This window comes from Mirounga leonina, unplaced genomic scaffold (assembly GCF_011800145.1).
Source record: "Mirounga leonina isolate KUSES-001 unplaced genomic scaffold, KU_Mleo_1.0 Mir_115, whole genome shotgun sequence".
Lineage (NCBI taxonomy): Eukaryota > Metazoa > Chordata > Mammalia > Carnivora > Phocidae > Mirounga > Mirounga leonina.
In genome coordinates this window covers 45,219,391-45,291,479 of record NW_023270268.1, presented here as the reverse complement: position 1 = coordinate 45,291,479, position 72,089 = coordinate 45,219,391, and the positions used below count along the sequence as shown (strand labels likewise).

General features: G+C 42.4%; 1 protein-coding gene across 1 annotated transcript; it reads left to right on the top strand.

The window, feature by feature from the left end:
- Nucleotides 1-35,230: 35,230 nt before the first annotated feature.
- CLRN1 (clarin 1) lies at nucleotides 35,231-70,923 on the top strand. Its single transcript, XM_034997128.1, has 3 exons — nucleotides 35,231-35,483; nucleotides 57,604-57,783; nucleotides 70,658-70,923. The coding sequence occupies exons 1-3, from the start codon at nucleotides 35,231-35,233 to the stop codon at nucleotides 70,921-70,923; spliced, it is 699 nt and encodes a 232-aa protein (XP_034853019.1).
- Nucleotides 70,924-72,089: the final 1,166 nt, after the last annotated feature.

The window sequence follows — 72,089 nt, the reverse complement described above, 5'->3', positions numbered from 1 at the left end:
TCCTTGGTTTTGGGGAAGTTCCTTGCACTCCTGCAGCACCCCAGGAAGAAGCAGAGGATCTGTAAATTGAGAGTGACTGAAGGATCTATTGTGGGTAGACACTGAAGTCCAAGAAAAGTAGGAGGGCATGATGACACAACACCAAGAATACCAAGTGTGGTTTCTGAACTGGTGAAATCAAATGATAGATCTTTTGTCTCTCCACATCTTCACTTGACGAAAGAACTTCTCCTTTAACCTGCTCTGTAGGAAAGAAAGATGATTTCTCTAGTCTCACAGAATTCTAGGCTCTTAGTATTGGAAGGTTATCTCCTGGTCTAGTCCAGGATGTCACCTAGAGCAGCAAGCACTTCAGAAACTGTCTTGGCAGCTGGCTGTTTGGTATTTCCTCAAACATTCCCAGGGATAAGAGCTGATTACTTGGTGAAACAGTTTGTTACTTTCTGACAGGCCTGATTCTTAGACAACTGTCCCTGACATGGGATTGTCATTTGCTTCCCTGTAGCTTTCATTTATTTGTCCCAATTTTATTCTCTGTTACCTCATGAAGTAGATATCTTCCCTCTCTCAAATGAGGGACTTTTCAATGTTTCAATGCTCTTCTCAGGTTCCCACTAGTACTTTCTTTTTCTTCAGACAAGACACCTCACAACATCAGTTTCTTAACTTCCCCTTCAGTGACGGGGCTTTGGAACTCCTCACCAAGCTCGTCCTCATCTCTTAGTTGGTCATGCAAACAGGAGACCCCCAGACCTGGACACAACATTAGGATGTAGGCTGACCAGGATGGAGAACAGTGGGACAATTCCCTCCTCTAAACTGGACACCCATGATTCAACTACTATAGTCCAAGGGTGCATTCTTCTCCTTGGTCTGATGAGGCTATAACCCCATCTTCTGGGATTTCAGTGTACTACCACTTAGCTCTCTTTCCTTCTTATGGTTTTGTAACTATAGGTATACATAAAACTTGTCATAAATTCTTTGTCTCTGAAGTCTTGGGTTAAATTCTACACCTCTTTATGATCCCTGGGAAACTTCTCATGACCAAGTGCCATGAGGTATTAGTTGGGATTAGTTTAGACTAAATAAATATTGAGTCATTGCAATGTACTGGGAATTATATTAGATGTTAAGATGGCGGGGAGAGGGTACAAATGAATTAGGTTATGATTTCTACCTTAGGGCAGCTTGCTGGATAGAAGATACCCACATAAACACATCATTACAATGTGATAAAAGAAAAACTGTAACATAAACACAGTGGTTATGAGGGCTCAGATGAGGGACTCTTGGCCCAAATTGGAAATTCAGGGAAGGGTTCTCAGAAAGAGAAACATCTTTAACATTAAGAATTAGAGGATACTGGGAAGAATGTGGGAAGACAGAAAGGACAAAAAGAGTAAAGCCAAGGAGGCAGGAAGCACAGTGGCATATGTGCAGAGCTACAGGTTATTTATCTGGTAGTACTAGAGCACTGAGTACACAGATAAGTAGGGGCAAGGTCACTGAAAACCTTGGATTCAGTAGGCAATGAGGAGCCCTTGAAATGTTTCAAGAAGATCGGAGAGTAATCAGATTTGCCTTAGTAGAAAGAATGGATTTTAAGATGGCTAATCTGAGGCAGGCAAATGGGTTGGGAATACTTAGGAGTCTGAGAGATTTTATTTATTTATTTATCTATCTATCTATCTATCTATCTATCTATCTATCTATCTATCTATTTGAGAGAGAGAGAGAGAAAGCAAGCGGTGGGGTGGGGAGGAGTAGAGGGAGAGGGATAAGCATGAGCCCGCCAGCGGACCCAATTCTGCAATGCCAAGATCATGATCTGAGCTGAAATGGAGTCAGATGCTTAACTGACTGAGCCACCCAGGCACCCCATGGAATACTTAGGAGTCTAATGGGTTAGTTCAAGCAAGAGATGTTGAGGGCATTGTAACACCTAGTGTGTGTGTCAAGCACTATAGAGAGGTCTAATAAGCTAAGGATTGAAAAGTGCCTATGGGGTTTGTCCGTATGAAGAACATTAGAGATCTTTGCCAGAATAATTCTCAACAGAGAGATGGATGATGGAAGTGAGATCTCAGGGATGTGAGGAGTGAATGGGAAGTGAGCGAATGGAGAAAAAGTTAATTTTTCTCTTTCCAGAAACATGACTAGAAAGGGAATCAGAGACCTGGGCAGTATCCAGAGGTAGAAAGGGTCAAATAAGATTATTCTTCTACAGAAAGTAGTCTTTGAGCATATTTATATGCAAAGAGCCAGTAGAAAGAGGGGTGTCTGGCTGGTTCAGTTGGTAGAGCATGCAACTCTTGGTCTTGGGGTCATGAGTTTGAGCCCCAACTTGGGCAGAGAGATTATTTTTTTAAATAGCCAGTAGAAAGAAAAATTGGTGATATATAAGAGAGATGATAATGCATAGAAGAAAGTGCTAGAGATGGGAGGGAATGGGATCAAGAGTTTAATTGAAGGTGCTGGCTTTAAACTGAAAAAGGAACTCTTTATCCCCACAAATGGCAGAGGAGAAAATGATGGCAGAAGGTAAATTTGTAATGTCAACTCCCTTATCCAATCACATTCTTAACAAAATAAAGGGAGGGTCATCTGCTAAATATGAAAACTGTGATGGCAGGCAAAGATCTCAAGAATGGTGAAGGGTTGGGGTGCCTAGGTGGCTCAGTGGGTTAAGTGTCTGACTCTTGGTTTCCACTTGCTGGGATCATGAGCTCAGGGTTGTGGAACTGAGCCCTGTGACGAGCCCAACATGGGACTTCGTGTTCAGCAGGGAGTCTGCTTTTCTCCCTCTCCTTCTCTCTCTGCCCCTCCCCATGCACACACTCTCTCTTGCTCTCTCTCTAAAAGAAATAAATCTTAAAAAAAAAAAAAAAAAGGAATGGTGATGGGTTGTCAGAGTTCTTGGGTTGGAAGAGGCGTAGGAACTCACTGAAGACCATGAAAAGTGTTGTTGAGTGGCCCCAGTGGCCCAGCCAAGGCTGGACGTTAAGAACTTTGTGACACCAGTCTGGATGGTTGAGTGATTTTCTCTAGCCTCTGAGAAACATGTCTAAGTATGCAGTGTATTTACTACTGCACATGGCAATACTATCTTTGGGGGTGGCAAATACTATAGCTAAAAATATAGACCTAGTGAAAAAGCATGTATCACTATTTCTAAGGCATTAATGCTCTAGAGACTTCAGCTGAGCTTTTGGTGCCACCTTTTATACATTTCCCAAGTTTTGGCAACAGGAGGAAGATATTATTTGGCTCAAGAAGGCCCTTACTACAATTGATTTTCCAGTTTTCAGCTGACTGAGAGTGCTCAGTCTGATCTAGAGTAGTTGAATATGTTTTGGGGAGATGAAAAGCATAGGCAGAGGTAGAGTCCAAAGCCCAGCCAAGAGGACAGTTAAAACTTGAATCAAGAAGATATTACCAAGAAGGAGCTAGAAAGAAGGTGGTATGAATTAAAGGGTGGGTAAGAGTCAGGGACAGAAGGGACAAAAGGAAGGAAAATAGGATAAGAGAGAAGAGAGGAAGGGAAAAGTCTGAAAGGAGAGAGAGAGAGACATTAAAAAAGAAAGAGATGTGAAGAATAAAGCAAAAAAAGAAGAGGATAATTGCCACTCTGGAACCAAGAAGTCTGCCTGGAACTTTCCCCTCCATTTGCCTTGGGAGTTGGGTCTGTGGCTCTACTTGCAAATCTCTCCTTCTTGGTACTATAAAGGCTAGGGGACATACCCATTCCCAACCATACTCTCCACCCTGCCACTGAAAGTCTAGGCGTTTTTTTAAAAAAGAGATTAAATGGACAGAGAAGCTATAAGAAAATGACTTTACCAAAGTTTCATTTTATTGTTTAACTTCCAGGTAAACACTAGCCTCAAAACCAAGTCTATTTTGCTGACAAAAGTTAAGACAAATTGAGACAAATTAAAGTTTTAAACTTTAACCATTGGTTGGGGGGCCTGGGTGGCTTAGTCGGTTGGGCATCCGACCCTTGATTTTGGCTCAGATCATGATCTCTGGGTCGTGGGATTGAGCCCCATGTTAGGCTCAGTGCTCAGTGGGAAATCCACTTAAGATTCTCTCTCTGCCTCTCCCTCTGCCCCTCCCCTCTGATCTCTCTCTCTCTCTCTCACAAATAAATAAATATATCTTAAAAAAAAAAAAAAAACTTTAACCGTTGGCTGGTAATGTGATCACAGGTCCTCCACTTAAGCGGAGTCCATATAAATTTTTAAAAGTCTGTAAATTGGAAGACACCTCCAGGAGCAAAGGAGCTGGCAGGCACCATTTCCCTCCCCTACCCCCAGCACAATCTATGGCCACCTGTAGTAACCAATGCTGCACCAACACTCATTACCTAACTTGCTTGTACCAACACCCCTCTCTGTCCCTCCCCCAGGAGACCAGAGCAAACTCTGCTCCACCACATCTCCTGACCCATGTGTTTTGCAGGAGCTCAGTTCTGGCAGCAGCAGCAGCAGGAGGTCTCCTTTTGTAAGCAGACTACTGCACACCTTGCTGCCCGCAATAGGCAAAGACAGCCTCGGCAGACAACTGGACTAAAGGAAAGAGGCCAAGACTCAACAGCAGAGCACACGCAAAACATATAGGGGACACTCCCTGAAGCACCAGGCCCTAGGGAACAGGGGACACTATAGGGGCACTATAGGACCTCTACACCATAAAGCTGTTATTGTTAAGAGAAGTAGCTGACTTTTCTAATACACAGCAACAGACAGAAAGTCAGACAAAATAAGGAGATAAACATCTCCCAAATGAAGGAAGAGGACCAAACCACAGCAAAAGACCAAAGCAAAATAGATCTAAGTCAAATGCCCCATAGAGAATTTAAAGTAATGATCATAAGGATACTCACTGGACTCTAGAAAAGAGTGGAGAATATCAGTGAGACCCTTAACACAGAGATAAAAAAGAATCAATCAGAGAACAAGAACACAATAAATGAAATTTAAAATACACTTGGTGGAATAAATAGCAGACTAGATGAAGCAGAGGAATGAATTAATGACCTGGAAGACAGAGTAATGGAATATAACCAAGCTGAGTAAAGGAGAGGAAAGAAAATTATGCAAATTGAGAATAGTCTTAAGGAACTCAGTGACTCTATCAAACGATAACATCCACATTATAGGGATCTCAGAAGAAGAGAGAGAAAAGGGGGCATAAAATTTATTTGAAGAAATAATAGCTAAAAACTTCCTTAATCTGGGGTTGGAAACAGATATCCAGATCCAGGAGGCAAAGAAATCCTCCCAAAATTCAACCCATACCAAGATATGTAGAAATTAAAATGGCAAAAGATAGTGATAAAGAGAGCATTTTAAAGGCAGCAAGAGAAAAGAAGATAATTACATACAAGGGAACCCCCATAAGACTATCAGTGGATTTTTCAACAGAAACTTTGCAAGCCAGAAGTGAGTGGTATGATATATTCAAAATGCTGAAAGGGAAAAATCTGTAGCCAAGAATACTCTATCCAGCAAGGCTATCATTTAGAATAGGAGAGATAAAGAGTTTCTCAGATAAACAAAAACTAAAGGAGTTTATGATCACTAAGCCAGCCCTATAAGCAATATTAAAGGGGACATTTAAAAAAAAAAGATTTTATTTATTTATTTGAGAGAGAGCAGGGCGGTGAGGGGGGGGCGAGGAGGAGCAGAGGGAGAGGGAGAAGCAGGCTCCACACTGAGCAGGGAGCCTGACGCGGGGCTTGATCCCAGGGCCCTAGGATCATGACCTGGGCCGAAGGCAGATGCTTAACTGACTGAGCCACCCAGGTGCCCCTAAAGGGGACACTCTGAGTGGAAAAGAGAGGCCATAAGGGAGAGTCTGAAAAGAAAAAACACAAGAACAGTAAAAATAAGTATTTCTGTAAAAACCAGTCAAGGAATTCATAAAATAAAAGGATGTAAAATAATGACACCAGATACCTAAAACATGGGAGGGAGAGGAGTAAAGAATGGGTTTAAACTTAAATGACCATCAACTTAATATAGACTGTTTTATGCAGAAGATGTATTATACAAACCTAATGGTAACCACAAGTCAAAAACCAATAACAGATATGCAAAGAATAAAGAGAAAGGGATCCAAGTATATCACTAAAGAAAGCCAACAAACCATGAAAGAGAGCAAGAGAAGAAAGGAACATAGAAAAACTATAAAAACAACCACAAAACAAGAAACAAAATGTCAATAAATACATATCATCAATAATTAGTTTGAATGTGAATGCACTAAACACTCCAATCAAAAGACATAGGATGGGGGCGCCTGGGTGGCTCAGTTGTTAAGCGTCTGCCTTTGGCTCAGGTCATGATCCCAGGGTCCTGGGATTGAGCCCCACATCAGGCTCCCTGCTGGGCGGGAAGCCTGCTTCTCCCTCTCCCACTCCCCCTGCTTGTATTCCCTCTCTCGCTATGTCTCTCTCTGTCAAATAAATAAATAAAATCTTAAATAAAAAAAAAAAAAGACATAGGGTGGGGTGCCTGGGTGGTCAGTTGTTCAAACATCTGACTCTTGATTTCAGCTCAGGTCATGATCTGAGGGTCCTGAGATTGAGCACTAGGTCAGGCTCTGTGCTGTGTATGGACCCTACTTAAGATTCTTTCTTACCCTCTGCCCTCCCCACACTCCTCCTGCTCGCACTCTCTCTCTCTGGAAAAAAAAAAAATGAATAAGACATAGGGTGACAGAGTGGATAAAAAAACAAGACCCATCTATGTGCTGCCTACCAGACACTCACTGCAGATCTAATGATACCCGCAGATTGAAAGTGAGGGGATGAAGAAACATTTAGCATGCGAATGGATGCCAAAAGAAAGCTGGGGTAGCAATACTTCCATCAGATGAAATAGACTTTATAAAGATTTATTTATTTATTTATTTATTTATTTGAGAAAGAGAGAGAGAGAATGAGCATGAGTGGGGGGGGGGGCAGAGGGAGAGGAGAGAGAATCTCAAGCAGACTCCCTGCTGAGCATGGAACCCAACATGGGGCTCAATCCCACGACCATGAGATCATTACCTGAGCTGAAATCAAGAGTTGGATGCTTAACCAACTGAGCCATCCAGGGGGCCCCAGATAAAATAGACATTAAAACAAAGACTGAAACAAGAGACAAAGAAGGACACTATGTAATAAAGGGAATGATCCAACAAGAAGATACAATGATTATAAATATTATTCACCCAACATGGGAGTACCCAAATACATAAAACAGTTAATAACAAACAAACAAAAAAATCAATAGTAATACAATAATAGGAGGGGACTTAACACCCCATTTACATCAATGGACAGATCATCCAAATAGAAAATCAACAAGGAAACAGTGGCTTTGAATGACACACTGGACCAGATGGATTTAACAGACATACTCAGAACATTCCATCCTAAAACAGCAGAATACACATTCTTTTCAAGTGCACATGGAACATCTTCCAGAATAAATCACATATTAGGCCACAAAACAAATCTCAACAAATTAAAAAAAAGTCAAAATCATACCATGCACTTTTTTCTGACCACAATGCTATGAAACTAGAAATCAACCACAAGAAAAAAATCTGAGATGAGCACAAATACATGGAGGTTAAATAACATGCTATTAAACAATGAATGGGTCAACCAAGAAGTGAAAGAAATAAAAAAATTACATGGAAACAGATGAAAATGAAAACACAATGGTCCCAAATCCCTGGGATGCAGCAAAGGTGGTTCTAGGAGGGAAGTTTACAACAACACAGGCCTATCTTGAGAAGCAAGAAAAATCTCAAATAAACAATCTAATCTTATACACAAAGGAGCTAGAAAAAGAAGAACAAACAAAACCCAAACCCAGCAAAAAGGAAGGAAATAATAAAGATTAGAGCAAAAATAAATTATATAGAAACTAAAAAAACAAAAACAAAAGAACAGATCAATGAAACCAAGAGCAGCTTCTTTGAGATCAACAAAATTGATAAACCTCTAGCAAGACTCATTTTAAAAAAAGAGAGGGCCCAAATAAACAAAATTACCAATGAAAGAGGAGAAATAACAACCAAGACTACAGAAATACACACAATTGTAACAGAATATATGAAAACCTATATGTGAACAAACTGGGCAACTTAGAAGAAATGGACAAATTCCTAGAAACATAAAACTTACCGAAACTAAAGCAGGAAGAAATAGAAAATTTGAACAGACCAATCACCAGCAATGAAATGGAATCAGTAATCAAAACACTCCCAACAAACAAAAGTCCAGGACCACCAGGCTTCATAGGTGAATTCTACCAAACATTTAAAGAACAGTTAATTTCCATTCTTCTCAAACTATTCCAAAAATACAAGAGGAAGGAAAACTTCCAGATTCATTCTATGAGGCCAATATCACCCTGATACCAAAACCAGATAATAATACCACAGAAAAGAGAACTATAGGTCAATATCTCCCATGAATATAGATGCAAAAATCATCAACAAAATATTAGCAAACCAAATCCAATAATACATTAAAAAAAAAAAAAGATCATTCATCATGATCGAGGGGGATTTATTCCTGGTATACAAGGATGGTTTAATATTTGCAAAATAATCAACATGATATGTCACATCAATAAGAGAATGGATAAAAACCATATGATCACTTCAATAGATGCAGAAAGAGGATTTGACAAAGTACATCCATTCATGATAAAAACTCTCTGCAAAGTAGGTATAGAGGGAACATATCTCAACATAATAAAGGCTTTATATGAAAAACCCACAGGAAACATCATACTCAATAGGGAAAAACCGAGAGCTTTTCCCCTAAGGTCAGGAACAAGACAAGGATATCCACTCTCAACCTTTATTCAACATAGTATTGGAAGTCCTAGCTACAGCAATCAGACAAGAAAAAGAAATAAAAGGCATCCAAATTGGTAAGGAAGAAGTAAAACTCTCACTATTTGCAGGTGACATGATACCATATATAGAAAATCTCAAAGACTCCACCAAAAAACTATTAGAACTGATAAATAAATTCAGTAAAGTCACAGGATACAAAATCAGTGTACAGAAATTTGTTGCATTTATATACATTAATAATGAATCAGTAGAAAGTGAAATTAAGGAAGCAGTCCCATTGACAATTGTACCAAAAACAATAAAATATCTAGGAATGAACTTAACCAAAGAGGTGAAAGATCTATATTCTGAAAACTATAAAACACTGATGAAAGAAATTCAAGACAACAAACAAATGGAAAGCTATTCCATGTTCATGGATTGGGAAAACAAATATTATTAAAATGTCCATACTATGTAAAGCAATCTACAGATTCAAAGCAATCCCTACCAAAATACCAACAGCATTTTTCACAGAGCTAGAACAAACAATCCTAAAATTTGTATGGAACCACAAAAGACCCTGAATAGCCAAAGCAATCTTGAAAAAGAAAAAGCTGGAGGTATCACAATTCCATATTTCAAGTTATATTACAAACCTGCAGTAATTAAAACAGTATGGTACTGGCATAAAAACAGACACATTGATCAATGGAATAGAATAGAAAATCCAGAAATAAACCCATAATTATATGGTCAATTCATCTTTGACAAAGGAGGAAAGAATATCCAGTGGGAAAAAGATAGTCTCTCTAACAAAAAGTGATGGGAAAACTGGATAGCCACATGAGAAACAATGAAACTGGACTACTTTCTTTCACCATACACAAAAATAAACTCAAAATGGGTTCAAGACCTAAATGTCAGACCTGAAACCACAAAAATCCTTGAAGAGAGCACAGGCAGTAATCTCTCTGATGTTGGCTGTAGCAACATTTTTCTGGATATGTCTCCTGAAGCAAGGGAAATAAAAGCAAAACTAAACTATTGGGATTACATCAGAATAAAAAGCTTCTGCACAGTGAAGGAAACCATCAACAAAACTACAAGGCAACCTACTGAATGGGAGAAGATATTAGTAAATGACATATCTGATAAGGGGTTAATATCCAAAATAAATAAAGAACTAAGACAACTCAATACCCCCCAAACAAAGAATCCAATGAAAAAATGGGCAGAGGACACGAACAGATGTTTCTCCAAAGAAGATATATAGTTGGCCAACAGACACATGAAAAGGTGCTCAACATCACTCATAATCAGGGAAGTGCAAATCGAAAGTACAATGAGATATAACCTCATACCTGTCAGAATGGCCAAAATCAAAAACACAAGAAACAACAGGTATTGGCAAGAATGTGGAGAAAAAGGAACCCTTGTGCACCGTTGGTGGGAATGCAAACTGGTGCAGCCACTCTGGAAAACAGTAAGGAGTTTCCTCAAAAAATTAAAAATAGAACTACCCTATAATCTAGGAATCACACTACTGGGTATTTACCCCTAAAATACAAAAACACTAGTTCAAAAGGATATATGCATTCCCTATGTTTATTGCAGCATTATTTATAATAGCCAAACTATGGAAGCAGCCCAAGTATCCATCAATTGGATCCATCAAATGGATAAAGAATGGGCGACACACACACACACACACACACAGGAATATTACTCAGCTATAAAAAAGAATGAAATCTTGCCATTTGCAACGACATGGATGGAGCTAGAGAGTATAATGCTGAGCAACGTAAGTCTGTCAGAGAAAGACAAATACCATATGATCTCACTCATATGTGGGATTTAAGAAACAAAACAAATGAGCAAAGGAAAAAAAAGAGAGAGAGAGAGAAACCAAGAAACAGGTTCTTAACTATAGAGAACAAATTGATAGTTACCAGAGGGGAGATGGGTGGGGGGATGGGTTAAATAGGGGTAGAGATTAAAGAGTACACTTATCATGATGAAAAAAATAATAATAATATGATTTTTATAAGTCTGTAAATAAGAATCCATTCATCTCATCATTCTACAAAATGACCTTCTCTGAGTATGAGGTGTGGCTACAATTTTTTAGCTTATGCCAATGCCAGGGTGTCCATTGGCTGAGATGCTGATAGCTTCCCCTAAATATACCTTAGGGCTTACCCCAGTTTTTTGTTGTGGTTATTTTTTGCTTGCTTGTTTGAAGTAATAGCTTTATTAAGACCCAACCTAGGGGTGCCTCGGTGGCTCAGTCGGTTGAATGTCTGACTCTTGATTTCAGCTCAGGTCATGACTCGAGGGTCCTGAGATCTAGCCCCTAGTTGGACTCCATGTTCAGCATGGAGTCTGCTTGAGCTTCTCTCTCCCTCTGCCTCTGCCCCTCCCCCCGCTCATGCATATACATGTGTATTCTTTCTCTCTCTCAAAATAAATAAAATCTTAAAAAAACCCACCCTAGTTTTTTACGTGGTACTCTAAGCTACCCTACCACCATCTTCTAACTTGTTGATTCTATAGCCCAACTGTGTCATGGGTCCCTAAGATCATCCCTATGTTCAGTGATTCATTAGAAGGTTTAAAGGACTCAGCGAATAATCATGCTCATGGCCTTGGTTGATTATAGTGAAAGCACACAAAGCAAAGTCAGCAAAGGGAAAAGGCACTTGAGGTGAAGTCTGAGGGAAACCAGGCTCAATCTTCCAGGCACAAAAGAACCTCTCCCAATGGAGTCACACAGGATGCAGTTAATTCCTCCCACAATGAATTGTGATATCAAGTGTGAAATGTTTTCCAAGAAAGTTCATTAGAGACTCAGTGCCCAGGTTTTTACTGGGGGCTGGTCACATAGGCACCCCATGCATGGCACATACCAAAATTCTAGACTGCCAGAGGGAAAGCAGGTGTTCAGGCAGTTTAGGCATACTGAGCTACTCTTACCACTTTGTCTTCTATCAGCGTAGAGAACAGTTTACCATTCAATTCCCAGACACCAGCCAATGGCAAACCTTGCAAGCAGCCTTTCTATGGATGGCAGCCTCAGACTTTCTATGATAATTCTTTTCTTTAAAGTTTATTTATTTATTTATTTATTTTTAGCAATCTCTACACCCAACATGGCACTCAAACTCACAAACTCAAGATCAAGAGTCACATGCTCTTCAGACTGAGCCAGCCAGGTGTCCCCTACCTATGTTAATTATTTTCTGCACACCAACATGATGAAGATATTTATTGGTTACAATAAATTGACTTGGCAGTACCAGTACTTGGGGCACTTATCACTAAAATTATAATATACTATATATGTCTGTGTGTTCTTAGTTGCCTAGTTGTTTATTCTTCTGTCTCTCCTGCTAGAATGTAAGCCCTTCTGTAAGGAGGCTAAGGACTTTCTCATATTCACTTCAGTATCTTTAGCAGCTTGAACAGGGCCTCCCCCATCATAGGCACCAACAAATACTGGCTGGGGAGACAAAAGATCAACAGTTAGGCCTAGACAGACTCAGGTGTGAGCTTCCTTAGAATATTCAGGGAGTACATCCTCTCCATGGGTGGCCATGACCGTCAGATGGGGCAAGAACCTAAGGAGTGCTTTTTAAAAGCAGTATTGTCATAGTGAGTCCAGGTCTGGTGCACTTTCAAGACAATCTCTGGAGATGTCACCTGCAGCTGTATGAAGAAGAAGACATAAGAATGTTCTGTATCTGCTCATTCTTTCCCCTTTCTCTTAATAAAGAAACATGGTGCTGGTTTTTTCCTGTGCTCCTCCCCACTCTCAGAAATATTTCTAATGTCCAGATTAAGTAATTCCTAAGGGTAGAGAAAAACTATATTCGTTTTGAAAAACAGCCCTCTGTGCAGCCTGGAAGAAACCCTAAAGGACCCATGAATAGAAAGGGATCTCCGGATTGAAAATCAGTTCTCACTTAATGTCTTCTCTGGCTATTGCTCTGGCAGTTGAATGGGGTCAGGTTTTCATCTTATGTAATATGATGGGACAATTCAACTTCCAGTGAGTGCAGTAAATTTCCCTAGAGCTACATAGGACAGAGCTAAGTGGTTATATAAACACACATGGAAACTTCGAAACTTTAAAGAGAGGCTAAATACTCTGAGGGACGTGTCAGCCCCAGGGGAAATTCACATCAGGGTCAACAAGCAGAGCTCTTTTCCAAGTGACACGTGGGGCTTGTACAGGTTTATGACTGCACAATAGGAGGGGCAGATGACTTATGTACACATTTTTCGTGACTCACTCTGAGAAGAAAATAAGCAACACCTTTTATCTCAGGGTACCAGGGGAAACAGAAAGCAATACAGCCATAAATGACCACAGACCATAGTATTTGGGGTCAGAACAAGGTATCTGGTGGGAATCCAGCAGGAAACAGACACTCAGAAGGACTGAGTGAATGGAGTTAATGAAGGGACTAGTTACAGAGGTGTGAACAGGTTAAGGAAAGCAACAAGGGAGAGTGAGACACCCAGGACTAACAGCAGCAGGAAGTTTATGCTACTTTTAGGCCTGATGAGAGCAAAGGGTAGAAGTGGTGTTATTGGGCCCAGCAAGCTCTGTAGTCCTGGGAGAGGAGCTGGGGCTGTATGCAGACAGGGTCAGAACAGAAGAAAATTGGGGGAAGGGGGGAATGGTGATAAGTATCCCAGTCTATCTTTCTTCTTACTCACCAAACTCCTGCTCATGGCTCCTGCTGGCCAAAGCCCACAGGAAGCCAGGGGCTAGGAAGTCCGTAAAGGCAAAACAAAGAGGTCAGCTTCCAGGGTGTGGAGCAAGTCAGAGAAGGGCCGAGAAGGTGTGGGCGAGTTGGAGAGGGCATATGGACAAGAGTCAGCTCAGGTGTCTCCACCACCCCCATTACAACTCAACCGCCAACAATGGTTATCATTTGTTGGATGTGTGAGGCATAGTCTTTTGCCCTTTACATGAAGGACACCACATAATCCTGGCGATTTACCATGAAAACAGGTTGAAGCTTCAGGGCCTCTTACCTGCACAGACATCTTTCAAGGTCCTTGGGGGACCTTCCAAAAGTTGCACTTTTGGAAAATTTGTAGATGTAAGATAAATTGATCTTCATTAAGATTAGTATCTCTTTCCACTCAAACTTCCTTACCATCACGTTTCCCTTCAGCAGGTGGCACTGAATCGTCGGTGGGAACTTTTTGGATCTGGCTAACAAGAAGCGGAGCTGGGATCACACTTAATGTGGGTTCAGTGGGATATTTGGGGGTGGCTTACAATCATCCCACTGTAGGAATGCCTTCCAGGAATGCTCCTTCTATCCACTGTGTGATCGATCATGAAACAAAGGGATCCTATCACGATCCGACACTGACCTACAGCACATCATACTGCATATGGGGCTGTGGAGGAGAAACGAGAGTTGAAAGAAACAGAGCCAGCAGCTAGTCTCTGGAAAATTCTTCCAATCATCATGTGTAAAATTGTAAGGGGAGGATTGAATTCTCAGCGATGCCTGGACACAATGGAAGGAGCAAGAATATACTGTGTAGTTCATTCTATTCAATTGTTAACAGCATCATACTTTCTCCCTCTTTTTTTTATGGGAATTGTGTGAAACAGAACAGTAAAATTTTGTGCCTGTGGGGCATAAAATAATATCAGCACTGCTTATACGCAAGTTATTACAAATCCTATATATTTACATGTATTTTGTAAGCCACATAGGTAAAAACTAGAGAAAAAATATAGGTAAATATATTCTAAAATATGTAATAATAGTTAATATTTATAGAGCGTGTACCATGCATCTGGTACTGTGCTGAGCATTTATAGATAATTCATTTAGTCTTTACACAGCAACTTTTTGAGGTAGGCATTGCTCATCTTTTCTGACTGGTATTTCCAAAAGCCTAAACCCATTGCTGAGACCAAAATTTGAGGTGAGAGATAACTACTTTCCTGGGCAGCTGTATTAAAGAAGGACTTTGCTTAGAATAAAGCCCCCAGGGACTGGAGCAGACCTCAGTGGCTGGGCCCCAAGCTGCAGCCATGATGTGCCAAGGGGCAGCAAGGCCAAAGCACAGTATGGAAATAGCTGCGTGTACCTTGGGGGTGGGCGCGGGGGTGGGGGACACGTGGCCTGGACATGAGCACTTCAACAGAAATTAGTAGAGCGCCTATCAGGTTGGAGGCTTAACATATGATTAAGTTAATGTATAGAAATTAAAAATTTGGGGGGCCTCTGAGGTTGAGGACTCAGATTTGTATCTGCTATCTAAGTGTGACTCTGTGAAAATTGAATCAAAGGAATTATATGCCTTAGCTTCACTGTCTTCATAATCTGGGTTAACCAACAGAAGGATTATTGGCTTTGGAGTCAGAAATAACTAGCTTCAAATCCCAGTTCTGCTATTTATTAGCTAAGTGCCTTTGAAAAATTAATAAAAATCTTCCTGAGTCTCAGTCTCCTCAACTGCAAAATGGGTATTGCTGTGGAAATTAACGTAGGATGCTCTATCTATAACACCCAGCCTGTTATCGCATAACAGACACTTAAATATCAGTTCCTTTTTTTGAATGCAACTCAAATCTGAACACATTTTCTGGAAGAAAGTGTTGCAGAAGTACAAATTACATAGTCCTGTTCCAATACCACCTAGCTAACATGTCCGATGAACAAACCCAACCGCAATTTAAAAAATTTTCAACTCACCCAACATGTTGCCCCCCTGCTTTCAAAACTGGAAACCAAGCTGGTAACGTGCATCCCTCTGTGCACCCACGCCCTGCTGAATATGAAACTGATATAAAAGCTTTCTCAGTCTGTTTACAGAGGCCTTGTTGGCTTTGAGGCAGATAGATCTACTTCAATTAGAACCTAATCCTGCTCACCTCATACTTGTAGCCCTCTCCCTAAAACCAGTGAGAAAGAAAAACAATAGTCCATTTAATTAAATTATGCTAAAGCCTGAATTCAATCCATTGGTGTATTAAGAAGTAAGATTTTGAATATTGATTACTGTTCTCTGCACAAAATCTCCACTCCCTGCTCCCCACTCTCTTCCCCATAAAGAAGGTGTCTTCTTCCCTACCCTCACCCCAGCAGTCTTTATTTTATTTAAAAATGAATTAAATAGGTCCAGATTTAGACAAAAAGGAATTATATTGTTTCCTCTCTCCCTTCCTCAAGCTTTCTGTTCCTGGCTTCTGGGACTTTCTGTCCTACCCTAACCATCCCGTCTTAGGTGCCACTTTCCTCCTGCTGCCCACTGTGACTTCTATTCTGTTGGCAGCACTCTGGGCCACTACTGTCTCTTTCCTTTCCATCTGCTTTCTTCCTTCTGCTAAGTACCCCTAAGGGAAAGCCTGGCCTTGCCTGGAATCTCACTCGGAGCTGTGCTAGGCATTTCCTATTTTGGCCCACCCAGAAGTTCCACAAAGGGTTGTATATGGAAACCTGAGTTAATTAATGCCCTGCTTCTAATCTATGGAGATGATTTGGTGGCCCGTCTAGAATCTGCATCCCAGCCCAGCTCTGGATGAAGTAGACTTCTGACTCCATACTCCTCTGTGTGAAAGGGTAAAGCCTGCCCCTAGCAGTAATTGGCTAAGGAGGAAGAATTGGGCAGACAGATTAGATTCAAGATTAGAGAGTAGGACAGCTACTTGCAAATCCGACTGTACCGTAAAATAATCCGGGGAGCTTTTAAATAATATTGAAGTCTTAGCCCCACTCTACCTGATTTAATTAATCTGATATGGGACTTAGGATAGGTACTTTTTAAAATTGTGGTGGGAAACTACAATAAACTTTACCATCATAGCCATTTTTAAATGTACAAGTTCAGTAGTGTTAAGTATATTCACATTGTTATGAAACAGATCTCCAGAACTTTTTCAGAACTGCAGCTCTATACCCATTAAACAACTGCCCTTTTCCCCTCCTCCCAGACCCTGGTAACCACTATACTACTTTCTGTCTCTATGAATTTGACTACTTTAGATATAGCATGTAAGTGGAATCATGCAGTATTTGGTTTTTGTGATTGGATTATTTCACTTAGCATAATGTCCTCAAGATTCATCCATATTGTAGCATGTGACAGGATTTCCTTCCTTTTTGACACTGAATAATATTCCATTGCATGTATAGGCCACATTTTGCTTATGCATTCATTTTTGGATGGACGTTTGGTTTGCTTCCACCTCTTAGCTATCGGAGACAATGCTGCTATGAACCTAGGTGTGCAAATACCTCTTCAGGACTTTGCTTTGGATTTTTTGGATATATACCCAGAAGTGGGATTGCTGGATCATATTTATGATAGTTTTATTTTTAAGTTTTTTTTTTTAAGATTTTATTTATTTTTTGACAGAGAGAGACACAGCGAGAGAGGGAACACAAGCAGGGGGAGTGGGAGAGGGAGAAGCAGGCTTCCCGCAGAGCAGGGAGCCCGATGTGGGACTCGATCCCAGGACCCTGGGGTCATGACCTGAGCCGAAGGCAGACACTTAACGACTGAGCCACCCAGGCACCCCTATTTTTAATTTTTTGAGAAACCTCTGTACCATTTTCCATAGTGGCTGCACAATTTTACATTCCCATCAACAGGATACGAGACCCCCAATATCTTCATGTCCTTGCCAACACTTGCTATTTTCTAGATATTTTTTGTTTTTTGTTTTTGTTTTTAATAATAGAAATCCTAATGGGTGTGAGGAATTATGGTGATATCTCATTGTGGCTTTGATTTGAATTTCTCTGATGATTAGTGATATTGAGCATCTTTTCATATGCCTGTTGGCCATAGTATATCAACTTTGAAGAAATATTTATTCCAGTCTTTGGCCATTTTTAAATCAGGTTATTTGATTTTGTCATTATTGTTGAGTTGTAGGAGTTCTTTATATATTCTGGATATTCTTATCAGATATATGATTTGCATATATTTTTTCCCATTCTGTAGATTGCTTTTTCACTCTGTTGATTGTGTCCTTTGATGTACAAAAGTTTTAAGTTTGATGTATTCCCATTTGTCTGTTTTTTTTTAAACACAGATATCCAATTGTCCTACTACCATTTGTTGAAGAGACTTTGCTTTCTCCATTGTGTGGTCTTGGTACCCTTATCGAAGACAGGTTGACCAAAAGCAAAGGTTTATTTCTGGGCTCTCTGTTCTGTTCCACTGGTCTACATGTCTGCCTTTATGCCAGTTTCATACTATTTGGATGACTGGAGCTTTATAATATGTTTTGAGATCAGAAAGTGTGAGTCTTCCAACTATATTGTTCTTTTTAAAAATTCTATTGGCTTTTCAAGGTCCCTTGAGATTCCACATACAGTTAAGGATGAATTTTTCTATGCCTTTGGGATTTTCATAGGAATTACATTAAACCTGTAAATCACTTTGAACAGTATCAACATCTTAATAAATATTTAGTCTTCCACTCCATGAACACAGGATATCTTTCCATTTATTTGTGGCCCATCAGAGCTTTTATTTCCCGTGGCCACAGCAATTTCTTCAGAGATGGGCACATTGACCTCTTAGAGCCAATGAAACACAAGGAGAACTTTTTTTGAGACTTCTGAAGCAAACGTGAGCTCTATTCCCGTGTCCCTTGAACCTGAGGGGATATAGAGACTAAAGCTATTGTCACCATGCAGCCATGAAACCTGAGATGGAGGTCAACACAGTAAAAGGCTGAGACAAGGGATGGAGTGAAACTGAGCCTGGATGAGTTCCTTTGAACCCTGAAGCCATCGCTACTCCTGATCTTTCCAGTTATATGAGCCCAAACAATTCCCCTGATGCCTAAGCCAGTGTTTGATTGGCATTTCTGTCACTTGCAGCTCAGATCCTTGCTGGTCTGGAAAACAAGACAGCTGGTCAAAGAGTGGGTAGCTAGGCAGCCAGAACCCAGGCCAGCCGTCCTGGCATGAGCTTCCAGCAACCATAACAATGCTGTCCATGAGCAGAACCCTGTTTGAGGCCAGTCTGTAATTTAAAATGTTGGCCCAGCTTGCCAGCCTTGCAAAAAGGGCTGTAGTCCCTGAGCTGTCACATCTGACAATTCCTTGCAGACCACTCTTCTCTTCTTCTGCCTCCATCCCGTAGGCCCCCCGCACCAATGTTCTGCCCACCGATACTGCTCTCAGGGAAAGGTGTAGTTAATCCATTCACTCTAAGGTTTACATGACTAACATTTCAAAGGGACAAAGTATTCCAATAACGATAAAATTTCTAGTGATGGAATATTTTTAGACATATGAGAGTAGTCACTTAACATTTTAAATTGCCTTGGTTCACTGTAGTGCTTTTGAAACCTAACTCATTGCAGACAATTGAATTTGTCTATGCTTATAAACTCTATATTGATCATGTAACACAATGATACAGTACTTTATTAATCTTTATAGAATACAGCAATTCACAGTAGGCCTCATAGTTTATAGTTTACCCTCCTCCTATGCAGAAAAGTGCCAAGTGCCCTCCATAATATCAAGGAAACATCATCACCATCAATATTTATTGAATATTTATTACATGCTCCATATTCTAGGTATTGTTCTAAAAACTTTGTATACATTATCTGATCTAAGCCTCACCAATACTCTATGAGGTAACCACATTATGAATCTCTTACTGCAGCTGAGGAAATTAAGGTGCAGAGAAGTTAAGCAATCTTTTCAAAGTGGCACTGTCATTAAGCTGAAGACAATGATGGAGCAAAAAAACATTAGAAGTGGCACTGGCCTCCAGGGTTGCTCCTAGGCTCCCCACCATCACAATGTGATATCTAATGAAGTCAGGAGCCAAAAAATTATTATGTTAGAATCAGAGACCTTGGGAGTGTCCAATGTGCTATTCAAGTGAGAGGAAAAAAAGAGCTAGGCAGAATATCAGAAATGAAACTAGACCACACATTGGGTACATCCTAGTCTATGCTCTCTGGATTCATTCCTTCACTCACTCATTCACTCATTCATTTATCCAGCATAAACATTCCATTGAAAATGTTCATCCCGTAGAAAATGCTGGGGATGCCAAAATTAAAAATATAAACGTATAAGCAAAATAAATAAGTTCTTTGCTCTCAAAGAAACAACAGTTCGGGGGAAAAGTGTTAAGTCATTACTCTAAGTGTGATAATGCACTAATCAGTCACTTAGAGAAGGAGGAGCCAACTCCATCTGGGGGTGCCAGGAAGACTTCACGTCGGAAAAAAAAGAACAGGAGCTTTCAAAGGAAGCCAAATCAGTCAACAGCCTTCAGGGAGACAAGTGGGACAGCAGGTGGAGGGTTTGGGGTGCTGCAGGAGCCTGGTTGCAGGAAGTGAGGAAGTGGAAGAAGTAACAAGTGAAAGTCCTTCTTCCTTTTCCTCCTTCCCCCCAATGCCATTCCCTAAGGCAAAGCCACTGTTAATATTTTGGTGTGTTCCTTCAGATAGTCTTCTGTGCCCAGGTCCAACTCAGTCAATTTTTTAAACACAAAGAGCACTCTTCTTCTACAAAGACATCTTGCCAAATCACTGAAGTGTCTAGAGAGAATCTTTGCAATCAACCATGAGTATAACAGCACTGAGCAAAGTTTCAGGAAGTGGGACAGTTTCAGTCATGACACTTCTTCCAAAAACCACATCTCTGGGAGTTCATTCTGGGCTCTGTCACAGAGTCATCCAGCACAGTCATTCACAGAACCAAAAGACTGCTGCACAATGTCCAAGTGTCAATGCACCAGCAATGAAATTGATAAGCCTACCTTATTAATGATTTCCCTATAATACAAGTACGTCCATCTACAAAGTTAACTATAAAATATGTTCTCTTTCTTATTCAATGCCCTGGAAATGCCAACAGGATTGTTTGTATGTACATCAGCTTTCAATTGTAGAATGAGCTACAGAAATTTTTCTTTCTCCTGTCACCTGGATAATATTACTTCTACAAATTAAAAATAAGGCACATATCACAGGATGTGAAGAGACGATTTTGATGGCATGTGCACCTGCAGCTGAACAGGATCACTCATACACACACACACAATTTTATATATATGTGTGTGTGTGTACATATATATATCATATTGCACACAGTAAGGTATGTGTATTCCCAGAGGGAATTCACTGGTTGGGACCTGCTATCAAGGACAAAAAGGAGTAAAATGAAATAAATAAAATAGCCCCATTTAAGAACTCTAAATCTTTCTAAAGTTACATTTCACAGAGAACCTGTATCAAAAGATTTATCAGAATGCTAACTAAGCATACTAGAACATTGGGTAAGAAAAAATGTAAGTCTAAATCTTTAAAAAATGTAAGTTTATGTTTAATATGTTTAACTTGATATAAAAATAGCAATTAATATGTAGCAAGTGTTAATTCTTGGTCCATTGGTTTTCTTAAATGGTGCTTAATGTTTTAACTGTTTCCAATGAGGCATCTCCCCAGTTCAGAGAGTAATTATAATATGAACAATTATTATAATAAAGAATAGCTAACATTCTTGAGCATTTATTATGTGTTAGGCACTATTTCAAGGTGTTTATATTATTATCCCATTCTATTATTAGTTCCCATTTTAAATGTATGACCATTCCTGACTTCTGGTTACTATTGGGTAGTATAGATTCAAGGACTGCTTAACTGGGCTGTTGCTTTGGAGTGACAGAACAATGAATGATTTCAAAAATATCTGGGCAAGGAAACCCTGTCCAAATGAGATATTTGGAGCTGCATCATGGCTGAGAGTAAATTGTCCAGGTTGGTTACAGCACAAAGCAGATCTTAAGCTCTTGGTTCCACCCCTGGCATACGGGGAGTCCAAACTTAGCAATGTTACCCTTTTGCATCTAGGACTGGTGGTTGCCAGGACAGGGTGTCCACTAAGGAGGCAGAGGAGAACTGCTTCTAGATCTGGGATTAGGGAGAGAATGTGTACATCCTGGGAAGGTGCAGGTGGCTGTGGCTATGTGTGTGGATAGGGCTTTTATCATTTAATTTTATAAATACTCGTATGTTTTACTATTTCAGATAGGATAGATGGTAGATGGATGGGTAGATAAATATTGATAGGCATCAGGATTTCTTACATTTGCTCTTTACATCCATTTTCCACTCTTTTCCACCCTACCCTATGCCCTGAGAGGCTAACCTTTGGTTTCTAGTTGGTTTTAGCCAATGGGAGCATCAGAAGCAGATCAGAGGAGAGTCAGGTCAAGGTAATTATTGTCTCATCTTTTTTCCTGTGGGATCATGGCAGATTCCAGAAGTCAGCAAAAGGGCACAGGTGCTGGCAGGTGGCCCTCTGCACATGGCCTTCTCTAGCTGTAGATTCTGAAAACTGTGCCCTCCCCAGTCCCTTTCAGTTCTCTTAGAGGATGGCATCATCCCATGTAATTGCCCTAAACCCTGCCCATAATAAATTGTCCCTTTATTAAATTCTCCTGCTCAGATGACTATATTTGAGGGAGCCAAGATTCCTTCTGGGACCCTAAGAAACAGAGAGATAATGATGATTAGATAGATAGATAGATGATAGATAGATATAGATAGATAGATGATAGGAAGAAAGGGTAGGGAGGGAGCAGGGGAGGGAGAAAGAGTCATATCATGAAGAAAATAAAGGTGAAAGGAGATAGTTCAGAGCTGTTACTTCACCAGGGCACTACATTCCAGAGTCGGACCCTCAGCACTGCAGATACATTAGCTGGATTTTGCTAGGGCTTTGAGGATGGAAGTAGACTCCCACTAAGGTCACACAAGAGGAGGGACCAACTACTGGAAGGTCTGGGGGGGGAATCATTTCTAACAGAGGGAAGGGCAATCAGCACAACAGTTTCCTTATTTAAAGCAAAAAGACTAGAACTTCCAAAGGGACCAGCCAATCACTTGTGCTGGTCAGCACCTTCGACTCAACAGAAAAATCCACACAGAAACTCGATTACAACTGGGAGCAAACTGTGGTCAGAGCAATGGGGTTCACTTAGTCTCTTGTTTAAGGGATGTAGCCATCCATCAAGCCAGACATCGCTGAGTCAGGTTTAAAAGGTTTAAAGACCAAAAGCTACCTCTCCCAGGAGCTGAAGGTACATTGCTATTTTCTCCCTGACAGCCTCTTAAATTTTCTTTGCTGATTCTTCTGATTGATACATATTCTCTTTAGACATTTTAATGCCATTTATTCTACAAAGGCTTTAGAAAGACTATTTCAGCCAGACTTTGCTTGCTCTTCCCACTTCTGATCTGGAGAAACATTTTGTCTTTAGGGCTCAGTTTGCATACATACATTCATTTATTCTGGCAGTTAATGGAATTTATTGATATTGAGGGTCCACCCCATGTCAGGAGATAGCTGTTCCCTGCCAGGCAGCTATACCGGGGAATAAGAAAAGTTCCCTGTTGTCACGGAACTCACATTTTAGTGGGAAGAACAGACAATAGTCAAGTTGACCAACAAATAAATCATATAATACAACTTTAGGTGGCAACATGAAGAAAATAAAACAGAGCAATGGGATAGAGAGTGGCTGGTCAAGGTGTGCTGTTTAGGCAGGGTGGTCCAGGAAGGACCCCTGAGAAGGTCATATTTGAGTGGAATTCTGCACAGAGAGGAGGGGCCAACTATTGGAAGGTCTGGGGGGTAATCATTTCTAACAGAGGGAAGGGCAAGGACAAAGTCCCTGAGGCTGACACAAGCACTGAGTGTCCCAAAACAGAAAGCAGGCTTGTGTGCTGAGCCTAAGGAGAGAGTGATAAGAGGAGATGTCTTGGGTAGATAGGCTGGGCCATCCGGGGGTTTGTAGGCCACAGTAGAGTCCCGATTGTACTACAAGGGCAATGGGAAGTCACCGGAATGCATCCACCAGGAGTGTGGTGAGATCTGATTTACACTTACATTTATAAAGGATCACTGTGTCTCTTGAGTTGAGAATGAATTGCACAAGGGAGAGAAGTTAAGAGGCCAGGCCAGAGACAATAGCGACCAACACGAGTGTGATAGCAGGGGAGACAGTAACACATTGTCAGCATCAGGATACATTTTGGAGGTGGCACTGAAAGAAGGTATTGATAGATTGAATATGGCAGAGGAGGGGGTGGTAGCAAAAATCAAGAACAACTCTTTGAGTTTTGGCCTGATCTGAGGGGAGACAAGGGTACCATAAATGAGAAGGGAAAGGCTCAGGATTGAGCAGATGAAAGCTCTTTCCAATGACAGTGTTCCTTATTTGCTCCCATACAGACAGAGAAAAGGTTAAGAAGTATGAATCATGTTGGAGTGCTTGGGTGGCTCAGTCAGTTAAGGGTCTGCCTTGGGTGCAGGTCATGATCCCAGGGTCCTGGGATCGAGCCCCACGTCAGGTTCCCTGCTCAGTGGGGAGTCTGCTTCTCCCTCTCCTTCTGTCCTCCCCCCCTGCTCATTCTTTCTCTCCCAAATAAATAAATAAAATCTTAAAAAAAAAAAAAAGAAGAAGAAGAATGAATCACGTCAAATCTACTTGTGGGAAGTAGAAAAAAAATAAACACCCAGGAGGAAAGCTACTTGCCCATGGTCACTGGGTGAGTTAGTCACAGGACATGCATAGTCCAACCCAGGTCTTCTGACTGTGCCAGGTCTGCCAAAACACACTGAATATTTATAGTAGAACAAAGAAAGATTTCTTGAATTATAATTCTTTTGGAAGCAGTGATTCCTGTACGTAGTAGCGTATACGATAACTCTGTTAAGCAAAATATTAAGTTGACTAGTCTATCTTGTTTTTCTATTCTAAGAAAGAGGTTAATTCATGTTTAACTTCTTGCATGAGAAAATATCTGGAGAGCTATATGCTGAATGTTGGCATTCTAAGATATTCAAATTGTGTTCCCTTTTTAGGGTTTAATTTACATGTAGTGGAATTCTCCCTTTTGAGGTATACAGTTCCAGAAATTTTAACAGAAGTTTTCAGGCATGTTACCCCACCATGATCATCATCCCACAAAGTTCCCTCCTGCCCCTTAAGAGTCAACATCTTCCCCTCTTTTCCAGCCCGTGATTTTATTATTTTTTTTTAGATTTTATTTATTTATTTGAGAAAGAGAAAGAGAGCACAAGCGGGGGGGGGGGGGGGGGGGAGGAGCAGAGGCAGAGGGAGAGGGAGAGGGGGAAGAAGGCTTCCCACTGAGCAAGGAGCCCAACGCAGGGCTCGATCCCAGAACCCCGGGATCATGACCTGAACCGAAGGCAGACGCTAATGGACTGAGCCACCCAGGCGCCTGCAGCCCCTGATAATTACTGATAAAATTTTTGTCCCAATAGTTTTGCCTTTTCAGATGTCCTATAAATGAAGTCATACAGTTGAGTCTCTCTTCTTTCACTTGGCAGAAAACATTCGGTATTCACCCATTTTGGTGCATGTGTCAGTCCTTTGTTCCTTTTTATTCCTGAGTAGTATTCTGTTGTACAGATGTACCACAGCTTGTTTATCCATTCACAGTCGGTGGACATTTGTGTTATCTCCATTTGGGGGCGATTATAAATAAAACCACTATAAACATTTGTGTGAAAGTTTTTACGCAGCCATATGCTTTCAGTTCTCTTTGGTAAATATCTGGAGTAGGATTATTGGGTTATATTACAAGTATATGTTTACATTTTTAAGGAACTGCTAAAACTCTTTCCCAAAGCGGCCGTGCCATTCTGCAATCCCATCAACACACATAAGAGTTCCAGTTGTTTTGCATTCTTGCCAGGACTTGGTGTTGTCAGGTTGTTATTGTTTTCTAATTTAACTCATCTTAATAAGTGGGTTGTGAGGGCGCCTGGGTGGCTCAGTTGGTTAAGCGACTGCCTTCGGCTCAGGTCATGATCCTGGAGTCCCAGGATCGAGTCCCACATCGGGCTCCCTGCTCAGCAGGGGGTCTGCTTCTCCCTCTGCCCTCTTCCCTCTCATGCTCTCTGTCTCTCATTCTCTCTCTCTCTCAAATAAATAAATAAATAAATAAATAAATAAATAAATAAAAACCTAATAAGTGGGTTGTGATATTCTATTGTGGTTTTATTTTGACTAATGATATTGAGCATCTTTTCATGGGATTATTTGTCACCTGTATGTCTTTTTTGATGAAGTGTCTATTAAAATATTTTGTTCACTTTTTAAAAATTGGGGTGTTTGTTTTCTGAGTTTTGAGGTTCTTTTTTGTATATATTCTGTACACAAATTCTTTATTAGATATGTATCTTTTATGTATTTTATCCCAGTCTGTGGCTTACTTTTTCATTTTTTTTAGTGCTTTTCAAAGAGCAGAAAATTTTATCAATTTGTTCTTAACTTTATTGTTCATACTCTTTTTGTCTAAGAACTCTTCACCTAACTGAAGGTCACAAAGATTTTCTCTTATGTTTTTATCTAGAAGTTCTATATTTTAGGCTTTACATTTAGATCTATACTAAATTTCTAATTTTTCAACATAGTGTGGTTGTTCTTTTTCTTTTGTTTTAATTTTTTTTTTTTGAGATTTATTTATTTGAGAGAGAGAGAGAAAGAGTGAAGGAGAGCCAGGGGCGGGACAGAGGGAGTGGGAGAGAGAGAATCCTTAAGCAGACTCCCCGATGAGCGTGGAGCCTGACCTGGGGCTCAATCCCAGGACCCTGAGATCATGACCTGAGCCAAAATCAAGAGCGCAGTTTAACAAAGGAAGCCACCCAGGCTCCCCTACAGTGTGGTTTTTCTTTTTTAAATATCTTTGTTAAAATAATCTTTTACATAACAATAAAACATCTCTGTGCCATTACTATAAAGAAGTCACTGGCTAGCCTAGGTTTCATTCCAATAGAAGTGAAGGCGAGCGAGGAGTGCAGCTTGGTTTTTCTTCCTAAAGATCCCAGATTCATTCAATGTTCCTCTATCCTTAGTAGTGCCCATGGCTCAGAACCCAGGCATTTTCCATCATTTAAAGACACAGTGTCATGTCTGATCTGGCTTACTGGTGATTTTCAGCACATGACAAGTCAAAGAGTTTTGGCTCCCAAGTATGGTAATTCCTCAGGGTATTCCCAGTCCACCTTGGGTTTCCCAGCACTCACCACCCCTTAACCCATCTGTGGTTGCCATCTTGGAAAGACACTTTTTAATTAATTAATTAATTAATTAATTAAGGAGAGAGCGAGGAGGAGGGGCAGAGGGAGAGAGAGAATCTTAAGCAGCTTCCATGCTCAGTGAAGAGTCTGTCGTGGGGCTCATCTCACAACCCTGAGATCATGACCTGAGCTGAAATCAAGAGTTGGACGCTTAACTGACTGAGCCACCCAGGCACCCCTGGAAAGAGACTTTAAAGATAAGGCATTCATAGCCCTCTAGGTTGCTTTGTCTACAGTCTGCCTTTATTATTTTTTCAAATAAGGACCATGCACAGAGAATATACAGAGGAATCAGCAAATTAATAAAGATCTTATATTCATTTCAATCTGAATTTCCTGGAAAGGAAATTTTAATCTTGAAATTTTGCCTTGCTTTATAAGCACTTAATGAAATGTCTTGGCCACCAGGTTTAAAATGTTTAGTTTTAACACTTCATGCCCTAGTGACTAGCCTATATTTTACCATCCAAGGGGACAGTATTGTTTTTCTAAGGTGCATAAATACGCACTTCATTCAGGGTCTTCTCATGGATGGATGAAATATTTACTTTTGCTAATTAAACCAAAGAAGAAAGAGAGAAAGAGAGAGAGGGAGGATATGAGTAGCTGTGGTAGAAGGAAAGATATTTGAAGGATCAATTCATGTGCGCTCTTCCCTGAGTTGGGGCAGAAAGAGTCAGATCTGAGTAGGGCACGCATACCCCTTGCAGATTTGCTAAGGCACACTGTAGTCTGGGAAAGCGAAGAAGAGGGAGGGACACGATACTCAGGAGAGGCTGTACTGGGAGCATCAGCTGGAGCTAGAGCCCAGAATGGAAGTCAAGTCCCATAATCACACTGTTCCACAGTCCTTCTCATGGCACGCTGGCCAGAAGTAGATCCACAGGATCTCGCCAGGCTGTGCTCCAGAACTCTGCTCCTCTCCTTGAAGTCAATCCCAGGAAGTTCAGAGATCCAGATTCTTGTGATTCCTCTAGGGCTGGAGGGTGAGGCCCTGGGCGCCTGTGAGGTAGTGACTGCAAGAAAGGGCAGTGCCCATCCCTGACAAAGGAGGGGCCGGACAAGACCAGCCTGCATGGAGGCTCCCCACAGAGCAGGGGCAGCGGTAGACACAGAGGCCCCAAGCCTGGCGACGGGGGGTGCTAACACGCATGTGCTCACACACCACATGTGGGGTCCGGGGCAGCTACCACACGTCCACTCAGGTGACTGGCCAGCCAGTCTCACCTGGGCACCACACCCACAACCGGGCAGTACTTCAGAAAACAGACAGGTAGGAGAGTAAGAACGCTTTGAAAGCAGAGCCCTACATTTGACTTCTAGGAAGGAGAAGGGTGACAGCTGGTAGAAAAAGCAAGCAGGCAGCTTAGGAAGAGACAGCAATTCAAGGCCTTCTTTATGGGAAGAGACGCTGCCTCCTTCTCTCTGCAGACTGGCCTCCCATGCTTTGACCTTGTGTCTCTCAGGACCACTTCTCAGCCTGCAGGAGATGGATTCTGACATCTATTCCTAACCAGAGTAGGCTGGAAAGCATGAGCTACAGTGCAAAGGTGGCTGCCAGAGAGTTTTCATCCAAGGGTGTGGAAGGAATTTCACCAAGAAAGGACCCAGGGCTGGGCAATCACCCCAAAGGCAGATGACTCCCTGTAGTAACACTTGGCAATTGTCACCTCACACTGTTGGCTCCTGTCGAGCTCATTGTCTAGCTAATTGTCTTCTCACAGGAAGGCCTGCCAACCCAGATTCCCCAGGCAATTACAATTTTAAACCTGAAGACATCTTGTTGCTTTGATCCTTAGGAACATTAAGATAATCTTGGATCTCCTTTTGATCATCAATTATTTTTAGCTGTCTCTGCCCATAGTCAGGGCTCAAAGAAAGGTTTGATAGGAAGCTAAATTTTTGGATGAGATACAGTCTCTGTTTTATGTGAGTCATGGATAATAATGTATGGGTGAATCAGTCTAAAGATCTCTCTAGGTAGCATAGCTCCGTAAGTCAACACTCCTCGTTTCCAGAGATTTGATAAGATATAAATCTGCCTAATTGTGCTATTATTCAGTTCTTCATCACAAGAATATATCTGGAGATTCTGTAATCTCTCTGACTAAAAATTAAGCTATCCTGCTGCCTGGAACATCTTAACAGAGGAGGGGCAGGAAACCTAATAATTGCCCCAGTGTGTCTGAAAAGAAATGAGTTGGTACATGGAAACCACACAAGATAGAGTAAACCCCGATAGGTATTACTGTTTTTGTTACTATTAATATTGCTACTATTATTTTGATGTAAATCATCAGAGAAATTATCAGTATTTTAAGTGTCACACACGCACACAAAAGAAAACATTTATACAATGATAGTAATGACAGAACCAAACTGCTCCAAAGTTTACCATTGCAACACATCTCCCCCACGTTATATCACTGAGGAAAATTATTGTCGATTGCCCTCTACAAGGAATCTGGTCCATCGATTATTGTTCAAGGAGGCGTCTCAAATTGTGCCTTCTTCCTCTGCTTCTTTAGGTAACTTTTCCCTCCTTCCTGTAATAGGTCAGGATTCTGGTAAATTGAAGTTTAGGTATCAGATAGCCTCTGAGATACCAACAAGAAACTTAGACAAATCAGAGGGTGTCACATGTCTTCTTTGACAGGGATGACGACTTTCTTCCACCTCAGTTCTCTCTGTAGCTGCTCTGTCACGGAAGCCCAGCTCTTGCACTTACTTTAAATGTCCTCACAATCATCACCAACCCTGAAAATCCCTGCACTGAATTCACCCTCTCACTGTGGCTTCATCTGTATTCCAAAAGAATTTTGTTTTCTTTTTCTTCTTCCCTCAACCCTTTTAATCCTGTAGTTCAAGCAATTAGCTCTACAAATATGAGCTGCAATCAAGGTCTAGCACATGTGGTAATTTTCCCCCTAATAAATCAATCAATTCTTTCTGTGGAGTGTTTTTTTTTTACCCCTTACAGTCATTAGAGAATTACAATGCTACTTGAGGATCACCAGCAACTTGAATTAGTCAAGAAACGTCAATCAAATTTGCCAGATTTTGCTTTAAAGATGAGAAAAATGGGATAGATTCACAAAGGCCCCTTGTCTTAGAATAGGAAGCCTGATAAACCCTTGTTGAATCCCTCTTAGGAGGCCTTGGGAGTATAATGATCCATTTGGAAGAAAATCAAAATCAGTATTACCGGTGACAAATTGGACAAAAACCCAGAAACTCTCATTAAAAAATCGAAAAATTAATCATTGGAATAATCAACCATCTAGTGTCTCTAAGCACTACAATATTCTATAATAGCTCATAGGTTAGTATAGCAAAGAAAAAAAGAGAAATAATCTAGCAAATGGACGAATTTGAATCCTATAACTTGCAAAAAAATTTTAGTTAAAGGATCATGGGGCCCATGCTTATCATTGTGCATGTCAGAGCTGACTTTTGGGCTGCAAGTGGGGGCTCTTAGGGAAAAGGGTTAGGGTTAGGGGATCCCATAGCAGAGCTCCTTAATCCCCACTCCTTCCAGTATAGAGCTCAATTTTTATCTCTTATTCCACCCAAAAGTTCAGTTGAGCAAATGGTTTCTCTGGTTAAAAATAATTTAAGAATCACCTATGTAGCCAAGACCTCTCTTTTCATAAATGAGTAAAATGAATGCCAGAGAAATTAGGGAATTCTTAATTTAGTGTTGGATCTGGAACCAGACCCTGGATCACATCTTTCTCCCCAGTGCTCTTCCCTCATGGCACCATGCTCTTACTCTCAGGGAGCGAATCAGGTGAGAATTCCCATACCTTTGGATTTGGGCTGTTTTTTTTGGTTTTGGTTTTTGTTTTTTTGCTTTTGCTTTTGAACAACCATAAGGGAAAAAACTAAGGAAGCCAAATTAGTATGAGAAGAGGCATAAAAGCTACATTGAAAGTAAAAGCATAGTCTGCAATTGTATTCCTTTGTCTGTATTGTTTCCAGTCACACCGAAGAATTATATCATCAGCCAGCACCTGAAAGGGGTCATGAGGGAGGGTAGAAAGCCCTAGTTCCATTTTCTTATGTCACCAAATGTATTCCTCTTAAGATTGAGAGAAGTAAAGATTTCAGTAGGATACTTGGTGAAAACTTGCTGACATTAATGACTCAAATTCTCCGAGAGACTGCAAGGAAAATGGTGTCATCACTGTCATTCAAGACATTTAAGATGAAATTTCAAAAGGAGGCTGTCAAGCATAATGACTGCCACGTTCTATTATATCATTCTCAGAGGGTGGATCACACACACTACTATGCAGGCTGTGGGTGGTTGATATTGAAGTTTGAAAGGAAGCTGCAGAGAGGAGGTGGGGTGGGCGTAGGACCCAAGAGGCGCTGCTTCACAAGCAGGACACGTCACCGTTGACATTCTCATGGTGACTTGGGGTAAATCTATGATCCAGGGCCTAGTCTTTAGTCTTGGATATGCTGAAACCTGACCCATCAGGATATTGTGACAAGATTGTGCTCTTGGTGCTGAACAAAATTCAGGAAATTTGAGCTATGAATGGTGGTACCCTGTTTATTAATTTACAGTAGGAATATTCCTCTCTAGTGACTGGATGTTCATGTTTGCATGCACAAAGCCTAGTTAGTAATTAGAAGGCAGCTGTATGAGAAGAGCCCCAGTTTTCAACTGTCCATTGAAATCACCTAAGGTGCTTTAACACTAAGGCCGTACTCTAAAATCAAATAAATCTGAATCTCAAGGACGAGGATGCAGACATTTGTATTTTTAAAATCTCCTCAAGTGACTCCAATGAGCACCCAAGGCTGAGAACCACTGGATTAGAGTAGAGGCCTTCCACCCAGTTGCTGTGAGCCCGAGGACTCATTCTTTCCACCCAGAGGTCCATGCTTTTGCATATCCTAGACCAGTGAGTTGGTTGGTCATTCAAACTTGGAACAGATAGAGGTTTGCCAATTTTTTAATTTGCCAAGTAAGGATATTAAAAATCCAACTGTCATTATTTCATTAAAGAAGGGAAATTTTAAGAACACAAAAATTAAGGACACAATTTTACAATAAAAGAACTCACTCTCTTCTATTTCTTTTTCTCATGTTTCTCCAGATCAGGGAAAACTTCACTATAGACTAATACACACGTAAGAACCAGTGTGATCTAACTACTCTCTATGTCCAGAGTCAGGACTTTAATTCTTGGACCACTTACCATACACGTGGCTGGGTTTGGTTCATTAAACCACTGTCCAACGCCAACTACTCCTCCTTACCATATCCTTCCTGTAGATGTATTAATAGTATTGATTAAGGTAGGTAATTTCTGCTCCCAGGCTTGGAAATGTTCTGTCTCTTCCAATTACAGAATATGTTGATTTAATTAGCATAGCTCTTCTTAGACATCTTTTTTTTTTTTTAATGCAAAAAGGTGGTTTTATTAAAGCACGGGGACAGGCCCTGTGGGCAGAAAGAGTGGCCAGCTCTTAGACATCTTCAACTAGGGTTTCTGGAGTGGGCGCAGCACATGTGCCCCCAGATAACCACTTATTGGGGCCATTGCTGCACCCTTGTTTTGCTAGTGGATCATGATGGCAATTATTCTAAATCCAATGGAGAATTCATTGGGAGGGCAAATAACCTATGGTGAGTTGCTTATTGTGTGTGTCAAGTTACATGAAATAAAAAAACCCTTACCTATATTGTAAACCTGATTTTGAGTGCCTCTGAGGAATCTAGGGTGTGTCCCGTCCTTCTGTGGGCATGGTTTATGTTGCCCCCTTCCTCCCTTGAAGGGATGTTGGCATTCTGGGATCAGTTCTATACTTGGTTGTCTATCTTTGACAAGACAGCCTCTGGCAGCTACTAAGAGAGGATAGCTGTGCCAGGAAGTCCAAGACTGTACCTCAAAGTCTCCCTCAAAGTGCATATAACCTAGAGACTCATTTATGCTGACAAAGGCATAAAATACATCTTCCTTTATTAATTTCTCTTAAGCTGACAGGCTTAAAGGTAGATCAAGAGAATAGAAACTAGCCTAAATATGTGCTTTTGACCAGCTGGGAAAGTTCTGTTTGCAGATGTCTGTGTTCTCCAACGACCCAAGATATGCAATGAATAATGAGCTACTCTGCCCTTATTACTCCCAGCCCAACACAATCCAAAATGAGGAGCTTGTCTTCTCTTCAAGGCCAAGGGCTTTGCTTAGGATAGCATATAAACCTCAAAATTAGAAGACCAGATTTGAGGGGCTCCCGGGTCACTCAGTCAGTTAAGCCTCCAACTCTTATTTTCAGGTCAGGTCCTGATCTCAGGGTTGTGAGATCAAGCCCCACATCAAGCTCCATGCTCAGCTCAGCACAGAGTCTGCCTGAGAGTCTTTCCCCTCCCTCTCCCTCCTCCTCTCCCTCCCTTTCTGCTCCTCCCTCCACTTTTGCTCTTTCTCTCTCACTCTCTCTCTAAAATAAATAAATCTTTAAAAAAAAAAAAAAGATCAAGTTGCTTGATCTCTCTGAGCCTCAGTTTCCTTATCTATAAAATGGAGAGATCATTTCTATCACCTTCATCATCACTTTATATGGTAATTATGAGGACTAAATAAGATAATTTAGGTAAAATACTTAACAATGTACCATATATACTAAGTTCTCACTAAAAGTTAACTTTGTAGGTCAGAGCCTAGCACAAAATGTGGCATACGATAGATATTCAGCAAAACTTAACACACACACACACACACTCACGACCTATATCTTGTTTGCAGGAACAGGAAAAATCTCTTTGGGAATGCTGAGTTAAAAAGCTGTTACAGGACACCTGGGTGACTCAGTTGGTTGAGCATTGACTCCTGATTTCACTCAGGTCATGATCTCAGGGTTGTGAGATTGAGCCACATGTAGGGCTCCATGCTTGGGGGGGAGTCTTCCTTGAGACCCTCCCCCCACCTCTCTCTAAATAAGTAAATAAAATCTTAAAAAAAAAAAAAGCTGTTACTACATTCTGAACTTTAGTTTTCAGATCTTGACAATGTAACTGGACTCATTTTGCTATTTAATCTTGCTCATGACTTTGTCTCTTGTCTCCCTAACTGATGACTTCTGCTGGACCCTTGCTTTTCTATGGTGAATTCATAGAGCCGGCTATCTGAGCACAATCTCTTCTTTCCATGACAATGCTCTTTTCTTCTTTATAGATTCTAATACTTCTCAGACCCAGAACCTCATTTCCTTGCTATAATCCTGAAGCAGCCAAGCGTTTTGAACGAAAGCTTTTAGAAATCTAGATATTTGTACCTGTGTGCCAGTAAAAACTGGAATCCACTTCTCTATTGACACACTGATTCTAAATCATGGATCTGGGGGAAGAGAAGTTAGGATGACAAGCCCTGATGGTTGGTCTAGGGCACCCAACTCCGTTCAATATTTTATCCTGTTACAATTAACATTTTTTTAAAAAGTTTATTTATTTATTTATTTATTTATTTATTTATTTATTTATTTATGAGAGAAAGAGAGCATGAGAGAGAGAGAGAGAGAGCATAAGCAGGGGATAGGGGTAGAGGGAGAAGAAGACTCCCTGCTGAGCAGGAAACCTGACATGAGACTCGATCCCAGGACCCCAGGATCATGACCCGAGCCAAAGGCAGACACTTAACCAACTGAGCCACCAAGGCTCCCCCAATTAACATTTTCCAAAATCAGTTAATTACCACTAAATATACACTTGTTCTTCCTCTGTCCAAACTCCTCTTCAACTCCCACCAAAAACAAAAACACAACAATACATGAGCTTCTCCAGTTGCTGAAAATTTACCATAGGAGCCAAGCCTGTTTCTGAAAGTTTCAACTCACCCAATCAGATGAAAGACTGGGGGAAAGGGAAGGCATTTATCAAGTTACACGGAGGGCTCCATCTGTTATCTTAGACCTTTGTTACCCAAGGGACACAAGAGGAGATACTTGAAGGCAGTGTGAAAGAGTTTTATTTTACAGATTCTTAGTCCAAAGATTTCAAATTTGAGAGAAGCAGCAGCAGAAAAGGAGAAAAGTCAAGTAGGTGTGATGAAGAAGCTTCCATCCTGGCATTCTACCGACAAGAACCAGCGTCGAGAGTGAAGGTGCCTCTTCGGCCGGGATCTGTCCGTTCAGCCACTATAATAAATGCAGCCAAAGGGGCAGTCACTTCTCGTCAGTCGCAAAGGTCTCGTCTTTGAACCTCACCCTCACAAAAGCCATTTCTCATCATGCCAAACCAACAAAAGAAAGTCATTTTTTGCATGGCTGGGGTGTTAAGCTTCGTGTGCGCCCTCGGAGTGGTGACAGCCCTGGGAACACCGTTGTGGATCAAAGCCACCTTCCTCTGCAAAACGGGGGCTCTGCTCGTCAATGCCTCTGGGCAGGAACTGGACAAGTTCATGGGCGAAATGCAGTACGGGCTTTTCCACGGAGAGGGCGTGAGGCAGTGCGGGCTGGGAGCGAGGCCCTTTCGGTTCTCACGTAAGTAACAATTGCATTTGAATTATTTAATGCTTTGGGCATACTCTTTCAACTGTTGCAAGGGATTATTTTTAAGAGCCTTGCCCTATTACAGGCCTTTTAAAACAGATGTGAACCCTTTGAAATAAGTCGGTCTTTTCCGAGAGACTTCCTCTTCCTAGTTTTTATTATTTTGTTTTTATTAATTATTTCATTCTGTTTTTATTATGCAACATATAGTTAATGAGCTGCTATGGAATTAAACTTTGAAAGGATGAGCAATTAAATTCTTAAATATTAATATTTATGCTAGAAATTTCAGTATCTTTTTAAAAGGGGAGGGGCGACCTGGAGAAATAGAAAGCTGTAAGAGAGGATCTTCATTGTGTTCTTTAAAAAACAACAACAAAAAAAAGGGATCAGTGTCATGGGTTCCTTAACCAACTCTAGCTGCTTTTCCACCTTGCTCCTGACTTTGTACACTGTCTACCCCTGTACTATCCCTGCTAGGACCTTTCCTGCTGCTAATATTCTTTTTTTTTTTTTTTTTCTTTTTTAACCAATTTGAATCACTTGGCTAGAGAAATTTAAAATGATCTGCTGTGCTAACTGGGAAAGAAATAGATGCCTATTTAGTATAGAAAATCTGCAACTGATTCACCTTCAAATCATGTAGAGAATATGAGACAGATTTTCCTGTTCGATTTTTGTGAAATGGAAGTGTTACCCGCAGTATTTATAACCTGTTTATCTTAAGGGAATTTTTTTAAAATTACCATGTGAATAGGCAACTCATTAAATGAAAATTAATAAGAAGTCATTTGTTATATCTCTCACAACACACATTCAGAAATTATTATTATTTCAAAAGGGCTGGTTTGGAACAATCTTATGAAGAAACCGCCAGTAAATTACTGCATAAATCACTCTTCAGGAAAGGAGGTTACCAATTGAGGCATTTAAAATGAATTATTATTTTGCCTGGGTATTTTTTTTCTCTAGCATAGGTAGAAAGCTAAATTAATTGAATTTATTATTAACCTATGCAGTGTCTAATTAAATTTCAGTGTTGGCCTATTTATATTTCTGCAACATTCCTTATATCTTCTTAGCAGTCATTGGACACCAGCCTTCACTCACATAGGTTATTAGGTGATATGAATTGTCACAGGACTCCAAAAAATCCCCACGAATTAGTCTTTAGCTTTTCAAAAAATTATCATCACTAGATTTGATGAAGTGAATACCAACTCTTTTCATTGAATGGCTTTAGTTCATTAAGGTAATGGGGCTGTTAGAGTTGCTTAGCTTTCCTTAGGGGGGAAAGAGAACAAAGCAGAATATCACATGATTTGCAACTGTATTAAAAAATAAAAAAGAAAAAAAGATGAGTGAAATGATTTAACCATGAGTCATTGGCAGCTAAAGCGTGAGTAAAGCTTCTCACAAACGAATTTAGACAAAAGCAGGGAACATACAGTGAATTTTCTGGAGCCTTTGCATTTTGTACAGTGAAATAAACTTTACTCATACCACAAGACAGGTTTCAAAATAATATGTTTTCTGAATACTTACTAGACACTAAGCATATTTTGTCTTATTTAATCCTCACACAAGTACATTCCTTGGTGGTTCGATGCACCGTTTTTTTATGGCTGTGTTCTCTGCTGGCCCCGTCTGTGATGCGGTTGTTCTAATCACCTGTCCCTCCCTCCCTTTGCTTTTATAAGGACTCAGAGTCAGTGGGGTTTAAACCATACCTTCATCTGTCACAGAATTGCATTTGTCCCCATGATACTCTGAACAATTCCCCCCAGCCTTGTGAAGAAAATCTGACATTTGTTTGTTCTGTGGTGACAGCCTCTCTCCAGAACCTCTCTAGATGCTAGACCTATTAAAACCTCATTTATTTCCATGAGACTCAGCAAAGTAGACTTACAGTATCACTTTTTCTGCCTAAGCATATAAATATCTCTTTCAATGGAACATGAAAGAAAGTTGGGAAAACTGAATACCTCCAATGGATTCCCCAAAAAGCATAATTCTCATTTAAATGAACAGCTCTCTTGGTGATAAAAATCTTCCTAACCAATGTGCCTTTAGAACACACTGCACCCTCTAAGTTTACACTCCTGTTGCAAGATAGCTTCATGGTCCATATCTTCCCACTTGAAATGCCATCACCCTGCCAGTGATGTTCTAACCACGTATTCTGGAAGGAAGAGAGCCCTCTGATATTCTTCCTAAGAGAAAAGTATAGCCCCATTAATGTCAGAGAATGAGAGGCCTAAACCTGTCTTCTCAATAATGGCAAACTTCGAGCAAAATCCAGAACCCCCAAAGAGCTCGGGGTAGACGATTTTCTGTTTCTTCCAGAGCCCAACTTATGATTAGGGCACAATTCCTTTCCCAGAACTTCAGCCTTTCTCATTTTCCCTTTAGTTATTAAGCAAACATTTGGATTTTAAGAAACTTTCCAGTGTAGAAGGAATGGAAAAGGCAACTCATCGAACTATCAGTCACTTCTTGACCAGTTTTCTTCACGTTGTTGTGTTATCATCAGTTAATATGAATTTACATTTCAATTCTGTGGGATTGCTAAATGCTTCTTTGCTTAGCAAACTTTTTCATTTAGATCAGTATTGGTCAACGGAAATACAATGCGGACCATAAATGCAAGCCACATTTGAAACTTTAAATGTTCTAGGAGCCATATTGGAAAAAAGAGTAAAGGAACCAAACGAAATTAATTTTAAGGATAATTTTCTTTAACCCAAGATATCCAGAATACTGTCATTTTAACATGTAGTCAATATAAGATAGGAGATATTTTACTTTTTTTTTTCTTTCCAGTGCTTAGTCTTTGAAATCCAGGGTGCATTTTACACTTAAGCCCATCTCAACCCAAACTAGCCACATTTCAAATGCTCACTCGCCATTTCAGTGTGGCTAATAGCTATCACAACGGGACAGTGCAGATTTAGCTAGAGATTTACTCTGAGTAAACTCAGCATTGGCAGTGTCCATATCCATATTCTAAATGACTTTTTGCTTGGTTCTGCTGTACAAGTTGATGTGTTATTTTTATGGGCAATGCACGTGTCACTTTTAAAACCCAGACACATAGTATAACACGAGGATAAAGAAGGGACTAGAAAAATATTAGGCACTGTTGTCATGTTTGTTCCCATTAAATGTTCCCTGTTGACCACTCTATCTCTTTGAATTATAACAAGCATCTTCCCTGCCAGCATGCATAGTTATGCTGGGAAAACTTCTGCCTCGTTTACTCTGGCTGATTCTCATCCATTTAGGGGTCAGTGCTTCATTTTCTAGAGGTCACTAGCATTCATACCTAGCACACAATTTCATTCATTATAATGAAGGACTGTTTCCCTTTCAAGGAAACACAACTGGTGGGCTTCATTTTTCCTGATATGTCACCTGTAAAATTTTAATGATGCTGTTTAAATTCTAACTGTAGCCATCAAGGGAAAAACTGCCAGTTTTGAGCTTAGTATGGGTGGGTGGGTTTCTGTTTTGGTGGTTTGAAGCACTGCAGAGCATCATCAAATACGATACCCAAGAATCATATGGTATCAATCATTCCTAGATATGCTGATCTATTTATTGCCAAGATAGTTCAATGAGCTGGTAAAAACATATGGAGGGTTTGTTTTTGTTTTTTTGGGTTTTTTTTGAAATGTGAAAAATAATATCTAACCAATCGTGTATCACAGCATGCAACTTCAGTCATACTTTTAAAGCATTTTAACTGAGACCTTATGATCGAAAATTTGTTAAAAATCTTAACAGAGATTTAGCCTACTTCATATTTTTAAAAAGCAGACTTTCTTTACCAAATGAGGTACGTCACCCAGATTACAGAGAGGATGTTGAAGCTATTTGTGTCAGCAAGCAGGTGGCTTCTCAAACAGATTTTGGGGTACAACAGTTGGGACTCGGGGTCTCTGCCACCATTGCCGAGGGTCGTCACTGTACCTCCATGGTCTCCTGCGAGCGTGACTCCCCCACCTGCCCCCGATGCTCTACTACTCACCATCCTGCACATCCTGCTTCTCTCCTATCACCCTGCCTGCCCATGGCAGGGCTGCAAAGGTCTTTATGTACCCCTTCTGAGAACACTGCCTGTCCCTCCTCCCTTCCTTAATGGACGGTCTGGTGGGATAGAAACCTATGGAGTTCACCAGGGAAGACGCCCTGGTGGGAAGAAAGGGGGAAGACAGTCGTACCATTTCACCTCGCTAGTGTGGGTCCCCCTGCCTGTTAGCTCAGGACCCTCTTGTCTGGTCTCACCCATTCCAACAGTCCAGCAAATAGAGATTTTGTTTTCCTTCCATTGGAAAAAAAAAAGTGATTGTGGGATGGAAGATAGTAATGGTTGAGAAGCACAGGTGTAAAGGGAAAATCTTCAACTTTTCGTGGCCAAATAATTGTTTCCTGCTTTGTCCTTCCTAGACCTTGATGTTCACTCTATTATTTCAAATCACCTTGGATTATAAGTATTTGAGAATGTGTATATCTCTGCAAGGAGATCCTGAGCCATCAGAAGGCAGGGGCTGGGTATTCTTCATCCCCAAACTCCCTCAAGCAGGACCTAGCACAGTGCAGGTCACAAAAAGGTGCTTGATAAATGTTTGGTAAACAGACACGATTGAGATTAAGTAACCTGAGTTTGAGGCAGGTCCGTGTCACTCACTGGGGATTAGATTTGGAGCAAATCACATTTCATTGGTTTTCAGTTCTTGCATCTGTAAAATGGGAGATGAAACTTGGTGATTTCTAACATCCCTTCTAGTTCAGACGCTTTATGATCTATGTAGTGAGGGGCTGGCTGTTCTAGACAAGGTCCTTCCAGCTTTAAAATTGCTTGACCCTTCTACTCTGTCGCTTAGAGCCTCCGCTGACAGATTCCAGCCACTATCGTCAGAAGTGGGGAGTTTTGTGCGCCTTTAGTCTTTGGTCCTCAAAGCCCATGATTTTTAAAGTATTCTGAAATACCTACCATTTATCAGGACCCAAATGAATTTTGTTATCACAGTGAATGCTTCTCTTCCTCCCCGTCAAAATCTTTTACTATTTGTGTGGGAAACGGCAGGTTAAAGGAGGAGAAAATGAAGAATAGGATGCTAGGGAAAGAGAAAGAGTGGCTATTAACACCCACACGGTCTAATGGCATTATTGAGGAAGCCTAAAGGAAGGTCAAAATACGGTGAGAGGCTGACCTCCCACTTCCTCCAACTTTTCCCGGAAACTTCTCTTCCTTCTTCACTGGAAAAACTCCTCTTTCCTGCATTTGATTTCCTCATAATGGCAAGACATTAGGAATGAGCAGTATGTTTAACACTCTCAGGGTTTTCTTCACCCAAAGGACGAACTGAGCAGACATCGTTCTCAAATTCGTGAGGAATATCAGCCAGGAAAAGACAGATCTTCTTCCCTAACAACTGCTTCCAGTACCCTTACCAGGAAGAATCCCCCACAGAATCAGCCTCGCTTGACGATTACAGTTTTGCACACACGTGTGCACACATGCATGTGCACGCACACACATACACACTCAAGCACACACCTTCCTTTCCTTGAAATCACTCTTCACCCTAATGGTCAGTAAAGTCACTGACCTGGGCTCACCAGAGACATGGAGTTTGGGGCTTCTGGAACTTAACCTTGATGTGTGTGAACTTCACCTGTTGGAGGAGGACTCCAAATCATTCTTACAATTCGTCGCTGTGCTTTCTCTTCTGATCTCCGAGGATAACTTATCTTCCCCGAGGATGTTCGGACACCTCCGAAGAAAAAATACTTATTTCAGCTGCCCATTTCCTGGGTGCCTCCGAGGCACCAGGCGCGGGGCATAGATCATCTCCAGCCCTTATGTGGGAGGCGTTATGATGCTATTCCTCCTGAACTAAAATGGAAAATGTAAACTCAGAGAGGTCACCAATTTTTCAAAGTCACAGATCGAGTAGGTAGCCAGCCTGAGACTGAAATTCAGACGCATATGATATTGGCCACATCTGTCTCCTTACCACAAGCGAAAAGGACACAAAGAAATGAAGAAAATATAAGAGTGCACTTCAGTTTCACACGCCAGTTAAACAATGATGTCAGTACTTCACAACAACTGGATCTTGTATACCCGTGTGATGGCACTTGGCCTCAGCACTTGAATTCATTCACTGCCTCTTTGTCTTGTATTTCGGTGGCCCTGATGTCTAAGCCCTAATCTTTGACCTTTGGAAGGTAAAATCGTCAAGTCAAAGCCTGTTTAATAATCTAGGCTGAAAAAAAAAAGAATCTAGGTTGAGCAGGTCACATGCTTAGGGCTAATCTTTGGGTTATGTCATCATATCACCTTAATGTTAACAATTTATGCCGAAAGAGGAGATAACTGATTGCGCATGCAGCTAGCTGATGTAAGCTCACTGCCAACGAACATCTTCATGGTATGATCTTCAAAGTTAGTGACTTGGACTGCAACATTATTTCGCCACAGCAATGACCAAAATGGTAGGTTCTTTCCTGTGGTGTCATGAACGGTTTCAAAACAGGCAGGGACAAAAAGAAAAGCAGGTACACAGCATTCGCTTCACGTTAAAATCTGGCGTTTTATGAGGAGCCAATGGGTTAGAATTAGAGTGTAAGTTAAAATCTCATTTTGTTTGTTTGTTTGTTTATTTTTAAGGTTTTATTTATTATTTACTTGACAGAGAGAGAAATAGCGAGAGCAGGAACACAAGCAGGGGGAGTGGGAGAGGGAGAAGCAGGCTTCCCGCGGAGCAGGGGGCCCAATGCAGGGCTCGATCCCAGGACCCTGGGATCATGACCTGAGCCGAAGGCAGATGCTTAACAACTGAGCCACTCAGGAGCCCCCCATTTAAAAAAAAACGAAAAGTAAAAGCTAATTTTTATCTCTGAAGTAGATCGGGGTTTCATAAAGTTAAGACTTTAAAAAAAAAAAAAAAACACCTTATTTAAATTAAACCATGAGAAATTCGCCTTTCAATCCAGTCATGCACCGAACTACCCAGACTGGCTGTGAGATGATACACTTTTATTCCAGGTATGATAGAGCTGACTAATAGCGAACTGTACCTGGCAGACTAATTTATGCAGGATTCGTATTTCGCTCCCTCTCAGCATGTTATAACTGTAGCAAAGCCATTCTCGGGAGTTATCACCCCAACCTAATCATACCCTGTGGATTTGGAGCAGGTAAATGGGTTCTGTTATCAGAGACACATATGCGCCAAAGCAGCGTCGTCCCTCAGCCACCATGGGTGATTAAGACTCACTGGTGGGGCTGCCTCTGAATTGGGTTGAGTCAGGTAAATGCACTTCAGCTGAGAGAAATTCAGGCAAGGTACTGAAAAATGGTATTTTAAATGGTTGTATCTTACCGTCAGGTCTCTTCCTCTGAAGTGCTAGGGTCATGGATTTCCTTCTCCCTGACCATGCAGCCATCTGAAAGAAGCCCGGCTCAATACCTGGGTGTTGATGGCGGCTATTAAAGGAGGTGAACTCACTGAGCTTATGTCAGGGAATGGCTTTCCCTGGATTTTCATAATGACTGGCTGCAGATGGGCTGAGGGCAAAGTCAGATCCAGAGCATTTCTGTAAGAAGAAAGAAATTTTCCCTCTTGCTCCCTTTCAAGAAAATGAATCGCTGAGCACCAAGCGGCCAAATGTAACTTCTCTTTTTACACACCTTTTATGTGGAGAAGGACGAGTTGAGAAGGAAAACAGGACCTCCGCGGCCACCACGTGGCTTTAATCTAGTAAGAAGTTGTGGCAACATTGCTGGCATCATAATCGGAGGCGGTCTTCATTCTGAGGGCTTCACAGATGGTGTTACCTGCATTTTACATCTGGCCAGAGGAAGACGAGAGGGTTGATGAGACCTACACCCTCAGGTCAGTGGTCCACAACCCTGGCTGCACCTTAGAATCACTTGGACAGTCTTTAAAACGACGGATGCCAAGGCTGCATCCCAGGCCAATTGAACCAGACTCTTTGGAGGTGAGGCATGAGGATTGGAATGGTTTAGAAGCTCCCAGGAGATTCTAATGTATATCCAAGGCTAAGAACTACGGAGGTGGATGGTGGCCAAGACAGGCGGGAGCAGGTGAGAAGTCCAGAGCCCTCCACATTAGGGAAGAGAAAGACCACCAGAAGGAGGGCAGAGAGGAACAGCGGTATTTAGCACTGTTTCCATGCAGGTGGGAGGTTTGGGGATCCTTAGCTTCTACTCCTTGAGCTGCATATTTCCATGAAGGGTCTCACACTTTCCCTACACCCTCCTGGCCTCAGAGGGAATGAGAGGTCGGATTGAGGAATCTGAGTAAGAAACAGCATACTCGGCTCTCAGCCCTAGAGCCTTCCCCTCTTTCCAAGTCTGCCCACCAGATATAGGAACCTGCTCTCCACCTGGTCAGGATCAGGGAGCCAGGACTGCCCCGGACTGGGAGGCTTTCAGCTGTCCAGCCCCGCCTGTCACTGGGTGGGTGAGGCTGCCGAATTCAACAGAACTTGGTGGAAGATCTAAGCCACATTCTCCAGCACTTTATCAGAAATAAAACTAACATTTTGACCTTCACCTGCCTGCCTCCTGTGGAAGGGCTCTGCTCCTTCCAAAGAAACTATCAGGGGTCCCTTTAGAGGTGTGCCATCAGCCCAAAAGTCATTTAAGATAAGTCATTATACAGAGAATGTCCAAGAAACTGCACAAGGGAAATAGAAATGAGGATGAGAGCAATATATCAGATGCTGAGGAAAGTGTGTGACAGGTACCGAAGAAGTAATTAGCTATAAATCTAAGGTTCCTGGATTATTTACAGGAATAGTCACCCACCTGGTCAGGGAGGGAAAAAAAGGTAAAAGTTTGAGCTACCAGATAGACAGTTTGCCTGAATTCCATGTATCTAGTGACTCCTATGGGGGTGGGGGGCAGGGAGTCTTTGGTCTCAATGTACAGATAAGTGCTCTGACCACCTGTGAGCCAAAGAGTTCCCTCCCACCCCCAATGACTGATCATGAGATTTGAAAATGCAGACACTCTCACAGCATTGGGTTCTTCTATCTCCCACTCCTCTTGGTGAAAATACAACTGCCCTGCCATTCTCATCATGTTAGAAAAATATTTAAAGTTACTTACAATGTACATAGAGCATCCACATAAATGATTCCACTTGTCTCCCTTGAAAATTCTGTGACTTATTTCTGTCACTACTCACATTTACACATAAGAGACTTGAGGTATACAGAGGCCCACATGAGCAGTAAATGGCAAAATCAGATTAATCCCCAACTTTCCTAACTCCAAAAGCTATGCTTTTTTCAACCTGCCATGCTGCCTTTCAGTTAATGCCTGGCTATTTGTCTCTCTTCCCACCAGCTCCTCCGTCCTTCTTGCTTTGGTGTTGCATGATATTCTAACTACCTAATACTCTTGGTTAATGCCTCAATACAGGTTTAGATTGGATTTACTAAATTCCTGTTGAAGAGCTGTAGGATAAAAGATAGGATTGTTAGACTGGAATCAGTAATGGCTAAAAAGGAGAACAAAGTTTCAGGATAAAATATATCAGAGGAACCCAGCAGATAGAAATAAATTCTAAGGCAACTGAAATGAAAGCCATACATTTAGAGATCTCAAATAAAACATGGATTAATGGCAAGTAATAAAGGAACATACTTAGTTTGTTAGAACAAACGGTTCTTTATCTTATTCTTATTACTCTCCAATGATCTATTGAAAACAGCTTGACTTTACATGTAACACACAAATTCTTTGTAAGTTAGACTATATGTGCCCTCAACCCCCCACCCCCCCCGGGACGGGGGGCAAAATCATTGGGGCCTATCATGTGCCTAAGCATTCTAGACTCGGGAGCTATGAAGGGAAAGGAGAGAGGATGCTTATTCACAATGAAGAATCTGGCCAAAGTGTTTTTAACTGATTGACATTTTGTAAAAGCACACAGGCACATCAGTCAAGACGGACTACATTATGTTTTAGTAACAAGTTACGTTCATACCGCTCAGCTGAATCAGCAAAGATTGATCTCTTGCTCACAGTACATGTTCGTCAGAAATCAGCTGGAGGTCCGTTCCAGGAAGCAGCCACCATCTGGAATGTCACCAGTTATTAGAACAGAGGGCAAGAATTGTGGAGGCTCTTATTCTAGCAACTAAATCCTCTGACCCGGAACAGACACGTGCCACTTCCATTTACACTTTATTGTTCCACAGCCGTGTCTAACTTCAAAGGGGCCAGGATGTGCAATCCTATCAGGAGCCCAGAATGGGGAAGAACCAGAATTGTAGATGGCTGGAGAGCACTAATTACTATCACAATTATTGTTTTTATCCAGAAAGCTCCAACAAGGAGAATTGCTCTTGGTCAGGGTAAGACACAGGGGAATTGGAAGAAAGTCCTTAAGAACTAAATTTTACTAGATTGAAGAAGCCATTCTGAATAAAGGAATAGCATGAGCAAAGTTATGAAGAGCCTAATGTGGCCAGAGTACAGAAGACGTTAGAGAAAGAAGCAGAAAGGTAAGGCTAGGGAGGAAGGCAGTGACTAGAATGGGAGAGACTTTGCTGTCGTGAGGCAGTGAATTTGATCTTGTAGGCAATGGGAAGCCACTGGAAGGTGTCAAGTGGGTTGGTGACAAGGCAGAAGATGGATTGGAGGACGACCAAAAGAGAGGTGAAGAGGCCAGTCAAGTGGAGAGGCTCCATCCAGTAGTTGGTGGCCCAAACCAGAGCATTGCCAGAGGGCTGCAAAGGAGGGGAAATATTTCCAAAATAATCAGATGCAAAAAACCAACAGAACTTAGTGACGTGAGGTAAACCCCAGGTTTCTGCAGGACAGAGAGCTGTAGCAATTCACAGAGATAAATACAGACAGAGAAAGTTTAGAGGGAAGATGAAATTCTTTTTGGTCATGTTTAGTGAGGTCCCCTTATAGGCCGGCAACAAGTGACATCCATCAGTTGCACAAACGTGGAGGTCATGGGAGCGGCCTAGAGTCAAGGTAGAGAAGAGAGCTCAGCAGATTAGAGGTGGCACTGGGAGCTACAGTGGAAGGAGAGGTTTCACAGGGAGGGGAATCAAATGAGAAGGTGAACAAAGTAGGTTCTAGAAAACACCAATACTTATGGGTTGAAGAAGAGGGACTGGCAAAGCAGGCTGAGAAGGGAGGGTCAGTGCGCTGTAGGGGAACCAGCAGAGGGGAAACCAAGGGAGGAGAAACTTTCAAAAGGAAGTAATGGTCAGCAGTCCCAAACACCACAGAGGTGTCAAATAAGAGAAAGTGAAAATAGTCCTTTGAATTTTAACACCACAAGGTCACGGGGGACATTTTCTAAGGCAGTCCTGATAGAGTGGTGGGGAAGAGAGGTCCTCATAGGAGCTGAGGAGGGAATGGAAGGCCAGGACTCAGAGCAAGGCTGTGGTCAGGCTCCTAGAGGAGCGCCATGGCCAGGCATATATGTGCGCATGCCTGGGTGTGTGTGTGTGTGTGTGTGTGTGTCCACGTGTATGTGTGCGTCCGTGGGTATGTTCACAATGGGAGGGTCTGGAGTGTGATTCTATCCTGAGAGGATAAAGCAGTAGGGAGGAAAGTGCTGAGGACAGACCAAAGAGGTAGGTAATGGATTGAGAAGGGCCCCTGTGAGGTAGAAAAGGGTGAGTCTGACAGCACAGGCAGAAGGCCAGACAGTGGACAGGAAGGAAAAAATTTCACTAAGATTAGAGGGAAGGTTGGGCACGAACCAAAGGCGGCATGGCAATGGGGAACTGCAAGGTGAAGGAATTCCCTTGATGGCCTCTGTTTTCTCTTTGAAATGGAAGACTTCCATTCACTGGGTGTTTTCAGGCCTTCCGTAAGCTAGGCACACAAACTGAGGGAAATGGAGGCAGGGGTGTGATAGGTGCTTAAGAATGGGGGAGGACTGGCATATCTGACAAGGGACAGAAGAGGGAAAGCCTGGAGAAGACTTGGCGGAATGGCTGGGGGTTGTGGTAGACCACAGATCAGAGGCCCAAGTTGGAATGGGGGCACAGAGGCAAGGGACATAGCCCAAAGGATAGAACCCCCCACCAAATGATTGCGGGAGGGTAAATTTCCTACGGAGAGCTCCCCTGGGACTGCATTTGCACTCTGAGCCATTCACTTATGCCTTACTCAGCTGTGTTTTGTAATAGCCGACTGCAGTAATGAGGGTCTGACCGCCTTTCTCTGTACACTGGGCTAGTTATGCAATGTGGATTTCCTGTCCCCCTGCCCCATCTCCTGTGACAGGTGCCTTCTATTCTATTAGGAGAGTGACCTCAATGACTAGTTTCTTCTAGTTTTCTGTTTCTGATTAGATATCTTGTCAGAAATCTCTGCTTGCAGACTGCAGGGAAGAGAAATTGAGCTTTGAACCAGTAGTTTAATATGTATGTTACAAAATATAACTCACCTTCTTTAGGTTACATTGTATCAACACATGTACAGCATCCTTCTAGAAAGCACTCTGATCCAAGTAACTCTGTTCCTGGAAGTTCATCCAGAAAAGCTAGTCCTGCTCATCATCTACCCCCATAATAAGAAAGAAGGAATGTGCCTGAAGATGTTCGTTACAGCATCAGCCAGAATACTGAAGCCATGAAAGACAACCTGACAGACAGCAGTGCATCAGTTTGATGGAAAATCCATATTGTTACCTACATGAGTTAGGAAGGCAACATGGAAAATGCTTATATTCTGAATGAGAAGTACAGAATATGACCTCAAAACCACGTTATTTTTATAATATAGGAAATAAATATTAAGATGGACACAGATTTGAAACAAATAAAAATAAAGGAAAATCTTGTTTTCATATTTGTAGGATTGTGGGTGAAATTTTTACCTTAATTTCCATTTCATTGTTATAATGTTCATTTATTTTTAAAAATTCCTCTATGAACAGTTGAACACTTGAACAGAAACACAGTGAGGAGCAAGTCCATCTTCTCCTAATCCTCCTGCCCTGCTAACAAAAAAGAGCTTTGTGATGTTCAGGGTAGAGATGAATTCTTTTACAAATCCCAAACTTTAAACCCAGTTATTAAACAGCCATCAGTTTCCATGTAACAGGTTGACAATCCCCCAAATATATTGGATTAAAATTTTTCTTTTAATAAAGAGATTTGAAATTCTATTCTGGTTACCAACCAGGTCTTTCAGCTTCTTAAAAAAAAAAAAGTTTCCTATCATCCCTCTGGTGACTACTCTATTTTATCTCCATTGCCCCAGATTCTCTCCAAAAACTCTCTCAATCCAGTTTCTATTACCATCAGCAGCTTATATCAAGGTCAACAGCAACTGCTGGACTCTGTGGACAAGTTCAGGTTCTTAACCAAAAAATTCCCATCAGACTTAAAGCTGCCAAGCCCCCTCTTTTTCTCCCCTGGCCCTGGGGTCACCAAATGGACTATCCACTCCTCTTCCTTCTCTTTTTGCCTTTGTGGTCCTAATTCCCTTAGTATAAACCACTGACTTCTACCAAGAAATCCTAGACCTGCTGACCACATCAGGCTCCATCCCCGCATCCTACTCCAAGCAAAATGTATCCATCCAACATATATGTATCCCACAGCTACATCATGCATCCTCAATGGCTGCCATAATGCCCCTAAGGGAGTGAAAATTGGTTCTTGGCAGGGGGAGAAAAAAAAAAACAAAACACCTTATTCTTTAAAAAGTGTGTATGTGTATAAAGCACAGATATAAATACAATACAGAAATCAATACACAATATACCTGTGGTATTAAAATTTCATTGGGAAAGAGTGATTAGAAGTGTCTAAAAAGACTCCTGAGGCAAGGAGCAATAATGAAAAAAAAAAGTTGAGAAATACTGATCCACACTGTGCCAAGGCATTCTTAGGTGCTAGGAATACAGCAGTGAATAAAACAGACCAAGAAACAAGTCATGAGAGAAACAAGTAAAAATATAGACTTGGTCAGGTGGTAATAATTGCTAAGGAGAAAAGTAAAAGCAAGGAAAGGGGTTGGAGGGGTGACTGGGCAGGGGGTGACAACTTGAAATAAAGTGGTTAAAGAAGGCCCCCCTGACAAAGTGGCATTTAAGTCAAGCCATGGAGGTAAGGAAGCAAGCCATGAGGATATCAGAGGAACATCCAGGCGACGGAACACTATGTGCAAAGGCCCTGAGGTAGAAACACTCCAGGCATGATTGAAGTACAGTAAGGAGGCCAGTGGCTAGAGCACACTGTTCAAGGAAATGGGTAGCAGATGAAGTCAGAGGTCTGACAAGGAGTCCAACCACATAGATCCATTGTAATGAGTTGGCTTATACTCTGAGTGAGAGTAGAATCCACTGGAAGGGTTTAAGCAAGGGATTGACATACACCAATTCATTGATTAAAGATCCCTCTGGCTGCTGGGCTGAGAGTAGATTGTAAGAAGGAGGGGTGGAAGCAGAGAGACCAGTTAGGAAGCCCTTGCTGTCCTCTGAATGAGAGATGACGGTGGCTTAGACTGGGATGGAGCAGAGGAGACGGAGAGAAGTGGTCAGATTCTGAAGGTCATGCCAACAGGTTTTCCTGATGGATTCAACATGAAATAGGAGAGTAAAAATCAAGGATGAGGCCAAGGAAGAATGGAGCTGCCAGCAACTGAGGTGAAGAAGGCTGAAGGAAGCAAGTGTGAGGAAGGGAAGACTATAGGTGCGGTTTGGGACACCATGAGATGCCTATTTCATGTTCCAGGCAAGATGTTCAGTAGGAAGTTGAGGACTTACAAGTGTGGGATTTAAGGGGAAATCCAGGCTGGAGATAGCACCTTGTAAGTGTTTCTAGTAAAAGCCATGCTACTGGATAGAGCACCAAGGAAGGGAGTCAAGAGGGAGAAGAGAAGAGGTCCAAGAATGCAGTCATCCCTAGAGAACTCCAGAGAGGAAGATGAATCAACAAAGCAGATCAAGATCGTAGCCAGTGAGGTAGCAGAAGCCGGAGAGTGTCATGTTGGGGAGCCCGGGGAAGGAAGAGTTTCCAGGAGGAGGCAGTGAGCCATTGTGCCAAATGTAGCCCAGGGAAGATGGGGACAAAGATTGACTGTTGGGTTTGGCAGCTTGAAGCTCTTCGGTGCCTTGGGAAATGTAGTTATCAGTGCAAGTACGTTCAAGAGAGAAAGTGGAGGGAGGGAGGAGACTCGAGAATACAGCCAACTCCAGGAGGGGTTTTGCTCTAAGGGAAATAGAAAAAAAGGAATAATAGCTAGAGGGCTTAAGTGAGATTTTTTTTTTTATATTTTATTTATTTATGTTTAGAGAGAGCGTGAGAGAGCGCACATGAGCTGGGGGAGGAGTAGAGGGAAAGGGACAAGCAGACTCCATGCTGAGCAGGGAGCTGGATGCAGGGCTCAATCTCACCACCCTGAGATTATGACCTGAGCCGAAATCAAGAGTCAGACATTTAACTGACTGAGCCACCCAGGCGCCCTGATATATATATATATATATATATATATTATATAATATATATATAATTATTTTTTTTTAAGTTGAGAAAATGACAGCATGTTACTTGTGTGCTGATGGGACTGATCCAAAGAGAGGGGGAAATGGACCTGGCAGAGAGAGAACTCCTCAGCAGTGTCTCTGAGGAGGTGAGAAGGGGCGGCCATGAACAGTGGTGGAACTGGCCCTTGGAAGGGGCACACCACAGAGACTTCTACTGAGCACCTACCCTGTGCTAAGAACTCAATATGCTGAGGTCATGCAGTCCTCACACATTTGAGAGAAAGATAGAATTTCCTTTTCAGATAAGGAAGTCAAGGTTTAGGGAGTTCGCAGACTTAGAAAAGGAGCTGCAGTGTGAATCTCCTCTGATTTCAGAAGCCCGGTCCCTTCCCAGGCTGCCCCAAGGAAAACCTTCATTTTACAGAGAGAAACAGGGACCTTTTGACCTACTCCAGGGCACACGGTGGATTAGAGCCTGGCACTTGGTTCTTGGCCCTCTACTCCTTTCTTCTCTCTTACGGAGTTCATCCTCCTCCATGCCAAATGGTCACTTTGGCTGAGGGTCTTGTTCATGTCTGGAAGAGCCTCCTCAGTCCAGACCTTATCCTCCCACTCTTTTTTGGTTTTAGGTTTATTGCAGTATAATTACATACAGTAAAATTCACCATTTTTAAGTGTACAGGTCTAAAAAATTTTGACTAATACATAAAGGCATGGAAATACCACCACAATCAAGATACAGAATACTTCCATGACCCTCAAAATTTCCCCCGTGCCCCTTTTGTGGTCTATCTCCTCCCTCCCTGCCAAGCTGGGGCAAAAACTGATCTGTTTTCTGTCATTATTTTCCAGATGCCATGTGGATGGAATCCTACAACATGCAACCTTTTGAGTGTAGTTCATTTCAGTTAGCATAATGCATTTCAGATCCATCCACATTACTGTATGCACCAATGGTCTGTTCCTTTTTATTACTGAGGAGTATGTTATCTTATGGGCGGGCCAAAGCTTGTTTATCCATTCACCAGTTGATGGATACTTAAGATGTCTCCAGTTTTTGGCAAATATGAATAAAGCCACTGTAAACATTTGCATACAGATTTTTGTGGACATATGTTTTTAATTCTCTTAGGTAAATACCTAGAAATGGAGTTGCTGGGTCATATGTTAAGTCTATGTTCAGTTTTTTTAAGCACAGAAACAACTGGATATCCATATGCAAAAACAAAAATTAACCTTGGCCATATAAAAAAAATAAATCAAAATGGATCACGAACTTAAATGTGAACCTAAAACTAAAAAATGCCCAGAAGAAAAACATAGGCAAAAATATCTGTGACCTTGCATGAGGCAAAGACTTCTTAGATTTGACATCCACAACATGATACATAGAAGAAAAACAACTGATAAACTAGAATTCATAAAAATAAGAACTACTCTTCAAAAGGCACTGATAAGGGAATGAACAGACCAGCCACATACTTGGAGAAAATATTTGTGAATTACTTATCTGATAAAGGGCTCATATCCAGCATGCATAAAGAATTCTCAGAACTTAATAAGAGACAATCCAATAAAAAATGCACAAAGATATCAACACACTTCACCAAAAAAGATATGTAGAAAGCAAATAAACTCACAAAGTGATGCTCAATATCATTAGTCATTTGGAAAATGCCAAGTAAAACATTGCACAATGAGGTAAACTACACACCTATTTAAATGGCTACAATTTTAAAAAGCTGCCAAGTGCAAGCATGCGGAAGGACTGGGACTCTTCCCCCGTGGGAAGGTGAAATGGCACAGACACTCTGGAAAACAGTTTGCAGTTTTTTACAATGTTACCCATGCAGGAGCTGGGGGTTGGGGCCACGGGGCAGGTGGACAGCAAAGGGGAACCCAGAAGTTTTGGGAACGATGAAATTGTCCTATATCTTGATTGAGGTCATAGTTACATGACTGAGTGTCAAAATTCACAGAAAATAAAAAGGGAGAATTCTTTACGATGTTAATTTTACTTTAATCTTAAAAACGGGGGCGGGGAGGGAGTCAAAAGCAAAGACAGCAATACCCCTGTGTGGCTAGGCAATTTGACTTCTCTGTGCTTCTGGGTTTTTTTGTTTTGTTTTGTTTTTTTAAATCTATACATTGAGGATAAAATAGTCCTGTCTTTATATTGTCGTAAGAATGAAAAGATTTAAATCTCTCATTTGTATTTCAATTTATGTTGTAAAAATTAAAACACGTAAGTCTCTCATTTATGCAATATAGGTAAAGACCTGGAACATAGCAAATGCTATATCATTTCTGGCTGTTATTTTTAGTCCTGTTATTATTACTCATGTATTGCTCTTTGAGGAAGTTTGGTGATGAAAGAGCAGAGAAAAGCACTCAGGGGCTGGGGTGGTCTGAAGATGGGGAGAGCGAGGCACATTGACTCACGCAGAGTGGAAGAAATCCGTGAGAAGAGAATGAAAGACAAGCCTCAGCTGCCTGCTTTAATAAATAACTCCCTTTCACTTGTCAACAGCTAATTAAGTAATTTCTGGAGGCCAGAAGTGACTTGCTGGATTTAATGACAGGCCCTCCGCAGCTCAAAATGTTCAAATCCTTTCTCTGTGTTATAATCCCAAACCTAAAAGAACGGAAAGACCAAACCAACCTACCTCCTCGCTACATTACATCCGATACGGTTAAAGTGACACCTCCCTATATTTATTTGAATGGTCTGCCCTCAGCTTCAGCCAAGCAAAAGTCACGTGAATGTTGGTCGGAAAATGGAGGGCTGTTACCAGAGTTCTGGCCACTCATGACAGACTCAGGGAATTTTCATCAAAAACAGAAACCAGAGAAAATGTAAGTAACTGTATAACTCGCACTGATTAGTACCCTGCTGGGTCACTTTCTCAACAGAGTGGAAATTGTTAGAGACTTCATAAGAATTAGAATGCTCCATGTGACAATTTATTTTAGCTCCTAGCTTTTCTTTCTAGGAGGCAAATCAGTGCAACTTCTTTCTGCCTCGATTTTCAGACAGGCTTCACCTAGCTACCCTATCAGAAACGCTGAGGTTGCCACTTCTTTTAACAGGTGGGGAGATAGACGGAAGTGGGTTTTTGGATAACTGCTAGTAAAAACCAAATCAACAGCTGATAGAGCTAAGAATAGCAGGTTGGGTCGATGGTACGGTCTCAGCAGTTGGAAGCTCAGGAGGCCAGGGCATCGAGGAATAAGATTAGCTGCTTCACTGTGCCCCCAGAACACAGGGCGGGGGGCACAGAGGCTTAGCACCCACGACTTGAACGTCCACAATGCCACCCTGCCATTCCTCCAAGCAGCTGAGGAATTTCCTTATTTTATCTTTCAGCCCACCCATCCACATCATTTCTAATTGATAAGGACTTTTAAAAGTACAACCACAAAAAAGAAATAAAAAAATAAAAGTATAACCACAATACCATTAATATAACCAACGAAATCAGTAATAGTCATGTAATATCATATAATACCCAGTCCATGTTCAATTTTCTCTGGTTATCTCAAAAATGACTTTTATAGAGCATTTGTTCAAATCACAAACAGTATCCATACATTTCATCTAGTAATAAATCTCTGAAACCTCTAATCTAGATGAGTCACAGGAGTTTTTGGTCTTCATTTATCCATTTATTATTTTTTTAGGTACTTATGTATTCATTGAATAGAGAACGCTTCCAAGGTGGTAAAAAAAAAAAAAAAATCCAAAAGGTACATAATGACATATCTCTCAGTCTCCTTCTCCAGAAGCGATGCTACAAATTTTGTGTGTAGCCTCTAGAAACGGTGTCTGCCCGGATAAGCATGCCTGTCCCTGAGATTGCTCTAGCATGCTGGTTAAGAGCGAGGACAGGAGTTCAAATCTCCATCACTTACTAAGTACAAATCTGGGGTATGTTACCTCACCCCCTGAGCCCCAGTTTTTCCTGTAGTAGGTGGGTTGTTGAGAGAATGAAATCAGGTAAGTACTTAATTATGTGTTATTATATATATTCCCCTCTGGCTTTTTCCAAATGCACATTTCTATTAGTTTGGTTTTTGTTTTGTTTTTTTTTTCACCTCACATATTTTGATGATCATTTCATACCTGTTCTTATAGATTCACATCATTGTTCGGAACATTTTCTTCCCTTGGCTTCTTTGCTCTCCCACCCATGGATTTGTTCCTAACTCACAAGCTCCTTGGCTGGTTTCTCTTCTCTCCTGTGCAGGTCAATCCCCAGGGCTCTTCTCTCCTCTAGCTACAGTTTCTCCACAGGTGATAGCCATTCCTCTGGCTTCACATACCAAGATGAGGCCATGGAGGCCCTTAGGTCATAAAATTTAAGGAGACATTCATGCTTGAGCTCGTGCAAGAGGGGGTTGATCCCAGAGAGTGATTGTCCCTGTAAGCTGCATGCCCTAGGCACCTTGCTGGCCTCTCCCTAGTTTCACCTCCCTAAACACCTCCACCTTCTCCCTGGACCTCCGGACACATAAATCCTATTTGGCACCTCTACTCGCATTTCTTAGGCGCAACTCAAACTTCAAATGTCTAAAACAGAACTTCCTCACTTCCCGTTCCCATGTCCAGACCCACACCTTCTACTTGTCTATGTCAGTTAATAGCATTACCATTTATTCGGTTGCTTATCCTTGATTCCTTTCTTTCAACAAGTCCTATCTTCTATCTCCAGGATAGATTCCAAATCTGATAACCGCTCACGACCTCTACTGCTGCAACTTAGGTCGGGCCCCTGTCTCTTGCCGCTGTGAACACTCCCTGCCTCTGGGTCTCCCTGCTTCCACACCTGCCCTCCTCCCTCCCCTCACCCCCTTATTCCTGCTCTTCAGCAGCCAGAGTGATCTTTTCACATCATGAAGGAGACTGTGTCCCTCTCTTACTTAACACTCCCCAGTGGCTTCCCAGTGAATTTAGAATTAAAAGCCAACTCCTTACCATGGTCAGTTGACCAGGACCCAGTGGGTGCAACAGTCTGATGCCAGTCTCGCAATCCCACTTCACCTCCCCTCACTCACCAGGCTCACGGGCTCGCTGCTGCCCCAGCTGTGTTCCTTTTCCCAGGAATGCTCTTCCCCAGATATTTATACAGCCACTTCCTTCCCTGCATTCAGGTACCAGCTTAGGTGTAACTGCTGACCACCCATATCCATTCACTCAATCACTCAAAATTCCATTGCCCTGTTTCATTTCTCCATAGCAGCGCACTCTGTGAAAGTGCTTTCTGTTACCATTGCATAATAGCCCTCCAAAGGTCAGGGGCTTAAAACAAAAATTTATTAGTTCAACTGCCTAGGTCTTGATGGGGTTGCAGTTAAACAGCAGCTGGGGTTGGAGTCACCCAGAGGCTTTTCTGGGCTGTATGTCCAAGACTCTTCCCTCCAGTGCCTGGTGCTCCTCTGGGTGGCCTTTTTCTCCAGCAGAGTAACTTGGACTTCCCGAATGATTGCTCAAGCCTCCAAGAAAAGACGTAGGAACGGCTGATCTTCTTAGAGGCTAGCCTGGGATTGGCACGCTGTAGTTCTGCTGCCATGTTCAGGTGGCCAAAGCAGTCACAAACCAGCCCAGGTTCAAGGGGACTGAGGAATAAATTCCTCTAAAGGGGAAGTGCCATGTGTGTAGAAGGAGGGAAGGAATTGATGGCGGCCATCTTTGGAGATAGGCTATGAAATTTACTGGTTTACTTGTTGTCTACTTACTCCCCTTAGGTTATAATCTCCACGAGACAACAGGAACCTTGTCTATCTTGTATCCAGCACCTAGAACAATGCCTGGCACATACCAGGTGCTCAGTAAATGTTAAAGAGCACTTGATAAATGTTCAGGAAACTGAAATGGCCTGAATTAAACTTCCCCAGATTGGTCTTGCCAGGTTTGCTGATGCTAAGCCTGCTGATGCCTCACCAGATAAGAGAGACCCTACACTATAAAGGACTTCATTTCCTCTGCAAACAAGAAAAACTTGCCCTGAACACAAAATCTAGAAATAGATTTGGCATGTTTTCTAAGTGGAAAATATTTCTAGTATCACCAGAAATTATTTTCCCACAGCTTGTGCGACATCAAAATATTGAAATTGACTGAAAATACCCCATTTTTTAAATCTTGGTGTGGACTAGAAACAATTTTTTTCTTTTTTGGAGCAAAGGAAACAGAAATACTTCCTGATGTTTGAACTCCCTCAGATATCCCCAAACTGAAAATGTCATTTCAAGACAGATTTAAAAAAAAAAAATACTACTGAGAAATGTCATTAAAAGTTTGGTCATCAACATGTACAGTTTTTGGTTATGAAGCCAGTACTTGTTTATTTAAGTAATTACATATGACCAAGGGCAGAAAAAATTCCCTCAAATCTCCTCTTTGTTGGTCTTTACTGGTGAGTTCTACAGAATAATCCTGTGTTTAAACCTTTTTCTAAATCCCTCGTAAATTAGTAAGTGAGAATGTATTCACCTAAAGGATTTTAGTGATTTTTGAGGTTAAAAAGGATTTAATTTTTGAAATTACATTCACAGACTACCACTAATGAAATTTCTTCTAATCTTTGTTTTATCTTTAGTTTTCCCAGATTTGCTCCAAGCGATCCCTGTGAGCATCCACGTCAATGTCATCCTCTTCTCCACAATCCTGGTCGTTCTAACCATGGTGGGAACAGCCTTCTTCATGTACAATGCTTTTGGCAAGCCCTTTGAAACCCTGCATGGTCCACTAGGGTTGTATCTTTTGAGCTTCATTTCAGGTGAGTACAAAATTCTACTTCTACTTCAAAGTACTTCTACTCTGACACAAAGACAAGTGTGCTTTCCAAGGTATCAAAAGACAGGTCTACCTAAATATAAGTGACAGTACATAGACATGGATGTCCATTGTAGCATTATATATGATCGCCGAAGTGGAGAAAAACAGAATTATCCAACAATAAGGAATTCGAGATACACATTGTGATAGTCTATATGGATAAATGCTGGCATTAAATTATATCTTTGAAGATGTAATCAAAAGGATGTATGCTTGTATCAAAAAGTTAAGTGAATAAGACTGTATATAAGATTTTATAAATATAAGATTTATAATCATAAGATTTTATGAACCAAATTTGATTATATATAAATATAGACAACATATATAAATATTTATATTGTACATATGCTCTTTCTAGCCTCCATATAGATACACACACACACACACACACACACACACATATATATATAGAGAGAGAGAGCTCATCTATTCTGTTCATGGTAGTTACTTCTGAGCAGTGAACTTATGGGTGATTTTCTTTTTCTTATACTTTTTAATATTTCCAAATGTTCAATAATGTGCATGTATTTATTCACAATCAGGAAAATAAATAAAAATTATCCCCCCAAAAAATTATCCACTGGCTCCATAAAGAGCCAGTGTTCTGCCCACATGAGTTGTCATATTCAGGCCTATAGGTACTTTGTGTAGCCTAATGATAGGTGTATCTGAGAAAAAATAAACTCTAAACTCAGAAATGTGTTCATCAGTAACATGTCCTACTGAATAACCAAGGCTGATGGAAAAGAATAGAAACTCCAGATAGTGCCACAGGGTGCTTAGGATATTTTTACCGGGAGAAAAGAAACATGGGAAAATCAAAACTGTACATGTAACTTGCATGTAGCCATTCTTGTATTGGAGGTCTCTGATTTCACCCCACTTCAAACTTACAAAACAACTTAGTACTTTGTCATATTCCCATGAAGCTTCCGCAGCGCTCTTAAGGATTCCATGGGGAGACAAGAGAGATTACAACTCACACCAGCAAACAGTAGATTGAAAATCCCTATTAGTCTGTTTCCTTCCCCGCTGACATTGCCCTTTGGCTGCCCCAGGGCCCCAGGCCCTTGTGTGTCTGGCCACTGCTCCCTTTCCCCAGCACAACTCAACGCCAGCCACAAGCTTGCCGAGCTCCCTCTCTAGAAAACAGAGCCTTGGGTCAACAGGGGCTCCCTCAGCTCGCAGCGCAAGACAGCCTTCACCCATTCAGCCTTGAGCACACTTCCTCAAGTCTTACCTCTTCCACATCTTGCCAATCAAATAATTCACTTCACCAAAGCAGTTCTCTGTCCAGTGGGAGTTCTGTCTCTCACAAGCAGATAACACAGCTTCCAATCGTGCAGAAATGGTGACTCTGGGAGGGCAGAGTCTAAGTCTTTCTCATCTTTGTATCTCCAGCATGAGCATCCGGCATGAGGCTCCGCATGCAGTGAGCAATTCAATACGTGTTTGCGGACTTGAGAAAGCAAACCCAGAAGGAGATGTTCACTTGGGCACTCAGTACAGTTGAGAGAAATCAGAATTCCAATGGGATGGGATGAGCAGAGCGGGCCCATGGAGGTGGTAGGACAAGAGCTGAAGAGGGGTGGAATGAAAGCTGGGAAGGAAGGCTGAGGGCTTCGAGATTAGGGCAGAGGAGCTAGAACACAGGTACAGGGTGTGGACAGACTGAGACAGTGATTCAGTGTCATGGGTAGGTCCAGGTGAGAAGTGGATATTGGCATTACCTCCCCGCCCCCGCAACATACCAAACCAAACCGGTAGACGTGGGCGGCGCGCTATTTTAGTGAAGGCCATTAAAGCAATCAGAGGCCAGCCAGAAAACAGAATACACATTATTTTGACCAGGGGAATATAAGGTTCAGCAGTGGTTATTTAAGTGGGGTCCCCCAGACCACCAGCAGCATTTGCCTCCCTGGGGAACTTGATAGAAAAGCAAATTCTCCGGCCCCACCCCAGACCTGCTACTGCCTCAGAAACTTGGGTAGGGTGGGGGGTGGGGCAGCAACAAGCTGCAAAGGGTGTTCAACAAGCCTTTCAGGTGATTCCAATGCAAGCTCAGGTTCGAGGACCAGGGCTATCAGGAACTGATGAAACAGGTGTTAGAGGACTGGCGACGCGAAATGGAGACCCTAGGCTGGCTCAGAGATGATAATCTCAGAAAGCAGCTACCATTCCCAGGGCTGGAGTCAGTAGCACCCACGTGCTTGAGAGAGGCCGGGGCGCTGGGTGTCAGACCTTTGAGGAGGTGACACTGTCACCCCTTGCTGGATGGGGACCCAAGGCTTAGCATCCTGAAGCATGAAGATGGGGGAGAAGGAAAGGGAAGGGGTCTTCCTTCCACACGGCCGGAGTCACAGTGCTCTGAGCATCCCCTTCTGTGTTCCAGTGTGCATGCCAGACCCTGGAGACACAGAAGGAAAGGGAATAGACCTGCAGATGAGGCCACTAAAGGTTTCATCGCCACAGTGGGCTCATGCTATGGCCTGATAACATGGTGTCGCGTGACACCAGCGGCGGCTGGGAGGGGGGAAGGAAGGGCTTAGGAAGCCCCCCAGTGCTGTATCCCACTCGTCCTCCCCCTCCCCCACCCCCCGCCCCCCCAGGGCTGTGTATGGACAACAGAACGGGAAGCAGCTGACAAGGCAGAACTAGAGTCGGGGTAGTCTTGACCCAACATCCCAAAGCAGAGGGAAAAAGCACTGGTTCGAAGCCGAGCTACAAGAGCTTATTAACGGGCACAACCATCTCGCACTCCAGCTTCTGAATGAAATTCAGAAGAGCAGCCCATTTGGAAGACAAATTATTTGACAGTTCTAACGGAGGACCGAAATACCGCTATTTGAAAAGCAAGATGACTCAGAGAATGCAGAATTTAATCCAAGTCCCAGATCTTATCTCAGCCCTTGGCCAGGTCTAATGAAACGAAAACCTGAGCACAGAAATATATGCGGGAACACACAGACCCTGTGCTTACATTATATCTTATTTATCTCTGAACTTTTTGCAAAAGCAGGTCCTCAATAAAGGTGTGTGGATGAGGAAGGAAGAGAAGGGTCGGAAAAGAAGGAGCCAGGTCCAGATCCATCTTGCAGAAGAAAAAGGCGTAGTATTTGTAGCTTATCTGCTTTTTTAAGCCCCAAATCCTTATTTTTAAAAGACCAAAAATTTCGGCAACTTGTAAAAAACTGTGCACGAGAACAAAACATGTTTAAGGGTCAAATGGCTGATGGTTGGTGACCTTTGGGGGTAAACAGATCACTCTTGAATCACAGACTACCTCCTTCTGCTTCGGTCAACATACAGTAACCAGAAGGCCCTGGCATTTTGGAAGTGTTTATCTGAAGCTGTAAAGTTCACGGAGATCCCAGCTCTACACCCTAATTGTGGACGGAGGAGGATTTCACCCTAATTGTGGATGGAGGAGGATTTACAGCCTTATCACAAACACTGTAACTCTGAGTCAGTAGATTCACACACAAAGAAGGGAGGGCCTGTATTAGGAAGTCCTTTTGTTCCCGTGTGAGTCACACTCCACTGGAGACCCCCTTACTGGCCACACGGGAGGTGTGGGGTGGGCAGCTCTCTTTCCCTGAGTTTCCTCCCCTGTTTCTCTGCCCAGGTGGCCTTCCTCACAGTGCGCAGGGAAAACTCCTTCCTCCTTGGACCTCCTTTCTCTTCTTCTCTCACTCACCCCTGGGTTCCCCAAGACTCCCTCTTTCCTTGTGCTGATATCATTCAGGTCTACTGTCTACCCCCTTGCTGGATGGGGACCCATCCATGAAGCTGGATGCTTCATCCTGAAGCATGAAGATGGGGGAGAAGGAAAGGGAAGGGGTCTTCCTTCCATATGGCCGGAGTCGCAGTGCTCTGAGCATCCCCTTCTGTGTCCCAGTGTGCATGCCAGACCCTGGAGACAAAGAAGGAAAGGGAATAGACCTGCAGATGAGGCCACTAAAGGTTTCATCGCCACAGTGGGCTCATGCTATGGCCTGATAACATGTTGCCCTCCTGGACCAGATGTTGCTGCCGCTTCTCACGGCTTCCAGTTCGGTCCATCACATTCCTCAGCCTTCTTCGTGCTGCATTTCTGTCCAATGTCAATGTTCACAAGACCCACGCAACTCAGTCCATTTGCTCTTTCTCATCTTGCCAATTATAAACTAGATTTGAGGAATTTTTCCCCAAGTTAGGATTTTAGTACTACCTTAATGGTCCCCCTTAGTTCATTTTGGGCAGTGATTCTCTTTCTGGACTACACACTAGGATCCCTTGAAGAACTTTCTAAAAATGCTGACACCAGGCCCCATGCTATGCTAATTAAATTGGAGTCTCTGGGGATGGAGTCTGGGTGCAGGTGTTTTTTTAAGCTCTCTCGGTAATTCTAATGTGTGACCAGTGCTGAGAACTGTTGGCTGAGGTGAATATATTTCCCTTATTCAACAAATCCTGACGAGGGTTTGAGAGGCCACTGTGTGCCCGCCATTATAATAGGCACTGGTGCTGGATACCACACCAGTCAGGCACACAGTCCTGCCTTCATGGAGTCTACAGTCTGGTGGGAGAGTCAAACAAAAGCATTCCTAAGTAATGAAAGATGACGATCATTTCAATAAGGTGATAAACGTGCTGTTAGAATAGAGAATGAAGGGAAAGGGGGGCTGGGGCTTTGATGCGGTGGTCAGTAAGTAGTTCCAAAGATACAAAGGAGTTGAGGACCCCCAGAGACTTTCCCAAGGAGAGGAGAAAGCACACGTGAACAGTCTAGGGAAAGAGGTCGGCTTGCCGTAGGAACGAAAAGAAGGCCCATGTGCCTCGGGGTAGGTAATGAGGGAGAAATGGCCAAAAAAAAAAAAAAAAAATCATTAGCAAACCTGTTGATGCCAGTTAATGTCATACCCCATGGCAAATCTTTTAGAATTGATTCTAATTGCGTTGAGAGAAGCTTGCGAAAGATTTTTACGAAGAGGTTGGAGAGCTGATTTACCTTGTAAGAAATGTCTGGTGAAAAGACTAGGCTATCGCCTTGGACATGGAGAGAGATGAATGGATTCTAAAAACATTTTGAGAGTAAATCCAAAACCTTTTGCAGGTGGCTTAAGCAAGTAGACAGTGGTGGCATTAACCAAGATGAACAAGACAAGGGGAAGAACAGACTTAGAGTTTCGGGCAAGAAAGAGCTGGAAGGAGGAGCTTAGCACTAGAAATCAATGTTCTCTTCGTGCTATGTCAAGTTTAAGACCCTAGGAGGTATCCGAGTAGAGATAGCAAGGAGCCAGTGGGATATATGAGTCTGGAGCTCAGAGAAGAGGTCTAGACAAAATTTAGGAGTTGTCAGGATATAGATATTATTTAAAGCAATGGAAATGGATGAGATCATCTAGAGAGAGACTGTAGATAGAGAAAAATTGACGTGGGACCAATCCCTGAAGAACACAGTCAGTTCATTTTTGGGTTGAGGAGGAAGGAGGGGTCAGCAAAGACACTGACTAGGTGTGTCCAGAGAGGAGGAAGGAAAACCAAGAGGCCATGTTGTTCCTGAGGCTCTAAGACGGGGATGTTTCAGGAGTATGGCTGAATGGTGAGCGTTTCAAAAGCATAAATGGGAGAGGAAATGGGAGGGGAAATGGGAGGGGAAGGCAGAATGGAGCAAACAGGGTGGACAACACTTCCCTCAAGGTTTATAATACAGCAGGAGAGAGAGAGAGAGATGTATACAAATTAAGAAAGTAGAGAAAGAGAGAGGGACCCAGAGAAGAAGCAGCTGAGCATAGAAGCAACTGGATCTATAGTTTCACAATGGCACATGGATATATGAGTGTCTGCCTTTCTATATTCCATTCTAGAAGTTTCCCAGTTGATGGTGGAGTCCCAGATTTGCAAGGAAAAGAGAGAAGGCTAGGTAGAAGACTTGCCGTGGATCAATCACAGAACATCCTAGATAGTTCAGTGAATACTCTCTGAAAATGATATGAAAGGTATTGACTCGGGCCTCTTAGAGGTGATGAAAACCTCCAAAATGCAGACTTATTGCAAATTGTATTTATTGTGTCTTCTCTTAAACAGAGGATCGTGTTATGAGTTATACCTAGCAAGGCAAACAAATACAATGACTGCCTTCTTTTAAAAGGGAGATGTTCCTGGGGAGCCTGGGTGGCACAGTCAGTTAAGCATCTGACTTGGTTTCGGCTCAGGTCATCATCTCAGGGTCATGAGACAGAGCCCTCCATTAGGCTCAATCTTGAGCGTTAAGTCTGCTTAAGATTCTCTCTCTCCCTCTCCCTCTGCTCCTCCCCCCTGCTCTCTCTCTCTCTCTCTCTCAAATAAATAAATAAATCTTTAAAAAATAAATAAATAAGAGGGGGATGTTCCTAATACGGGCCTAATTAATTATGATCATTACAACTGTGGCATAGAACATAAATAAACACAGTCACACATGAAACACATAGACAGGAAAATAAAGAGCAGGACAAAAATAGAAGGAGGCTTACATTATACATCAGGTTTAGTACTCCTAATATCCCGGCCTCCGTACCATGTCTAGGGTATATTATTCTGCAACTGGTGGTCATAGACTATCTGGGTCTCGTTTCCACTTCCGTCCCTATGGAGGAGCTGCTACCCAAAGTCCAAGAAGCAGATACAGGGATGTCCAGGCATCAGCGTCACCAGAACTGAGGAAGGACAGGATTGGTGCCTTTTCTGAAAGGCAGTTCAAATTAGAGAAAGACTGATTTTTTAGATCATTTCTTCTTTGCACAAACCATCGCTCTCACTGAAATGAAAACATTCTACGAGTTTCTCGGCATAGACTCTAGAAAGGAGGCCCCAGAAGGAGAGAAGTAATACTAACCAGCCCGTGATGGCAAAGGACCAGGGCTCCTGTTCAGAGGCGGAGGTGGCAGTGGGGTAGGAAGAGGACGGTGCTCCAGGTTACTCACGTTGAGGGGGCCAGAAAAGAACTGTCTAACTCACTGTGCCCCGTACCCGGCCATGACCCTGGGCCAGGAGATGCTCAATCTTGTTCCATAACAATGGCAAACAGACTCCCGTCTGATTGAAAATGTGCACGTGTGTCTTCCTTTCTGTTTGATCTAGAGGCAAAGCCCAAGTCCTTGCTAGGACCTCCAAAGCACCACCTGACGTGCCCACCCCATCACCACCCCCCCATCACCACCCACCCCCACAGCTCACGTCTTACTCCTCTCTGCCTGGCTCTCTGTCTCTCTCTTGGCCCAGACCACCTACCTGGGGCCTCACACAGGCTTTTCCCTCACCCGGAAAAGCTATTCCCCTCAGATAGCTACTTTCTCTTTCCCTGACTTCCTCCAAGAGGTGCTAAAATATCACGTTCTCCCTGAAGCACCCCCGGCCACCCCCTTCCCTGCTTTATTTATTCTCCTTCGTGCATGTCACACTTGATAAACACTAGAACATCCTTGCTTCTCTTGTTATTTATTGCCACTTTCCCACTGTCCCCACCACTGACAGCTCCCCGAGGACAGGGATTTCTGTGGGCGCATCCGGGGCTGTATCCCAGCACCCGCAACAGTGCAGTAGACCCCCGATGAATATTTGTTGAAGAAATGAGTAAAGCAGAAGCAGCTCTGGGCCTTTCCTGGCAACAAAGGGTAGCCTCCTTTTCTGAAAGGCAGTTCAAATTAGAGAAAGACTGATTTTTTAGATCATTTCTTCTTTGCACAAACCACTGCTCTCACTGATGGGACATTTGTAAAACCTAAGTCAGATGTGGGCTTTTCCACTCTGCAGTCCCGAAGACGAAGAGAAAAAGCTGGACCCAGCTGGTGGTGTTCCTTCGTCCACACCTACTCTTCGGAAACGCGTGACCAAATCGCTCCTCTTCACGATCTCAAAATCTACTCTTAGATATTAACTTGCTTTGCTTGTCCCTCTGCCCCTCTTCTAGATGGCAGCCAATGGTCTCCATACCACAGTGGAGCCAGAACTGCTCTCATTTGCGGACAAAATTACTGCTGGAGACCTCACCTTCGCTAGCTGGCTCTCTACTGAGATTGCACGATTTCACAGAAAATTAGTACCTACACCTGCAAAGCCCTGGCTTTCCCACCCCCATTTATCATCTTTCAAGACTCCTTAAAGAAGGAAATTATCAATTTATCATTCCGTAGAGGAAATGGAATGCCTCTAATATTTGTCATCTATAAGAGAGTTTAAAGATGACGTGCTAGCTTTCTGGAAATGTTGGCCATTGTTTTAAATGGAATTGAAATTCTAATTTATTATTTCCCCAAAATACAATCTTAGTGATAGTAGGAGAATGTATCCGAGCTGTTTTTTCACCCTTGAGGACACATTTTCGCTGAAACCCCTGGTCCCCTGGACTCCCACGGATCCTGGCAGGATGTTCCCACCCCTGAAGGCATAGTCGGCTTCAGGGTCAGCCCGGGATGAAGAGGCAGCTTTCTTGTTGGCTGTGACCTTTGTTCCCTATATTGTAAGGGCTGGAGGAGAGCGGCATCCACTTCTGCAGCCCCAGACAGCCGCCAGAGGACAGTCATGAGTGTGCAGTGTCTAGCACATTACAAATGTTTGTTAATTGACTGGTAATTCATTGTGTGACAGCCGTATAACTCAGCTATCCTTTTCAGTCGGGGATTAACTCGGTAATCAGTCATTAAAGGGGGAAAAATATTACAGTACCAGCCAGATGGCAGGGCAATCAAACACATAAAGGAAAATGGCTGGTCTTTCAGTAAGATGCAAGGCAGCAAAACCTGGGTCCTGCGCCTGGTTTTGTTCCCAATTCTAGCTGGAGCAAGTCTTGGCAGGCTTTCCTACGTCTAATGTACTCTAACGTTTCTTATGAGCAGGAGCAGTGTTGGTCAGACGAACAGGTGAGGCATCTGTCCCAATGACCCCCGCTGAGTTTGGACTCCTGGTATGTCTGGATTCCCCGGGAAAAGGAAGAAGGAAGCATGCAGGCTTGATCCTAACATTTGTGAGGCCTTGAGCAAGGGTGTTAATGACAGCCCACCTACCCCATGTCCAAACATTTAAAAGTTAAAAGCTAATAAACTATTTAGTGAGACATGTTTTATCCTTCTGCCTTGACAAACATCTCTCCATAAGGACCCGGAAGGCCAGATTCACATTTAGAATTCTGGACCCAAGTGCGGTGATGGAGGCCAGCCGGCACCTGTCTGTCCACCTCCCTCCCCTCGCGTGGTTCCACCCGCACTGTAATGGTATACATGTGTGGACATTCCCCTGAGTACCCAAGCTCTGACCACGCCCTCGAAATAGCTGTTCCTTGGCCATCCTCAGGCCTCAGGGCTCTGCAACACCAGCCGAAAAGTCTGCCCTTGGGAGGACTGACCCAAGGAAGAGTAGATACCCATGCAGTCCTGGCAATGTGCTCAGAGCTGTTTGGGGAGAAAATTCCCAGGTCCCGGGAGTCCGGTCTAGAGTGTGGGTCAGGAATGGGCTTATCCCATTGACTTCAAGGATTCCTCTCCTTGTGGGAAGGGGTCTTTCTAGGAGAGAGAGAGAGAAGCACCCTCCAAATGTGGGAGCCATAGCAGGAGCCCCCTTGCTGGGGACTAAAGGACATTTTAGAAAAGTGCCAAGCCCTATTTGCACCATCACCCCCATCCCTTACACACCTCTCTCCATGTGCCTAGTAGCCAGGCCACAAAGAGAAGATACACTTCGTATGTATCTTTTGGTCTGAAAGTTGTAGTTACCCTTGGTCCCACATATCCTTGGTCCCACATGTCTTTTAGAGCTGTGGACAGAGGGAAGCAAAGACAGCCTAATGTCACAGCGAGTCGTTTCCCTGCATGTCTCTTCATAGTCATGAGGGTGGCAGAAACTCAAGCTAGGTCGCTATGCTCCGTCTCTGAAATGACAAGGGTGACCTCATGGTCAAACTCGCAGAATCCCAGACCATCCTCTCAACTACTGGACCGTGCACTCTGTTTTGGAGCTCGCATGCTTGGATGATTAGCTGTGGAGAAAGGCTGTGAGTCTGAAGATAGCCCAAGCAACCTTTACTTTAGGAATCTGAAATACAGTCTCACTATGACGCTGTCTCCTTCACAAAGTAGTACCTTTAAAATATTTAACAACTTGAAAAGGAAACCGAGCTTGAATTTTCCTTTCAAGCACGAAGGCAATACAGTGTTTCGCTTCTGTCTGAAATTCACCATCTCCTAGACAAAGAAGGCTCTTCTGGTAAAAGCAATGGCATTTTCTCCCCAATTTTCAAATAAAAGATAAAGAGAAAACAGCATTGCAGCCTTTTTGTTGGATCTAACAAGAAAGGAATAGTACGGTTTTGCCAGGGGAGAGCCCTGGTTTGAAGTTCAGAACACAAAAATAGGCTGACAAATTTTACAAAGGAGTATTCTCAACTACTGCTCTAAGGCTGGTGAGAGTGAAGTTTCAAGAAAACGAGATCATCTGATTATTTGGGGGGGTATATTAGGAGGATGATCAAGCTGATGGGTCAGTCCTATGCAAAATTCTAAAATAGAAGACGTGTGATTTCTCCTTCCCTGCTCACCCCACCCCTCACCCCTTACCCTCACACGATCAATTCTCTCCCTCTATCCCAGCCCAAACCTGGCCTTTGGGAAAAGAATGGGGCCACCATTTGCATTCCAGCTCTTCATGTCCAGACCACTCTCCCCACACAGTCCAGCCTCCATTTGCTCGGCTGACTTTTCCTACAGCTACTTCCAAAGAACCTTCCATGATGCTGCCCACCCTCTCAGTAACAGCCACCTGTACCTCCCTTGCTGTTACACTCACCGCGATTGGTTTATAATTGTCTTACCCTGTCCGATTATACTCTCTGTTAGAGGAGAAACCACATGCATTTCCTTTAACCTTTAAATCTCCACCACTGTCCCGGTGCTCCGCACATAACAAGTCAAATGGAATAAATGAATAAGCCACTATGTTGCTGTTTCCAGGGTGTTTGAATTAACTGTAATTGAAGAGCAAAAAGCACTTACCCTCCTGAAGGAGTTGTAAACCTAATGGGAGAGTATTTGGAGGAATAAGGCACTGTGATGCATTCTTTTGGGTGGCCTATCTGATATAGTCAGGTTTTTTTTGGTGTGCGGTGGGGCGGGGTAAGGGATTATGGTAAGGACTTCCAAGATGAAATTCATAGGAAGAGCTACCAATTAGTAAGCATTTATATGTGTCAATTCTCGATGACAAATGTTAATCGGGCATCATCTTTATTATCCACATTTTATAGATGAGAAAATTGAGACTCGGAGATTAAAATTGCCTAATTTCACAGAGTAAGTGGAAGAATCAGGGTCTGAATCCAAATCGGTTTGACCTAAGTCAGAAGACCACCTAGCAAGTCTCCTATTAACCGGAACCCCAATGGCTTGGGATGCAACACTAGAGGTAGAAGTTCCTGGCATCCTGGCTATCCACCGTGCTCCCAATCTCGCTGCCTGCTTCTGCCCCCTGTGCCATCCACCCATCTGGGGGTCTCCCATTCTCCATCCTCAGTGGGAGAGGGCCTATCAGAATTTCCAGGCACCACTCAGTATGGAGTGCCCCTGTCCTGCAGAGAGCTCACCCCAGACCTCAGCTGCACCAGTTAGGATTAGATTAGGCTACCAATGAGTGGTAAATGAGGGGGAAATAATAATAGTGGACTAAACAAAATAGAGATTTATTTTTCCTTCCCATAAAAACCTAGAGTTCGAAATCCAGGGTTGGTCTGGTAGCTCCAGGTATCTGGGATCCAGACTCCTCCTTTCTTGTTTTTCTACAGTACATGGCTTACATTTCTGAGGCCACCTGCTCCGAAATGTCTGCTGGAGCTCCAGCCATTGCATCCATATTTCAACTACAGGAAGGAGGAAGGGGGAAAAGAAAGGGCTGGCCTCTGATAGGTGCAGATTTCAAGGAAACATTCCTGCCCCTACGTAGATCCCACCCCTCCTCAACCAAACAATGTTGCCTTTATTCAAGGCAGCCACACACCCAAGTAAAAATCCTGCGTTCTGTTAGAAACATGGAGCACAAATAATTGTTTGCCTCAACACCTTACCTATGGCTCCTTTTGCCCAGGGTCTCCTGTGGGCAGCTGTGGCCAGGTGGGAGCTGGAGGAGAGGGGAAGGCAAGTAGCCCTTCTGAAGGAAGCCCTAAGCCCTTTCATGAGGGGCCTGTATCACTGACGTTTTTCGTACGAGGCCTGTGAAGTATAGAGAAATTTTTTCTCTAAAAGCCACATCATAGCCGTGGCTGCTTTGTAGCCTCATTCCGCCATTGTGCTCTTTTTTTTTTTTTTTAAAGATTTTATTTATTTATTTGACAGAGAGAGAGACAGCGAGAGAGGGGGAGTGGGAGAGGGAGAAGCAGGCTTCCCACGGAGCAGGGAGCCCGATGCGGGCCTCGATCCCAGGACCCTGGAATCATGACCTGAGCCAAAGGCAGACGCTTAACGACTGAGCCACCCAGGCACCCCTCCGCCATTGTGCTCTTAAGGTGCCCAGCAATCCAGCCTTCTCATCAGGCAGAGAGGAACATCTCCCAATCTTGGTGAGATCGGCCGGATTCTACCCTCCCCACCCCCACCAAGTTTTCTTCACTCAGAGACATAGCCCAGGCCCTTCCACCCATCAGTTGGAGAATCAGGCTCATGATTACCAATTTGAAATTATATATTTTTTGCAGAAGAATGCAAATGAGGATGATGGTAAAGGCTTTCTTTAGTTTGCTGACCCTCTTCCCCGTCTCTTACAATCAGGAAATATTTGTGCCAACACGTTGTTTGTTCCTTCTGTTGCAGGCTCCTGTGGCTGCCTTGTCATGATACTGTTCGCCTCTGAAGTGAAAATCCACCACCTCTCAGAAAAAATTGCAAATTATAAAGAAGGGACTTATGCCTACAAAACGCAAAGTGAAAAATACACCACTTCGTTCTGGGTTGTTTTCATTTGCTTTTTTGTTCACTTTTTGAATGGGCTCCTAATACGACTTGCTGGATTTCAATTTCCTTTTGCAAAATCTAAAGACACAGAGACAACTAATGTAGCTGCAGATCTAATGTACTGAAGGGCAAATACTTCTGTAATCTTCCAAGTAAGGGAGCAGACTTGCTTTGGTCACTTGGAAATGGTTAATTTTGTCCATCCTTTCAGATGCACAAATTAAAGCACCCAAACCCTCCGTGGCAATGTTTACAAATGATGTACTAAGGATACAGGCTGCAAAGGAGAGCAGAAGGAAGGTTTTGGAAGGTTGTTTTACCTGGTGGGAACTGGGGTCTTTTTTTTTTTCTTTTAAGATATATATATATATATTTATTTATTTATTTATTTATTTATTTATTTATTTATTTATTTAATTTATTTATTTATTTACGAGAGAGAGTGTGTGTAAGCGCCTGCACTTGAGGGGGGGGGTGGGCAGAGGGAGAAAGAATCCCAAACAGAGTGAGGAACGCTAGGAGGTGGGGAGGGGTTCGATCTCAGGACCCTGAGATCAGGACCTGAGCTGGTGGTGCGCAACCGATTGAGCCACCAGGAGCCCCGGGAACTGGGTTTTTAAGGCAGTTGACTAGAATGGACAAATTGTTCCACTATCTGCATTTCAAGTGTAAAATGCCTGCTCCATTGGGGAGGAATCAAAAGGCATGAGGAATATATTTTTATACAAACAAATACTATTTCTGATATATCCACACATTTGTTGCCAGAGATACCAAGAAACAGAGCTGAAATCACTTTCCTAAAATGATAGTGCATTAAATGAGCATTGATAAAAAGTACCAACATACTTTTCTTAAGTTTGTTTAAAGCACAGTCTTTTTTTTTTTTTTAAGATTTTATTTATTTTTTGACAGAGAGGGAGAGACAGCAAGAGAGGGAACACAAGCAGGGGGAGTGGGAGAGGGAGAAGCAGGCTTCCCGCTGAGCAGGGAGCCCAATGCGGGGCTTGATCCCAGGACCCTGGGACCATGACCTGAGCCGAAGGCAGACGCTTAACGACTGAGCCACCCAGGCGCCCTAAAGCAGTCTTATTATCCATTCCTGTTGGTCAAAATTTGCAAACCTCTAAAAGGAATAAAAAGGAAACGCAGTACTTTCAACAGACATAACTGCCGGGACCACTGAGGAATCATGAAAAATGATTCTTCCTAGTAAACTTAATGCAAAATGACTCATTGGGGCTGTTGGTTTTAACTTTAGTGTCTTTAAGCACTAATTCTCAATTATGAA

Bases quoted from the DNA above. Each gene is read 5' to 3' on its own strand.
- CLRN1 (XM_034997128.1), top strand. From the start codon at position 35,231: ATGCCAAACCAACAAAAGAAAGTCATTTTTTGCATGGCTGGGGTGTTA. The intron at 35,484-57,603 runs GTAAGTAACAAT...TTTTATCTTTAG, and splicing joins GAGGCCCTTTCGGTTCTCAC to TTTTCCCAGATTTGCTCCAA. The intron at 57,784-70,657 runs GTGAGTACAAAA...CTTCTGTTGCAG, and splicing joins TCTTTTGAGCTTCATTTCAG to GCTCCTGTGGCTGCCTTGTC.